This window comes from Castor canadensis, chromosome 5 (genome assembly GCF_047511655.1).
Source record: "Castor canadensis chromosome 5, mCasCan1.hap1v2, whole genome shotgun sequence".
Taxonomy (NCBI): Eukaryota; Metazoa; Chordata; class Mammalia; order Rodentia; family Castoridae; genus Castor; species Castor canadensis.
In genome coordinates, this window is record NC_133390.1 from 75,801,876 (window position 1) to 75,873,964 (window position 72,089).

General features: G+C 43.3%; 1 long non-coding RNA gene across 1 annotated transcript; it reads left to right on the forward strand.

The window, feature by feature from the left end:
* Positions 1 to 2,675: 2,675 nt before the first annotated feature.
* On the forward strand, positions 2,676 to 38,420 carry LOC141423067 (uncharacterized). The gene is made up of 3 exons (XR_012447723.1): positions 2,676 to 2,842; positions 30,848 to 30,880; positions 37,210 to 38,420. It is a non-coding gene; the product is annotated as an uncharacterized lncRNA (long non-coding RNA).
* The last annotated feature ends 33,669 nt before the right edge of the window (positions 38,421 to 72,089 follow it).

The following is a 72,089-nucleotide window of genomic DNA, read 5'->3' on the forward strand; positions in this document are numbered from 1 at the left end:
TATTCTTTCTTACTCCCTGGCCTTCATTTCTTACTCTGTACTGTGCAGTCATGACTTCAGCCCCTCTGGGCACATCTCTGAGTATAGGAAGCCTATGACCATCACCCTATACCTACAGTGCACCTTGCCTTAGCCATACAGAGCACCAGAGAACACTGAGGTGAGCACCAAGAGGGCCCAGTTGCCTGGAGGGTCCTTAAGCATTTGGGAAGTTACAGAAGTGCAGACCCCATGATCTTGGATTCCCCATCCAGCACAGGAGGTGGAGACCTCTCATCCAGGACAGCAGAGCTGAGAAGAGCATGGTGTCCTCTGGGCTGTCAGCTCTCCCTTCGGTCATTATTAATTCCTAGAAAGGCTGTGCTTAGGCCATTTTCCAGGGGGAAATGTATAACCCAGACCAAGGCTGGTTGTTGGCAGAGGCCAGAGAAGCCAAGGGCATTTATCAAGAGGGAGGCAGCGTCGAAGGCCTTCTCACGGCCACTCCTTCCTGGGGACAAGCAGATCTAAGCTCCCTCCTTCAGCTTCTCTTGCTTTCCTGGTTACACTGAAATGTCCCCATTCTGACAAGATGCTGTCCTTCAGTCAGGAAGGAGCAGCCAGCATGGATCAATTGTGGCCCACAGGAAGCTGGTCTTTGAGCCATGCCTCCTTTGGTTCTTTTTCCTTTGCATTATAAAGCCACTTTTTCCTTCCACAAGTGGGAACGTGTAATTAACGTGGGCACCTGTGACAGTAACAGCTACTATTGCTCTATACCTTCCACATCTACCAGACATTGCTAACATGTTTTAATTCTCTCAGCCACACTGTGAAATGGTTTCTATTCTCATCTTGTCTGATAGTGGGGGATGAGTTACAGATGAGTTATGTAATTTGTCTAAGATTGCACAGATAATAAGTAGGATTTGAACCCAGGACCATCAATTGCAAAGACTGATGTTTCTGTCTGATATTCAAAATTCCATAGCCAGCATCTGTGAAGATGCATATACAGGTTTGAACAAATCATCTCACCATCTTGGTCCTGCTTCCTCATCAGTAAAAAGGTGGGATTTTGGTAAACAACTGCAGTGAGAACTCACTTAAGGGCATTTCGCCAAGTAGTTGGAGGTCCAGGAGCAGAGAGAACCAGAAATCACCTGCACAGAAGTGGTGTGGGCATAGGGAGGCACCAGACCCCACAGGAGCTGAGACCTTCTTGAGGGCCATATTGATATGGTGACATTAGATGGCGAGGCTATGGTCAGAACCATAAGACCTTGGCTTGTTCTGCCTGATGATGTCACTTCTGGCAGTGGGTCTGCCTCCTTGACTCCTAGGACTTGGTGTTCAGTTCCATGAGAAACCAAATTAGGCAATAAATAAGGCAGTCCAAACTTCCTCAGTACTTCTGAGGGGAGGGAGTCACCCTGTGGATGAAATGATCAGCCTGCTACAGGTCTTATCATCATTCTCTGTACTACTCAGCTTTTCACTACCAAACCGGACTGCTGACTGTTCTCCCACTGTCCTAATCCAAGGTCCTTGTGAATTCCTCCGTGTGATGACTGAATACATCATCAACAGCATTTGGCAAGGCAGTGGCAGGTTATTTGGCAAAACATATGACCTGGTCCCTTATCATTCTCCTACCTATAAGACCCACACTTGCTTTGTTTGGATTTGGTAATGTGTCCTCAGCCTGGATGAGTCAGGCTCAGGCTGACTGAATCACAGCTTTTCTGTGACTGCTTGGTTGGAACAACAAACACCAATTCCTGGAAGGTTTAGCACATGTGTCTTATGGGAGATTTGGGTTGGAAGTGATCTCCAAACAACTTGTACTTTGACTTTTGTTGACAGTGGAATCTTTCGACGGTATTTCCAGCAAGCGGTTCTCCTTGCATGCCTTCATGGATAGAGAACTCACCACCTCTCCAGGCCAGCCCAGATGGAGGGAATAGGTCTTCATTGTTATCTTAGCCAGTCCCAAATTGCTCCAGCAGAGATGCCCTAGGCAGTCAAACTGGGGAGCCAGGATCTCCTAGTCCTGCCAAGGGCTCAGCAATGACCACTCTGCTGTCAGGTCTGAAGGGGCCTGGAGATTGGCCTGGTCCCACTGGTTGATTTTACAGAGATGGATGGAAGCACTTCCTTTAGAAGTAGGTCCTCAGTGGCAGCATCCTTTCTGTCACGGTGAACCTTGATTGTCAACTTGATGGGATTGAAAAGTAACTAGAAGATCAGTAGCGCACAGCTCTGGGTATGTCTGTGAGGGTGTTTCCAGAAAGGATTAACTAAGGGGAAACCTGCCTTGAATATGGCAGCACCATCTCCTAGACTGGTGGCCCAGAAAGTAAAAAGGGGGAACAAAACCTGGAATTCTCTCTCTCTCTCTCTGTTTCCTGGATGCTATGAGGTGAGCTGCTGTGCTCTATCATGCCCTCCCAACCATGATGGACTAAAATCTCTGAAACGTGAGCCAAAATAAATCTTTCCTCTCTTAAACTGTTTTGCTTAGGCATTTATTTGGTCACAGGATATAAAACTGACTAACAGTCCCCTAATGACCTTGACATCTAACATTGACTTAGCCCTTCCTACATTCCAGGAACTTCAATAACTGCACTATGCTGCATGACCTATTTAATTCAAGCTGCTATGAGGCGCTTGTAAGACAGAATTCACTTAACAGACGAAGAGACAGAGGCTCCAAGAAGTGAAGTAATGCATTCAATGTCACAGTGGCTGATAAATGACAGAGGCAGGACTTGAACCCAGGCCTGTCTGTAATATCTTTTCAGCTATGCTGCTAGTCTGCTAGTCTCTAGTCTAAGAACTGTCTCTGGCTTCATGGAAGGTAAGTGCTTTGACTGATTGGGACTTATAATTTAGGGATCTAAAGATGCCTGGTAGGTTCTGAGTCCATGGAAAATTCTGAGGTTGAGTTTATGTAAATAAGAAAATGAGGGGAAATGGATCATCACATGATAGAAAGCTGGTTCAACTGCTAGTCTGCACAAGTAACTGCTTCCCTCCCACGCTGGTTTGCATGTGTAGGTACAGTCTGCAGGCCTGGAGGGCACCTGCCAGTCTCATCAGGAAGGCAGTTTTCTTTCATTTCCTGACTCATATGTGTTAGGAAAAACACCGCTCACAAAGAAAAGCTCATGAGAAAAGTCTCACGTCCATAGAGCAAAGTTTAATGGCAGGCCCCAACTGCCAGGCTGGCCGGGGAAAAGATGGCACAGCAGCGATTCTGGGCCAGGCGTGGCTTTTATGGAAGGGGGAGGGTAAGGAAGTTAGCGCATTAGTAGTGTGGGGCTGTCTTAGAGCACGGGAATTTGTTTAAGGGTGGGGCTGCCCTTGCAAGTTTTTCCAGTGGTGTCTGAGGATAAAATGGCCACCGATTTACAAATGGTGACATTATTGTTCTATCAATATGACCTCCAGGTGAGGTCATGAAGAGGTTGGAAATGCCTAATATTTGATTTATAAGCATAGAGCTCCAGAAAAGACTTCAAAAATTGGAGCGGAAATTACTGTTATGTGGAAAAGAAGCTAACATGATCTTATTTAAAACAATGGAAAGAACTTTTTAGCAATCATTTCAAATTAATTTTCCCTAAGGTTAAGCCTTCTGCTAACTCAAAGCTCCAATGTGAGATTTAGCTGTGAGAATTTCTCTATTAGGAAGAGGCAGTTTCTGGGTCCTTGAGGTTTTTCAGTGCTGACTTAATTAGGCTTTAGAGCTTCCCAAGGTGCTCATCAACACTCTTAGTTGCCTCCTGTCCTCCCTGAAGAGGCAAGCTGGGAATCTGGCTGAAGTTTTCCTGGTTCCCTTTGATTTCTCAAAACACAATCTTCAGGCTGGAAGGTGGGATTTCTTAATGGTCTGAGATCCATTTGACTGAATGAATCTTCCCATTTCCCTTAAGTCAGACTGGCTTTGCTGTAGGCTTTCCTCTCTGATGGGGCCACTTTTGAAAAGAGAGAATCTGCAGAATGCAGGAAACAGAATCACCCTTTTGCCTTCTTTAGCAATCTTGGAGGGCACCTTTCAAGAAATGTCGCTTTACACAGAGGGTTTGTTCTGTTGGGCTCTGACCCTGTGGTTGGTCCACACTGGGGCTTTCTTTTTGTACCATGCTGGCAAAAGGTGGGCAGATTCAACAGTTTGCTGCGTGCAATGACTACTCATGGCTAGTCATATTTATTTTCATGAACCTTTGGACTATACAAATGTGTATTTGTTGGATAAGTAGGAGTGAAATAGATAAGTTGAATGGCACTTTATTTCAGTAATTTTGATATATGTCGAATTGCTGTCAAAACTCCATCAGTTCCAACTCCCAGTAAGAGTCCCCAACTCTAATATCTTTTTTTCCCACACCTTTGTCAATAGAAGGTAATTTCAGATTTTCATCTTAGCCAATCAAAAAGGTGACAAAAGCTTTTGGTTGTTTAGATTTGAATTTCTTTAAGAGCAAGCTTGAACATTTTCTTATGTATCTGTTGATCATTTTTCCATGGATTTCTATTCATGTCCTTTGCCCATATTTTAGTTTCATTTTGTTTAAATCCTAAGAACTATTGACCTATGCATTTGATGGATAGCTGCTTCTCAACTTATGATGGGTTACTTCCCAATTAACCCATTGGAAGTTAAAAATCTCATAACTTGAAAATGCACTTAGTGCCCCTAGCCTCCCAAACATGCCAGCTTAGCAACACATGCAGTGTAGGTGTTAGTTGTTTTCCCTCGTGACTGTCTGCCTGACTGAGTGCAAAGAGAGATCTCCTACTACACATGGCAACAGATGGGAAACACTGAAAGTCAAAACTTGAAGTATGGTTTCTACTGAATGCAGATCACTTTTGCACCATCAGAAAGCAGAAAAATTGTACGTTGAGCAGTGGTAAGTAGGAATTGTCTGCATTAAAATTTAATATGCTAATTTCAGTCCCATCCTCCCCGCCCTTCTCTCCATGGCACATGCAATGTCTTTGGAGCTGGAATTGAAATATGCAGACGAGCTTTTCTTTGTCTCTAGCCCACACATGGTCCCCAAGGCTTTCCAAGTCTGTGGCCAGGAGAATCCAGTGCTCCTGATCACCTGTGGGTCTGAAGGAAACAGGCCAACAGATGTTGCTGGTTATTCAATGGCAAAGTATTGAGGGCCCAGAGAACTCTGATTTATTTATCTGCCAAGTGTTGATTGAGTTCCTTCTTTGCACCACTAACTTCTAGGGGCTCCTTGGCCCTGAGTTTATTCTTGGGTCTCCAAACAATTCCAACTTGTTGAGTTGAGGGTAATTTAAGTCCTGTAATAAACAACTTCAAGTTATCAGCACCTTAACATAGTAGTATGTCCCATCTATGTCATAGTCAAATACAGGCATTCCTGGGTAGCCTTCCATGATCCAGGCTCTTTCTGTCCTTTTAAAAAATATGGTTTTTATCTTTATCGACATATGGTACTAGTACTTATTTATGAGATACGGCGTACATTCAGTACAAGTATAGGATGAGTATATAGATCACGATAACTGGTAAAGCTGTCCCCTTAGCCATTTATCATTTTTTTTGTTGAGAATATTCAAAATTTTCTCTCCTATTGCTCTTCCTACCTTCAACTCTTCCCTTTGCTAGGGCCTCAGAGTCCTTGTCATTCAGCTGGTGGATAAAAAAAGGAAGAATAGAGAAAACACACTTCTTAATCAGGACAACATGTTAGTGAAACATGCTGGTTCTATTATTAACACAGTGGTGAAAATTAGTCCTGTGTTCTCACCTAGTTGCAAAGGAGGCCAGAAATACAGTCCCTAGCAAAGAACCAGTTTTGGAGCAACAGCTCTATGACGTAGAAGGGAAACATCAATCTTGAGTAGTGCTAACTGTCTTGGCCACAGTCCTAGAGAGATTGAATAGACAGTGATGTTGATGAGTTGGTCCCAGCAAGGACTAAGTACTGATAAAACTCCATAGGATGCTTCCCAATCATCCTGAGCTAGAGGATATTTGGATGTGACCTTGAAGAATTTAGAGTGTGAGGTGGGGGGACTTGAGCTATTTGAAGATATTTAAGAACCCCCAGGAAGATTTGGGGTTCTGAGCTGACCATTTCCTATGCATGTCATATTCGCCATATTAAGTATAAAATTCTTCCATCTAGTACTTGGTCTTGCCCCATACATACTTATCTAGCCCTCTCCCACTATTCCTCTCTTTGCCATCTGTGTTCTGGGTACACTGTATCCTTTTATCTTCCTTACAGAACAGATCAATGCTTATCCATTAATTCTTTCATTCACTCACCCACTCACTCACTCATTCATCTGTTAAATATTATGCCTCTCTACAAAGGAACACGAACAGAATCAGTTAAGTCCCTATCCTCAGGAAGTTACAGTGCTATGTGCAGTGACCTTTTCAGAATGTGCCTTTGCTGGGAACTCAAAATGCTGATAGGAGAAAACTTTCTTCCTTGGGGAAATATCCTTTTATTGCCCTGCGTTTCTCTGAGTCAATGCTTACTGTAGACTTTGCAGTCTGGTTCTGCCATCTACACAGTGCAAGAGACCCTTCCTTCCACAGCCTTCCCAGCCATAACCATCCAGTGTGTGCTAAAGATATGCCAAGGTCAGGAATTTCACTGCTTCCTGAGGCACCCTGGCAAAATGTGCTTCCTTTTATGGAACTAAACCCCATTTATTTGGTCCTTGGAGGGCACAAGTGCTGATCTCCCCTTTGGTCCCCAGGGAGCTCCTCTCAAAGACTGGGTTTTCCCTTTAGAAAGGTCTCTCGCTAGGCAAAACTGTCTTGCTCGGAGACCCTGCTCACCTCCAATTTTATTGTGTCCACCATAGAGGTTCTCAGGCTCATCCCACCGCACCTCCGCACTCTGCCCAAGGTTTAGTGGCCATTGCTTTCCTTACCTGTCTCTGCTTCTCAGATCACTGGCCACATGCCATTTAATAGCAAAATACATTCAAACACAGCCTGAGCCAGGTGCTGGTGGCTCACACCTGTAATCTTAGCTACTTGGGAGGCTAAGATTGAGAGGATAGGGGCTCAAGGCCAGCCCAGGCAAATAGTTCATGAGCCCCTCCCATCTCCAAAATGGACTGGAGATATGGCCCAAACAGTAGAGTGCCTGCTTTGCAAGCACAAAGCCCTGAGTTCAAACCCCAGTCCCACAAAAAGAAAATAAACAACAAAAAAAAAAAACCCCAAAACCAAAATCAAAATACCCACAGCTTGACTTGATCTGATCAATTCCTGGCAGATACCTGGTCCTCTCACTGTTCAGGACTTTAAGGAAGATCTTACAAAAGGTTAAATTAAGTTTTCTAAACATTATAAATTTATTTCTTCCTTTTATTTTACCATTTGAGGCATTCTCCAAATAACACTTTTTTTGGAAAAATAAAATAGTCAGAAATTCCACAAAATACTCTTTTTTATAAAGCTGAAGCAGGCAATACGAATTTGGTATCTGTTTAATTGATTATAATTTGCACCAGAAGGTTTATGTGAGCAGCAAGTTCAAAGCCTTTGCTTTGCTTTTGGTTTCTCCTTGTGTCCCACTTGAGTGATTTCCTCTCACATCCTTCTGTGCCTGGGCCCAGAAGCCTGGTAAATAAGCAGGCCCCAGAGAGCTCCAGGGAGCCAGCAACATCCTGGAAATCTGGGGGCATGAGGTTAAGCACAAAAATGATCTCTTTCCAGGAAGCAATGACTGAACCACAATAATGACCTTGGCATTCAATTAGTCCTTGTCCAACTTTTCCCATTCTTTTCCTCTTTGCTCTCCTCATGCCAAATTGCAGAGGGGCTCAGACTGCCCCCAACTCTTCTGATTGAAGGATGCCACACAAGTCCACCCTGCCTTTGGCCTATGCCTTAGGACTTCATGTGTCCACAGAGCTGAGCTGAATCAAACTTCCTTCCCAGCTCTGAGAAGAATGTCGTTCAGGAAACTCAAATATCCAGAGAATGTGAAATACAGTATTTTAATAACACCATTTTTCACCTCTAAAAATGAAAGAGAGTTTGCTATTTGCAGGCTAGTCTCATTTACACTAGAGCACCTTCTTGATTTTGACACAAGAAATTCTTGGTGCTTTTCTCTGTCACAAAGAAGTTTTGTTTGTGGTGCTCTTGTCTGCTGGGCCAGCCCACTGGGCTGCTGAAATGCAAAGGGACTGCCTTTGCAACTATGTCTCTGGGTACTACAGCAAAGCATCAAGCAGGGTGCTAAAATTTATTTCCAGATACTCTGCCTGGTCTTAAAATGAAACTATGAGGTTAGCAGCAGGGCAGAAAGAACTCTGGTGTCCCTTAAGCTATTTGGCTCCAACACAAGAGGATAAACTTTTCCAGATATTTTACTTTCAGTTGATACTCTTCCCATGGTCAAAGTGAAACCCTCTTCAGTCAACACAATGGAGATTTTGTTAAGAGTCAAATTCCACAATTTTGCATTGTCTGGATAGGCTGTTGGATCAGTTCTTTTCTTTGTTGAAATAACTACATATTTACACCATAATAAAGATGCTCAAATTAAAATGTCATTTAAAATGACATTGAGGGCATAATTCATATCCTTGGGCTACTGAGCTCCAAACAATTCACTACTTAGGAATTGGAGGAACTAATTCCCATTGTAGCAGTACTGACTTTTCCAGATGAAGCTGGCCTATACAAACCTACTTTGAGTATGTGTGATTTCACTTAAAACGCGTGACCTGGCACAGAGACCTGATGCAAAATCTAATCGTTCAGGGAAATGCATAGTCCTTTCAGATCACTTTATGAAAAAGAGAAATCTTACTTGAAGCCAGAATTTTTAAAATACAGAACCAGAGCCTTCTGTGCAGTAGCTGACCCTATTATTCACTGAGGGGGAAGAAAGGAAGGGGAAGGGACTAGAGAAGGGAAAAGCCAGGTTACTGGGGCAAACTCCAAGTTCTTGACATTTTCCTGCGTTCCTGTCTTTTTCACTGGCTTGGGGTTTGCACTTCCGCTCTTCTGCTTCCTCCCCACCTGGGAGGAAGACAAGAATGTAGAGAAATGGGGGTAGAAGGGAGAAAGGGGAAGTAGGCCTTTGAACATACATCCTTGAGTCAAGTGAGTATAATTTGCAGATGTGAAATACATTGAAAACATTTCTTTGACTTTGAAAATGCTTTTGACCCTGTTACACAAAAACTTGCTTTACCAGCTTGGGAGACAAATATGACTACATCTGTTTGTAATGTTCCAACTAATCACTATAGCCACCCCCACAGCCAAGTTCACAGGAAGTCTTGTTTCTCTCAGGACTTCCCACCGTGTTTGTCCAAGAATTCTGGGGCTCTCTCAGCCTGAAGAGGCCTGGTGCCAGCTAAAGAGGGAAGGAAGAAAACCACTAGGGTCCTGCTGAGAAGACCCTGCTGTATCCCCCTCAGTCTTCCACATCAATCAGTGTGGGGTACAGGGTCTGAGCTTGGAGGAGGGCTAAGGTTCTTTGTTTTCCAACTTCTCCTGGTTCCTGGGGAGCTTGTGGGGAGGGGGAGATCTACTTGGAGTTCTTTCTTGCCAGCTGGCTCGAGAGCCAATCATCTCAGCTCATCAGAGAACTTCTAATAATTCGTGTCTTCAAAAGGAAGAAGTCAGGGTTGCTTTTGAGCTCCTTGACCTCTGCAAGTTTGCCAGCCCTTTCCCAGAGGTAGGGCAGCAGGGTGAAGAGGGACCTGCTTCTGCTTGGTTTGGAAAATCTCCAAGTCTGTGAACAATTCTAGGTTTAACTCCCTTCTACTCCCAAGGAGAAATCTATGTCCGTTGCAGGAAGGTCTCATGAGACAGGAGAATTGTGATGTTTTATTGTGTCATTTGTTTGACACAAGGGCTTATAAAATGCAAAATGTAACCCAAAGAAATATACCTCCAGCTGGGTGCCCAGTAGCTCACACCTATAATCCTAGATACTCAGGAGGCAGGGATCAAGAGGGTCACAGTTCGAAACCAGCCCTAGGCAAACAGTTCTCAAGACCTTATCTTGAAAAAAATCCATCACACACAGAAAAGAGCTGGTGGAGCTCAAGCAGTAAGAATGCCTGCCTAGCAAACGTGAGGCCCTGAGTTCAAACAATTTATCTCCACCTCAAATATCTGCCTCAGGTAGACAAGACATCTGGTAGCAGCTCATTTGTTTTAGAGTCTGTGTGCTTAGAGTATATATAACCTGGTCTTTGACCACTGCTTTCTTTTCCCCAAAATTTTATTTTAAAATTTTCAACCCTATAGAAATGCTTCAAGGGCAGTACACAGTGATGTGCACTTATTATCTGTGTACTTTTCTGTATGTATAATTTGTCAATTAAAAATTAAGACTAGTACAACAAATACTCATATATTCCTCAGCTAACTTCACAAGTTTTAATATTTTGCCACATTTATACTGTTCTCTCAGACATACAATACACATATATTCATTTATATGTATTTAGATGTGTATATATAAATATATATGTATCTTCTAATTTTGTTTAACCATTTGAAAATGTCATAGTCAATATGATTCTTCACCTTTAAATACTGTGCATTACCTATGAATAGAACATTATCCTACATAACCACAATACTAATAACACTTTGAGGAAATTTGCCATTGATATAAAACTATTATCAGATAGGTGGTCTATATTCAAGTTTTCCAAATCTATTATGGATAGACTAAAAAAAAACTATTTAGGATATGATCAAACATCACACATTGCAGTTACATGCCACGTCTTTTTAATCTCTTTAAATCTACAACAGTCCTCCCGACTGTAGTTTTTTTTTTAATACAACACTGATATTTTTGAGAAGTCCAGGCAAGTTGTTTTGCAGAATCTGAATATTTTTGATAGTTTCCTCATGATTGGTTTTATGTTAAACATTTTTGACAGGAATAGGACATAGATGATATGTTTTACTTCCCATTGTATTTCATGGTGGGACGGCTGATGTCTGTTGGTCCCAGTTTAAATGATGTTAAAGTTTGATTACAATTAAGTAATGTTATTTATTTGTTCAATTAGAGTGATGCCAGCCAGATTTCTCCTCTGTGATTTACTGCACGTGTCAATTGGAAAGACTATATGTATGGAGAGAATTCTAAATAATAATAACCAGAAGAAAAGACTCTAAGCTACTAGGTAACATAATGGGTCAGCTTTATTTCTTCTGTTCACTTTAGCTTCCTTACAGGATTTCACCCCATCCAAGGCACTTCTCTAGCAGAAATGCAGGAGGATGTGTTTACATTGATAACCTGCTGTTTGTCACTCTGATTCATTCCCATTTGAGCTAAAGGTCTTCATCATCCTCATTGATTTAAAGATGTTCTCTGAATGAATCTGGCCTATCCAGCCAGCCCAGAGAGAGTCTCTGCTGACTCCCCATCTTTCCCTGGGCAGAAGCTGGCCTGCCGCCCAGCCTCTTTTTTAAAGAGTCATGCCTATGTTTGTTTCCCTCTCTTAGGAATTACGAATGATTAGATTAAGAGAAAATTCATGTTCCAAATTAATCTCATTAACATGACACAAGATTTAACATTATAACACACACACACACACACATCTCAGAAGAGTTTCAAAATAAAGGATAAAGGAGAAAAAGGGTCCATATGAACATGAAGATTCATAGAATCTATCTTCAATAGATAGATACTATGATACTATGCAGTATCTATCTTCAATAGTATTATCTATTTAGTATTGAAGATAGATATTATTACAATAGAAGCTATCCAATCTTGATATCATGGAGAAAAAAATGATTTGACAAAATGAATAGAACCTTAGTGAATGATATTGAACTTGTCAAAGATATGCACCATTGTCATGTCAGAAGCAGAAGCTAGAGATAATGGAGCAGGAAGAAAAGAAGAACACCTGAAGGAACGTTAACTGAAAATCCCAAAGTCCGGTGAAATGCACACATTTACTGGTTCAGGAAATCTCTACCCCCAACCACTATATGCAAAGAAAACCATGTCTAAGAACATCCAAGTCAAACAGCTGAAAACTAAATACAAAAAAACTCTTGGAAGCAGCCAGAGAAAAATGACACATTACATGTAAATAATAACATCTGTCTTCTCATCAGAAACAATGGAGGCCAGAAGACCAGTGGAATGACATATTTTAATCGCTGAAAGAGACTTCTGGTTTCAGCTCCAACATGTGAAGACCTTGGAAGTCGTGACTCCCATCCTCATAACAAGAAGAAACTGAACAAATGGAACTTAGGAACTTTCATGGACCCATCAGAGAGGTGAGGTATCAGGGCACACTGCCATCATGCAATCTGGAGAGGCAGATGAATCCAGTCACGAGCAAGATCTATATACTGGGGCAGAAGCCACTAGAGCCTACTAAATGGAAATTCTGATGAACTGTTGGAGGCTGGAGGACTAATGTGAGGGGAAGAGGTTTCTGGGGGATGCAGTTTTAGAAGGGACTCCACACTTTTGTGGTTTTCGCCTTCAGGAACCTCACCAGCTTCTCATGGTGAAGAGCCAACAAAGATACCCTCATGGCTCTGGATAAGGTTGTGAAAGAGCATTCTCCAGAAGAAAGGCCTGCTCTCCAAGGAGAAGGACTTCACCAGAGCCTTTTGCCTTCAGGGGAAAAACATTTCTTCTACTTTAGCCCCTTATGTTACCTAAGGTGGCAATGATGGTGGAAAGTTAAGAAACACCTGTAAGGGTCACAGCCAAAGGACACAGGCCCACTAAAATGCTATGATTTAATCATAGGAGCATAAAATGTGTAGCTCCCCATCCTTGGCTGCCATACCAAAATGATTTCAGCATAATTATAGTGAATTGCAGCTGAAAGAGTTGAAGACACAAATCCTTTCTAAGAAAGAGATGAGAATAAAGACATTATAGGAATTTAAAGTGTCTGGCCTCAACAACTTCAGAAAACATTAAACATAGCTCAGTTCCCAGCCAGACTAACATAAAACCTTGCATGGAAAGCCTACTTACCTCAGCAACTATTATTCAACACATGCCTGGCTTTCAACAACAATTTAAAAAAGTTATAAGGTATGCTAAGAAGCAAAGTCTAAAGACACAAAGCAAGCACTAGGAACAGGCCCAGATATGATGCAGTTGTTGGAATACAGGGAGTTTAGGACAACTATGTTTAATATGTTAAGGGTTCTATGGAAAAAGGAGAAAACAGGCCAAGAACAGATAATGTAAGGAGAGAGATGGAACACTAAGCAAGGAACATAAAGAAATACTAGAAATAAAAAACACTAACATAAATGAAGAATGCCTTTGATGGGCTCATCCGTACACTGGACATGACTGAGAAACAATTAGTGAGCTTGAAGATAGGTCAATAGAAACTTTTTGGGCAAGAATGCAAAGAGAAGAATTTTAGAACAAAACAAAAAAAGAAAATCTAAGAACTTCAACACAATTACAAAAGAGGTAACATATGTGTAATTGGAATACCAGAAGGAGAAGAAAGACAAATAGAGCTGAAGAAATATTTGAAGTAATAAGAACAAAGAACTTTTCCCAATTAATGACAGACACTAAACCACAGATTCAGGGAGTACACAGAACATCAAGCAGGATAAGCCAAAAACATCTATACTTAACATATTCAAACTACAGAAAACCAGACAATCTTTGAAGAAACGAGGAGAGGATTTACCTAGAGAGGAACAAAAATAAGAAATTTAGTGCATTTCTCCTTAGAAATCATGCAAGAAAAAGAAGATTGTCTACAATATTTGAAGTGCTCGAAGAAAGCCCGCCAGCTTAGAGCTCTATATCCAGTGAAATTATCTCTCAAAAAAAGTGAAGGAGAAATAGAGTTTTTCACATAAAGACTAAGAGGATTTATGAGCAACAACCTGCTCTGAAGAAATGTTAAAAGCAGTTCTTCAGGGACAGGAAATATGATGTAGGTCACAAACTTGGATCTGCATAGGGACAGGAGGAGCACTGGAGAAGAAATAAAGGTAAAATAAAATCTTTTCTTTTTCTTATCCTTAATTGATATCAAAGATAACCATTTGTTTAAAGTGGTAAATAATGATGTATTGGGTAATTATAGCAATATGAAAAAGTGAAATGAATGACAGTAGTGTCACCAGGGATTAAAACAATTGGGAATACTGTAGAATAAGGTACCTATACCATCTGTGAAGTGGTGGAGTGTTACTTGAGATGTTTTTGTATTACTTTAAGGGCTGGCAACATGGCTCAAGTGGTAGAGTGCCTGACTAGCAAGTACAAGGCCCTGAGTTCAAACCCCAGTGCTGTACATATGTACATGTGTTATGTGTATGTGCATATGTATGTATGTGTGTATGTAGGTATGTACGTGTCTAAAATGCACTTTATAAACGCTAGGGCAAGCACTAAAAAAATTTAATAAAGGATAGATGGTATTCTAAGGAGGAGATCAAATGAAAGCATATGAAATGCTCATTACAATCAGAACCGGCAGAAAGCAGGAGGAAATATACAAAGAACAAATGTAGCAAATAGAAAATAGTTACAAATACAATAGATATCAATCCAACTCTAACAAGAATTATTTCAGATGTGAATAATCTAAGAACGCAAATTAAAAGACAGTGTCAGACTGAATTAAAAAGACTTAACTATACAATGTCTACAAGAAACATTTTAAAAACTCAGATACAGTGAGAACAAAAAGTTGGAGAAAGTTGCACCATGCTAACACTAATCAGAAGACAGAATAGCTATATTAATTTCAAATAAAGTCTACTTCAGAATATGCAAAATCATCAGAGATAAAGAGGGAAATTTCATGTCTCCAAGAAGACATAACAATTCTAAATATGTATGCATTTAACAACAGGAGTCAATATATGTGACACAAAACTGATATAACGAAAGAAAAAATTGACAAAATCCACTACTGTAGCTGGAGACTCGCACACACCTTCATCAGGACTTGATAGATAAGGCAGGACTTGATAGATAGATCAGTAAGTTGACCTGAATGGGACTATCAATCAGCTTGATCTTGCTGACATTTCTAAAATTCTGTACCCCAAACCAGCAGAATACCCATTCTTCTCAAGTTCGCCTTTAACATTCACAAAGGTACACATCCACAAAGGTACACATCCCCTGTCTATAAAACACACCGTAACACATGGAAGAGGACAGAAATCATACAAACTATGTTTTCAGACCACAATGAAATAAAACTAAAAATCAATAAAAAATGGCCAGAAAAATCCCCATATATTTGGAGATTAAACAACACACTTCTAAATAACACATGAGTAAAAAGTCTCAAGAGAATTTTTAAAATATTTTAATTAAATTAAAATGAAAATGTAATTTATCAAAATTGGTGAGATGCAGTGAAAATAGTGTTTTAAGGGAAATTTATAGCATTTAATACATAGTTTAGTAAAAAGAAAGATCTAAAATCAATAACTTAAGCTTCTACCTTAGAACAAGAAGAGCAATTTAAGCCTACAGTAAGCAAATCAAAAACAGAGAAATGCCAGATGTGGTGTGCACATCTCTAATCCCAGTTGCTGCATGGGGGAAGAGATAGGAGAATCGTGAGTTTGATGCCAGTGTGGGCCAAAGTTAGCAGGAGATCCTACCTCAGAAACACAGTACAAAAACAAAAGGGCTGGAGGCGTGGCTAAAGAGGCGGAGACATTGCTTAGCATGCACAAAGCCCTGAGTTCAATCCCCTCCCCCAAAGAATAAAAATGAAAATGAAATCAATAGAGAAAATAAATGAAGCCAGAATATTTTTTTTCTTAGACGATCAATAAAATTGATAAAGCTCCAGCAGATTAACAGAAAAAAGAGGAAAGACAATTTACCAGTAAACAGAAATAAAGCAAGCTTATCTGCTGATTCTGTGGAACAAATCCATGCTCACAAATTTGGTAAATTACATGAAATTACCAAATTTGTGATCTTTGAAAGACTCAAGTTTCTAAAACTCAAGTTTAGCATGGTGGTGCACTCTGGGGCTCAGGCAGGAGGGTCATGAGTTAGCCTGGGTTTATATAGCAAGACCTGTCAGAAAAAGCCAAAAAACACAGACAAAACAAAGCACCTACTAAAACTCACACACGAGAAATAGATAATCTGGATGGGCCTATATCTGTTAAGGAAAATGAATAAACACCTACACTTCCAAAACAGAAAACACCCGGGTCCTATAGTTTTGCTGGTGAATTCTATGAAATATTTAAGGAAAAGAAGTCCTTCAATGGAGTGCCATTCCTCCATCATCTCTTCCAGAAAACATTGTTCATTAATTTTAATAAGTGTACAATACTAAGGAAAGATGTAACAAAACAAATTTGGTGTGGGCATATGAGAGCACTGTATTATCTTCACAATTTCTCTGTAAATAAAAAGCTGTTCTAAAATAAAAGCTTAATTTTTAAAAAGTGTGAAGTCCTGAACGAAAAACTGTCAACCCAAAATTCTATACCCAGCCTGTATGCATGCAGTATGTTTGTATGTGTGTGTATATATATATTCATAAATATTATGAAAATTTTGGATAAAGGAAAGCTAGGAGAACTCTTGTAAGCAGACCTGTACTTCAAGAAATACTAAAGAAAGTTTAGTACCAGTAGAAAATAAAATCCTTAAGAAGAATAAATAGTACCAGAAATGGTAACTATGTAGGTGTATACTCTTCCAGCCATCACTATTCTCTTTAATTCCTTTAAAATATATCTTACAGTTTACAGCTTTGCATTATGGGGTTTATAGAATATGTAAATGTAATATTTGTCAAAACTACAACATGACAGATTAGAGGTTGAAATTAGTATGGACTTAGAAGATTCTTATATTGTAAGAGAAAAATATTAATTCTAAGTAGACAGTGAAAAATCTAAGTATACATGTTGAAATATCTAGAGCAACCATTTAAAAGCAATGCAGATATACAGCTAAAAGCCAACTGAGAAATTAAAAGAGAATTCTAGAGAATATTCAGTTAGCTTCAAAGAAGGCAGAAAAGGAAGAAGAACAAAGACCAAATGGTACAAACAGGGAACAAAGAACAAAATGTTGGGCCCAAATCCAAACACACCAATAATTACATTGGACATAAATGAACAGTTTTAAAGACAGAGATTGTCACAATGGGTTAAAAAAAAGATCCAATTATATGATGTCTAGAAAAGATGTGCTTTAATGATAGTGACAAGAATGAGGTAAGGATTTTCACTCTTACCACCTTTATATGACTCTGTCCTCTGGAGGCCTAATTACTATAATACAGAAAGAAAAACAAACAAAAGGCTTAAAATTGGAAAGGAAGATGTGAAACTATCTTTGTTTGCAAATGATATGGCTGTTTACATAGAAAACCTTAGTAAGTCTACCAAACAATTATAATAACTAATAAATGAATTTAGCAAAGTTTCAACAAAGAAAGCTAATATACAAAGGTTAATTACATTTTTGTATGGTTTCAACAAACAGGTGGAAAATGAAATTAAAAAGCAAGTCCATTTATTACAGTGCTCCCAAAGCCTGTAAATCTCTGAGGTACTTGTCTAACAAAATATGAGAGAAAGTATAGAAGATTTAAATAAATACAGACATATATATCATGTTCAAGATTTAGAAGACTCGATATTGTTAAGATGGAAATTCTCTCTAAAATGACCTACAGATTTATCACAATAACCTCAAAAATTCCAGTGAAATTTTACAAAACACAAATTGGCAAACTGATTCTAGAATCTATTTGGAAATGCAAAGGAAGGACTTTCTTTATTTTAAAACTAACTATAAAGCCATAGTAATGAAGACAGTGGCATGCTGGTGAAAAGATAGACACCAAAATTAATGGAAGAAGAGTAGAGAACTGAGAGATAGAACCACACATCTATGGTTGATTGACTTTCTACAAAGGAATAAGTCAGTTTATGGGGGAACAAACAACAAATAGTGCTTAATCAAATGGATAGCTCTATGGAAAAAGTGGACACTAGCTTCTATATCATACTATGCAGAATAATTAACAAGACATGAATCATAGAACCAAATATAAAATGTGTAAACGTAAAATATCTACAAGAAAATACAGGATAAAATATTCACAACCCTGAGAGTAGGAAAAAAAATTTCTTAGTTCCAACAAAGCATATTTCATAAGATAGAGAAGTACATCAGATTTCTTCAGAATTACAAACTTTTGTCCTTTGAAGGACACATTTGAAACATGTCAAGGAAAGCCACAGACTTGAGGAACTTTCTTTGTGCAAGTCCCTGTATCCTAGAAAGATATGGTGGGCAGAAGACCTAAGGAGTCAGGGTAGACCAAACACCTAGGATAGTGTCTGCAGGGACAAAATGTATATGTGTGGAAGACCCAAATGCCCAGAAGACCAAATCCCATGAGAACTGAATGAGGAACACATGTTAGAGGAGACACTGAGGGACAAGTAAAAGAAAGGGGTGCTTTACTTAGGGAGAAAGAACGTTTTGAGTTTGTTCCTCTGAGAGATGTCACATAGTGTGACTCAAGAAGGAGTTATGACTGTAATATGTTAAGGGAATCTGAATGTTTGAGAGTTGCATTCCCTCCCTATTCTAAGTCTGATAGCAATCATGGTTGGTCCTCCCTATGCTGGTTCTATCTTCACCTTTCCATCTACACCTTCCCTTCTACCACTGTGCTCTGCTTAGACACAGGGAGGAGATGTTGGAGATGGTGCATCTTGCTGGCAGAGTCCTAGTCTTAGCTAGGTGTCCATGCTTCTTCCATGCAACTCTGGGGTGGAGACAAAAGTGCCATTTCCAGCTCTGGAGCACAAACTCCTTGCCAGTGACTGGCGGATGCGAGGGCATGCAACCCATTTTAGCTGACCATTTAATCATCAAGGGAAGAAGCCTGAGTATAATCTCACTGCTCCTGTGTGGAATAACTTTGCTATCATTTTATTAACATTTAGACTGATCTAATTCTTACTTTGGCTTGAAAAAGTCCAGCTGGGAGCTGTGGTCTGGCCTCAAGGAAACAGATAAGGGAAGAAGTAGCACACAGTCTAGAATTTTAATGGATGCCCTCAGCAATCTGTGTACTCACTCTGTCTTCTGAACATATCAAAAGACCACAAATCAAACTGAACACTTCAGTTGATCCTCTCTTAACTGACAGTTATCTCCACCTTGCATTCCTTTTATCAAATAAGCTAAGCTCCCCAAATCCTATACAATTGCCGTGTGTTCTACTAATCTAGGTTTTCAAACATAATTCTCTAATTTCCCCACCACCTTCAATTATTTTGCTCTTGTTTCAATATTGTTTTACTTTCGTGTCTAAGCCTGTAACAACTCTGTAATAATTGGGACAATTAGATGGAGAGCAGAGGAAGAGCGTTCCAGAGACACAGCTGTGTGGATTTTGTCTTGATTAGGTAGATATGCAACCCACTAAGTGGTCTAAGTGCTGTAGACAAAGGGTCATGTGGCAGTGTGAGAGTGGCCACAGCCAAAGTCTGTCTAGAATCTGGGTTGTGTGGGGGAAAAAACTGTCTCTCCCTGGATGTCTCAAATAATGCTGTGTTCCCCTGATCTGAGAGATGGGGGCAGTGGCAGTGAGGGTCTTTTGGGATAAAAGGTGGGTTTAGAATAAGACCAAAGACTAGGGCAAATTTCTTTTCTTTTCTTTCTTTTTTGGTCGTACTGGGGCTTGAACTCAGGGCCTTCACCTTAAGCTACTCCACCAGCCCTATTTTTGTGAAGGATTTTTCAGCTTAGGGTCTGGCAAACTATTTGCCCAGACTGGCTTCGAACTGCGATCCTCCTGAGCTCTGCCTCCTGAGTAGCTAGGATTATAGGCATGAGCCACTGGTGCCTGGCTTTGGGGCAAATGTCTTTGAAATAATGAGCGCTAAAATTAGAGCTGAGGTTCCCTGGTGTGGCCGACAGTGCCAATTCAAAGTTGAAAAGAGATGGCAGTGAGACAGATCAAAGGGACCTGACTCTCCATAGGTCACAGGGGTGGGGGGCAGGTGAAGCACTGTTAAATATTACTAAATTCTGTTAAGCTCTGTTAAATGCTGTTGGACTTTCTTTAAGTCTTTACTTGTAAACATCCTATAATTTTTTTTCCGTGAATGGTTGAAACTACCAGGAGCAGTCTATTCAGTCCTTTGAATGGCAGTGGATAGACCCTTCCCCTACACCTGGCATCCTGGAGTAGGAAACTGCCAACCAAGCAGCCCCTTCTCTGGCAACCTGCCTGACTACCCTCATGGCAGCCAGCTGTTTCAGACACTTAATGATCACTCTGAGAACACACCTGCTGCTATAACCACTGCAACTAACACCATGGACTCCTCCTCCAAAACGCCTTGCCCCAGTCACAACCACTCCAGACAACCTACACCAGCTGTGGAGGGCAGGATTCCAGGCAAGACAACTGAGCTTCAGCCGACCCTGCAGCTATTCTCACGGAAAATGGGAGGGGGAGCACTTCCTAAGTAACTCAGCAAGAAACTAGTGATTGGAGCAATGGAGGACTTGTGATTGGTCCTACAGGTCTTATGCAAGGCCTGTGATTGGTCTCTATGCAGGTCTGTGATTGGTGGAACTGGAAGCTGTGCTATAATTGGTGCAAATATAACCCTTCATGCCATGCTCATGCAGGTACACTCCCTCCTGGCTGTCTACCCAGGTTGCTGGACTCACTTTTTGAATCAGTTCAGAGATACCCTCTTGTGCTTCCCTTTGGTGTTGCCACATTAGGCTGGAATGGTCTTTGCCTACATTTAATTTTTATCATGAGTATAGTGAATTGAGCTGGAAGCATGAAGAGGAGATAGTGGAACAGCAGTGGTAGCCCTCCTGGGCGGCAATGACAGCAACAACAGCAGCAGTGGTAGTGGCAGGGACAGTAGCAGCAAGAGGGTGGATGAAGAATTCCAGAGAACAGCTAGGCAGGAGTAGTGAGGAGCAGAGGTAGATCATGAAAGCATAGAAAATGTGACAGAAGGCGGAAGTCCCAGACTGCAGAAGGCTGTGAAAGCCAACAATGAGAGACTGTGGGCCCCAGTCACTGGAAGAGTTCCAGGGAGCTCTGGAGTCTTAAAGGCCAAGGGTGCCTATACCCCAGGCTTGGGAGCTCCAACACTAGCTGACGCTGACTGTTGCTGATGGCTGCTGCCACTCACTGCTGCTAAAAGCTGGGGATTTCACTAGTTGCCAAGTACTACCCACTAGCAATCAAAACCCTCAGCACTAAAGCCTCCGCCTGGGCACTTGGAGCTGTAAGTCTGACTTCTACAGCCTAGAGCCACAAGTCTCTAGTTTTCAGGACCTGGTGCTATAAGCTTCTGTTTCTGTCAGCTCAGTCCATAAGCCTTTGGTACCCAATGCTAAGACAGCTAGTCCTTGCCAGCTTGTACTTTCCATCCTAGAAAAGCAAAAGGACCCCAGCCAGCTCCCTGGCAACAGCAAGGCTTCTGTTGATGGAGTTAAGATAATGTGTCTGTTTGGGATTTGTCAATCTTTCAAGTGGATGCTTAATAACCAATTAATTTATACTTTTTCCTGCAATAGGTGCAATTTCTGGCAGCTCCTGCTGGGGTCTGATGGGGGGACTCTGGTTTGATCTTAAGGGAGCAGTTGGGTCCCCCAGGGACTCAAGAAAAGGCACTTTTCCAGCTTCAAGGCATAAAGGAGAACTGCTTCTCAGAGCTGTCAGTTCAGGTACAGATGAAGAAAGAAATCCCGAGAGTATAAAATCTGTGCTCTCAAACCACCCAAGAAGTAAACAAGGCACTTGAGCAGTTGTAGGAGCAAAAGACCCACTGGTTGCCCTTTCAAGGAGAGAAGAAAGCTACAGAAATAATCACAATTTGTCATGTGTTCAGCAGTTCTTAGGTCTGAACCTCTCACTGCCTCTAGGATCTCATCTGACCCTCATAAATGCACAGAGCACTGGTCTGGAAGTGGGCAGAAGTTGCCCCCGCCCCAAACTCAGGCTGTTCCTATTTTCAGTTCCTTTCTGGAGAGTCCAGGTTATGATGGATGCTTCACAGGTTGTTGTGGGGTCAGGGATAGCCATCCATCCAGAAAACACTTGTCCAAGATCATTAGTTTCCAACCGGGAAATCATTAAGACAGGATTCCCATACTCCAAGAAAGCCAGGCTGTGGAGGAAGTCACCTCCCCTTTCTAAGCCATCAGCATTTTCCTTTACCAGAGACTACCTATCAGCTTAGTGTCACTAACTCTAAGAAGCCTTCCCTCACTTAAGTATCACTACCTCCCAACAAGCTGGATTAAATTCCCTGTTCAGTATTCCTGTTGCATCCTCCATTGTAACAATTAGCACATGTGTAATTACCTGTTCAGTGTCAGTTTGTATTCTCCACAGGACTGTAGCATCAATGAAGGTAAGGACTGTCTCAGGCACCACTTGAGACACTAAACACTATACCTGGCACAGAACAGATGCTTGATGGAGTTTTGGTAAGACAAACTAATTTGGGGAGGGATGATATTATGGCTCAAATAATTTCCCTTCAAAGTTCAGGTTTTGGAGCTTCATGGCTAATATGATAGAATTAAGACCCATGGCCTTTAAAAGGTGGTTAGGTCAACGAGGGCTCCCTTCCCTCCTGAATGGGATTCAGGCCCTTCTAAAAAAGGCTTCTTCTATGATTTGCTTCTCTTGCCTTTCCACCTTCTCCCTTGTGTCTCCTCCAGAGGAAACAGCAAGGAGGCATTTATCTTACAAGAGAGCAGCCCTCTCCAGATAACTGAGTCTGCCAGCACCTCGATCTTGGACTTCCCAGCTTGGAAGTGGGCAGATATTGCCCCACCAAAATCAGACTGTTCCTATCTATAGTTTTCCATCTGTAGCATCCAGGTTATGATGGATGCTTCACAGGTTGTTATGGAATCAGGAATGGGCATCCATTCAGCCAACACTTGTCCAAGGCTCACTTTCTGTTCTTTATAAATTATCCAGCCTTGGGTATTTTGTTATAGCAGCATGAAACAGGCTAAGACAGATGAATAGGTGGGACACAGAGGAAGGGGGAGGCCAGTGAAAAATACTATATGATATATCGTATAGGTGTTAATATGTCCAAACTCATTGAATATACATCAAGAGTGAACCCTAATGTAAATTGTAGATTCCAGATAATAAATTATATGTGTAGGGTCATCAGTTTCAACAAATATACCACTCTGGAGGGGTTCATGAGAGCTGTGCCTGTGTGAGGGCAGGGGCTTATATGAGATCTCTGTGCCTTCTGCTCAGTCTTGCTGTGAACTTCAAATTGCTCTAAAAAAGTCATTAATTAGAAAAAAGTATAATTGTGTAACCCTATCTCTACAGACAAGGCACCAGATACCAAAGAAAGTGATGAGGCTTAGCAAAGCCATACAGCAAAGTGATTGGCAAGGTTGGGATTTGTATAAAACTTCCTGGCATAACCACTGGTTTTCTAAAAGGGAACAATTGTTATGTGTCTACCATCCACTGTTCCTGAGCAGGGAAACCTAGCTTGGAGGGGAGGGGAAGGAAGAAGAAAGAGCTTGCTTTGTCCCATTCTCCTAACAATCTCCCTTTTACTCTCTGAATCCACCTTATTAGGATGTCCTCCCCAACACATCTACTGCCTTAAAAAATTCAGAAGTGTGCCTGGGCACAGTAGCTAGTTGGAAAATGGAGATAGGAAAATCAAAGTTCAAGGACAGCCCAAGCAAAAATTAGTGTGACCCTGTCTTAAAAACAAGCTGGATATGCCTGTGGGCCCAGCTACTTGGGAGGATGAGAGGAGGAGATAGAAGGATCAGGAGCCAAGGCCAGCAGGGCAAAAGTAGGAGACCCTATCTGAAAAAAAGAAACTAAAGCAAAAAGGGTAGGAGGAATGGCTCAAATGGCAGAGTGCCTGTCTAGCAAGCACAAGACCCTGAGTTCAATCTCTCTCTCTCTCTCTCTCTCTCTCTCTCTCTCTCTCTCTCTCTCAAGCAGAACACAGAGAGAGAGAGAGATCAGAAGTGACACATGCCATGTCAGAATGACCAGACTCTAAACAAAGAGCCATCCTGGCACCTCTGAAGCCTGGGTGTTTGCCAGTGGCTACAGGAAGCACAGACAATTCAAGGTCTTTGGAGAAGGTATGAAACTCGTGCATATTCATAGCACACTTGGTAATGACTCCTGGTTTTATGTACAATGAATGCATATTACAGAATTATCAGAGGGTGGGTTTATGGGAGGTGGGAAGCAACTGAGTTTTATGAAAAATAATTACTGCCATCAAGTTGATATAATTACTTGCACTGGTTTGCTGAAACTGCTATCCAATTTCATTTATAGGCAATTTTTCTGATATGGTCTAAACTATACCCAGAGAATAATCGGTTTGTTTTAATTTATTTCCAGGCTGCTCTTCTGCTGCCCCAGCTGGGCCTGGGGGTGGGGGATATGTGCTGTGTGGCTGCTTGGGATGCTAGACTAGCTGCTGGCCCAAAGGGAGGGCAGGCCTGAGAGTCCCTTGGCCTTCTGCATGGAGAAGAGAGTAAATGTGGATCCTCACCATCAGAATCCTGTGCTATTTGTATTTCTCTTGAATGAATAACTACTCTTCTAGACTCTGTCTAAGGAAGAAATTGTAAACATTTTGTAAGAAGAAATAAAAGTAACAGAATAGAAAGAAAGTAGGCCTTAGAGTTGCGAAGACCTATTATCTAACCCTGGTTCTAGCACTTGTTATCTTGGTGCCCTCAGTTTACCTCATCTTAGATTCTGGTTCTGTAAAGAGGGGATATGTAACTTGGAGAAGTTGAGAGACCTACATGGGGTAATGCAAGCCAGCCAGCTCCAGGTCTGGCACTAGCAGGCCAGCGGAGATAGGATTAGAGAGGTTAGCCTCTGTAAGTGTCCGAACTGGAGGGAACCCTAGCATCCAAGGATGGCTGCCATCTCAGCTTCTGAAAAGGAGCAGCCTGTGGCATGAGGGTTGCGGTGGGCATCTGACTAGAGGGTGGCTGAGCAGCTCTTCTGTGAGATGCCTCAGTACAAAAGTTAGTCCAAACCAGAAAGGGTTGCTTAGTCCAGCTAATGAGATTCTCTCTCTCCCTCTCTGAATGGTCCATGGGGGATAGAAACAAATACACACATACACCCATGGAGCCTCATTCTAGCTAAGATGAGGGTGGGCCATGGGAGCTGAGGATAGTGGACTCTCACGACTGCTGCAGGCAGACAGCTAACCCATAAAGGCTCGTGGACTCCAACTTTCTTTCCAGGCACAGAACCATGTTTCAGGCTGCTCAGGGTTAGGCTATATGCCTGGTTCACCTGGGATTCTTGCCTCCCTCATCACTAGAGATGACATGTGTGGATCTCTGTTCTTTACAAGAGAAAGTCAAGGTAGTGCTAAAGGTAACTGGAGATTTGTCCCACCCCAAGTCCTGCCCGGGGTTGCTCACTGAACCTGTTTTCAGCTGAGGTTGAGAACCAGGTCACTGGCTCTGAATCTATTGAGAAGAAGGGGCTGAGTTTGGGTTCCTCCGAGAGCACAGATAGGGAAGGAGTAAAATACAGCAAAGTTGAGGAGGAGCAAAGCAGTCATTCTTGGCATTAGATCAGATTGCTCGAAAATGCTTTATTTGCTCAAGAACCTCTCCCGCTCAGCCACTGTGAAAGTGACTTCTTTGCTGGCAGAACACCCTGGGTAACACTGACCTCACCCTTCAGTGATAACTCACACCACAGTGTGGACATTGCACAGCAGCGTGTTAGTGACGTCCACATGCTGTTCTGGGTGTCGTGTACGAGTGTGTGTGGCTGTGCTTGTGTATATGCATGTGGGAGCCCTGTGTCCACTCCGAAAATCCAGATGATTCTAAAGCATTGGGAGTGTGCCACGTTTCATTTCTCTATGCTATTGAGGGTCTGGGATGTCAGCTGACAGCTCAGTGGTGCCCACTAAGCCTTGTAGGCATCTCTAAGGTGACTCTCATCCCCTTTCAGGGCATTGCAAATCCCAAGTGCTGAGATTACAGACATACACCACCATGCCTGGATACATTAGCTTTTGTATCAGTAAAATTGTTTTGCGGTTGAATGTATTGTTTTGAGATTCAATGGCATTGTTATGAGGTTAAAGGTGTTTGTATAGCTCTTCGCACAACCTGGTACCTAACATTTGCTAAAATGTTTAGTAGCTACTAAGACACAAACCCTGATGAAGAAATGCGAGATCTAGTGCTGTCCAATAGAAAAATTTATAAGATTGCAGGTGGTACTTTAAATTTCCTGGTAGCAATAGGAAGGAAAATAAGAATAAACAGATAAAATTAATTTTAAATAACACATTTAATCCAATATATCCAAAATGCATGTATTATCATTTCACATGGACTCAGTGTAAAAATTATTGAGATATTTTACAGCTTTTTCAGTACCAAGTCATCAAAATCTTGTGCAGTTTTTACACTTAGAGCACATCTTAATTTGTGGGGTAAATTGTCACTGGAAATATTTGATCTGTATTTAGATTTCATGAAATTTTCAGATATGCACATGATCAAGTTGTTTAAAAAATACTTAAAGGTTTTTCAGTAACCAAGTCAGGTACTGGGAAGTGATTTTTCTTTAAGACTCATAGTCACATGGACAAAACTAATTCATCTTTTTATAAAGAATCAACATAACTTTGAAGCAAAAAATATTAGTTCCAAAATTTTCTGTTCACATTAAGTAAATTGACTCTAACTCTTCAGTCAACTTAGTATTACTAACATAGAATTCAGATATATTGCCTAAACTGAAAAGAAACCCAGAATTTGCTAACACCAAGGAAGCAGACTAATTTCGTTTTTGAGGTTGGTTTTGGTACGCTGCTGCTTTCAGTTAAGATCTTCCGTATATCGATCATGTTAGAACGGCTACCCAATCCTTATTACTGATTTTATTATGACGAGTTTCAATTTCAGTATCAATCTTCATACAAATAAGCTTTTCCTCTTCTGGGAACATCATCATTCATATACAGAGTGATAGCACTATATTTTTTCTTTCAGTATTATTTAGCCAGTATTCTTTTTTTTTTCAAGACAATCTTGAATTGGAATTAGTGCAATAAATCTTTGTGAAAATGTTCAACCATTCAACCAATAAGCATTGGCAAAGAACCCAGGTCACTAAATTCATTAAAATCTCTTATTTTTTTAATCCTTCCATAAACTGGCAATAAGTCACACGTTTACATCTTTGTCCTGAATAAGTAGAGAAGCTGTGTGACTCTTGATATTAAATTTTCTTTAGAAAGCTAAGAAAAAATATTTTCATATTTAAAATGAGGTTTCTTGTTTTAGGCTTCCAATCATGATTAAATTCCAGAGTTTTAATCTAACATAGTTGGAGCACCATCTATAGTGATAGAAACTAATTTTTATATCTGGTTGAAAATTCTTATTTGACAGATATGAAAATTTTAAAATGTCACAACTTTGATTTTGCTATAAATGGACATTTCTTTGTAAGTTTGGAAGACTTTTGAGGTAAAATGAACAGAATATTGTTTAGTATCTTTTATATTATACGACTCATCTAAAGCTAAATAGAAGTACTTATAAGCTCCGGGAGAAGCTGGGGTTCTGATGTCCAATGGCAAAAAGAACTGTATCCCGTTCCAGGAAAGCACGGGTTCTCATTTTGTTCCTTTGACCCCCAGCTCATTGGATGGTTCCCATGCCAATCTTCTCCAGAAACATCTTCATAAACCCACCCAAAAGTAATACAATCTAGGTATCCCTTAAGGAATCCAGTCAGTTGACACCTAAAATTAACCATCGCTCTCCTCCAGTCTCCAAAGATACTACAACTTCTCTGTCCCCACTGTTCTGAGATCCCACAATGGAGTGCCTAGCAGGAGTCCAGTTCATTCCCCTTTAATGGGCACTTTTGTGAGCACTTGCAGTCTAGAAATTTAATTCTAAGAAAACTTCTTAGACTATTCCTTTGATAATTTCTTTTTCTCCATCTTCTATTTGGAACTCCTATTGTCTGGGTATTGGGTCACCACAACTTGTCCTCGACTTTAAAAAAACAAACAAACTTTTCTTCCTTATTTTCCATTTCTTTACTTTTTCACTCTACTTTCTGGGAGATTTTTTTTACCTAGCATTTCAATTGTATTGAGTCTTTTATTTCTGTTTTCATGGTTTTAATCCATAAGGGTTTTTATCCTGTTTTTACAGTAGCCTATTTTTGTTTCATAGATGTAATATTTCATTCCTGTGAGGTTACTCATGATGGCTTTCTGCAAATGTTCTCTTCTCCTGTATAGTCTCTTGTGGAGTATTCTTTTTTTTCTCTTTGTTATGGACTCTTTTATGTTAGAGACTTTCTACTGCTGCCTGGTGGTCTTTGCTGTGGAAGTATATTTAAAAGAAGGGCCCTCCCCAACAACTGCTATGGTTTCAATGTGTCCCCCAAATTTCATGTGTTGGAAACTTAACCTGCAAATTTATACATTGGTGGCATTTGAATTAGGGGAGGTCATTTGGATTAGGGAAGGTCATCAGAATGGGGCCTTCATTGTGGAATTGGTGGCTTTCTAAAAAGAGGAAGAGAGAACTGAGCTAAAACACACTTTCTCTGCTTCACCATGGGATTACTTCACAATGTTATGATGCAGCAAAAGGCCCTCCCAAGACCCCAAGTTAAATAAACCTTTATTCTTTACAAATCACCCAGTCTGTGGTATTCAGTTATAGTAAGAGAAAACAGACTAAGACAACAGTTAACCAGAAGCTTCTGGAAACAAGAGCCTCATCCACTGTGGTTTTCACTGCAGAGTGATCTGGCTGGAGACCTCTAATGTCAATATATTTTCATTTTTCTGTTGGGCTGTTCAAATGCCCAGAGAAAACTTTGTATCTCCTGCCTGAAGGATATACCCTTCAGGTTTCCAGGACAGGGTGCTAGGTGAGAGAAGAAAGTAGTGATCACAATATGTGGTTTGCAAGCTCACACTTCCTTACTCTGTTTTTCTGATGGTGTCCCTGCTCTTGACAGCATCTGTGCTCCTTGGGTGCAGACCCTCTCTTGTGCCGTCTGTTGACAATCAGCCTCCAGGCCTTGGCAAAGAGCAGCACCATCATGTGAAGCTGGGGAGGAAATCTGAGGTCCTGCCATTTCTAGAACAGACTTTTAGCCCTCTTTCACTTACACTTCCAGAGGGAACGAGTGCCACCAATTCTTGAGCCTTTTGAGGGTTCTTCAGTATAAAATGAGGATATTTCTTGGCTTTCCCAGTGACTAGTTAAAGTTCCGTTTTCTTGGGTCTACCAAGTAAGACACCACTCATCCTCTGCAACCCAGCTTCTGAAATGTGGCCAATGACTCCTTTCTGCTCTCTTTGCCCTTGTGTCACTGTGCTTTTTGTTTGATTTCTTCTCATTTTTAAAGTGGTATTTAGGGACAAAGAGGAGATTAATGTGAACATCCAACACATTATTTTAACATGAAGTTCTGATCATTTTTTATTGTAAAAAATTCAACAAATAGTTCTAAACAGAGAGCTGCTCTGTTGCATTTAGAATAATATTTGGTTAGCAAGGCCATATTTCACAATCTTCAGAAACTGTTGTTTTTGTGGAAAGTAAGGTGACCCTTGAGGTGATAGAGACAATTTATCATCAGGAAAAAGTACAGGCCTACTCTTATCATGAAATTTCAGATTTCTATCTTTTTAAAGATTTTTTTATTTTCATAGATAGTTTGCTGTCTGGATGAAGAAATGGTGTTTGTCTCGGAAATATGGCAAATATGTCTGTGGGTCATTGCTTCCAGCAGGATTGAACATTGTTGGTTCTGCAGGTCTGCTGCAGCCATCTGGCAGGCAGTCTTATGACACCAAAAAAGTACAATGGCAAAGAGGAAGAATGAAACAAATGGAGTCTTTGATGATTTTTATTGAGTTACTGATTGGTCCAAGTTAACTCGGGCTTTCCTTTCCTCCGAACTCCCAGTTATGGGAGGTGATATATTATCCTTATTTTTCAAGCCAATTTGAACCGGAGGTCTATTATTTGAAGCTGAACGCATTCTAACTCCAAACCCTGCCAACATAAAAGCCACATTCTTCGACAGGAAGACATTTATTTTCAAAAATTTTGTAGAACTGTTGATTTATAGTCTCTGTTCAGATCATGAAAATAGGTTCAAGAAGAATGAGTTTAATATCTGTGCAGATATGAATAAACATATTCCTTGCATTCAGGTGAGCCCAAAGATTACTTTTGAATAGGTAGTTATTTCATTGTTCTGTGTCTCCCTTTCTATCAAACAAAATTCTGTAATTTTTTCCCATTCACTTGACTCCTAGTAAATGTAAAATAAAGCAGGAAATGAATTGCAGTGAAATAAACCTTCAGGCGTAATTGGAATAGATGGTGCTATTATTTTTAATTGCTTGTATCAGTCCTTTTGAGGTTCTTTTTTGAAGAGACCTTTTTCTGTAAGTTATTCCAAAAATTATTATTTGAGCTTCAAGGTTATAAATTATCCCCTAAAGGAGAAAACTTTTTTTTCATCTCATAATGAGTGGCTTTCTCAGAAAATATCTGGTGCAGGGGTGGTGTACATTGAGCAAAAATCAGGTGATAAAATGTTTTAAACTGGATGCCCTATTGCATGATTGTTAAGAGCACAGGTTTTGAGAGGCAAGAGTAGGTTCAAGTCCTGGCTTGACCATTCACTAGCTGTGTGGCTATAGACAAATTACAAAAACTCTCTGTGCCTCCAATTAATCATCTCTGAAAGGAAGGTAATAATAATGTCTATCTTACAGGTCAATGAGAAGACAAAAGAAGAAATGATGAAGGTACTTTTCTCATTCTCATTCCCCTGATCATCTCCTTGGGGCCCCTTGAGTTTGGATCTGTTTGTCTTTCCACTGCAAGAGTTAACAACTCTAGGGATGACCTAAGACTCCTATTCATTCCAAGTAATGCATCTCTAGCCTATTTCCACTTGAAGCTCTTCTGTTACCAAAGTCACTCAAGCAACCCTAGACAAAGGGGCCAGGGGAAAGCAGGTCTTTTCTTAATGTTAGGAGTTGAGTTGTGGGGTTAGGTGTGCTTGGAGGGCCAAGAAATCCTTAACACTCTGTAAGGGGTGGCACTGGAAGAACACAGGGAAATAACACACACAGGCCAATAAACTAACACCTGGTCTAGAAATAAGGCCTTGTAAGAGTGGAGGTGAGCCAGAGGAAAGAGAATTCCTGAATTCCTAGTAGACCATATGACATGAGCCATGCCCAGAGATGGGGGACTTGGACATGCAGTCAGAGAGAGGTATAAGAAGGTGTTAGTCAGCTTCCATCATTGTGATAAATACCTGAGATAAATCAACTTAAAGAGAGGGAAGGGCTCATGGTTTCAGAAGTTTCAGTCCATGGTCACTCTAGCTCTGAGCCTGTGGTGAGGGAGAACATCATGGTGGAAGGGTGTGGTGGGGAAACCCAAGAAGCTAGGAGGGAGAGGAGGAGAGGAGAGGAGAGGAGGGGAGAGGAGAGGGGAGGGGATGGGAGGGAAGAGGAGAGGAGGGAAGATGAGAGGAGAGAAGATGAGAGGAGGGCAGATGAGAGGAGAGAAGAGAAAAGAAGAGAGGGGGGAGGGGAGGGGAGAAGAGAGGAGGAGGGGAGAAGAGAGGAGGAGAGGAGAAGAGAGGAGAGGAGAGAAGAGAAAAAAAGGGGGGCCAGGATCTCAACATCCCCTTCAAGGGTATATTCCCCATTGGGGTATCCCCAATGTCCTAACTTCCTTCTACTAGGCCTTACCCTCTAAAGGGTCTACCACACCCCAATAGTGACCCAAGCTGGCAACTGTCTCTAGCATATGGGCCTTTGAGGGTTATTTAAGATTCAAACCATAATAGAAGGGCAGAAAAGAGCATGTGGAAAGCCACCATGTCCTTTCCTTCCCAGAATATGACACAGCCAACGAGCACATGGAGGTACTAAAAGAGGCCATTTGTTCATCCTTCACTGCTTCACTTTTTCACCATTGGCCTCTCTTTCCCTGTCATCGAGCCACTCACTTTCTTTGTTTAAACTGAGATTGCTGGAGTTCACACTGCCTCCTTTCTCTATGGGTGATATCCATTTTGTGCAGCTATCCACAGTGTGTAAGTTGATCACCAAAATTGCAGGATTGGACCTCTGGAGTTCCAGAATCTATGAAAATCCCTTTTTTCCAGGACTCTCCCCTGATTCCTTCCTGCCAGTAGGAGAGAGGAGGAGGCCTGGTCATCTCCAAGGGTCAGAAAGTGAGTTTTAACTGAGCAGCTCTTCTTCGTAGGCCTCTGACTGGGCCTTCTCTTACACGCTTCTACAGTGACTGCCATACAGTCATCATGCAGTACCTGTGTTGTGTGAACTGTGCGCTCTGTGATGTCAATCCAAGAGGCGGGTTTCTGGTCCCTGTTAGATGTCAGCCCCTTCAATCCTTTCTGGGACAGCCACCAGAGCCTCTAAGGCACAGTGCACAATGAGCTGGGTCTTCATTGCAGGATCTGGTCATTTTGGAAGTCCAGCCAGCTACTTCCTGAGGATGTGCTATGATGACTCATGGCCATCCCCCATGGAGAATAATCCAGAATCTATTTGCCAAAATTTAACAATAGCAACAACATTTTAATCGTCTCCTAGGAGTGATGGACGTCACTGCCTCCAGGGGAAGAGGTGGTGGTCTGTCCAGCTGTATCCTACATGAGGCCTCTCTTCCTCTCAGGTGGGCAGGATAAGCTGAGATGGGGTGAAATGTGGTATCTTTTTTTTTTTTTTTAATAATCAGAGAACTTGAAAGCATGCTGTAGTCTGTGTGACCCTCTGAGCCTTAGGGCCTTTGGTGTGTATGAAACAAGGAGGTTGCACTATGTGACCAACCCCTGTGTCACCTCACAGCTCAGAAGCTCGTGGGGTCTGAAACTTGCAGACCTCCCATGCTACGCTGGAGATTTCTGTCCCAGAAGCATGAGATGAACTTGGAAACTAAAGCCATGGAACCCTAAGAAGAAAGGTGATACTTCCTGCATTTTCCTCCATCAGCTGTAGCCAAAGTTAACATTACATCCTGACTCCAGCCACTTTAATTTCTCTTATTCATTAGTCATTTTTAATGATCAGAAACACAGAAGACCAGGAATTAAGATTTCTAGGAAAAGAGGACCCAGAAAAAACTTCCTCTCCTACAGACCTTCACCTTACCCTCATGTCCTGGACTTTTTACAAGACATCAGGGTTTTAAAATGATGGAATGCAAGGATGGATGGAAAAGTCACCAGGACCCAGGGCAGCATATTATACCAGTTACCCATCACCTCCTTGAAGAGGTGACACATCCAGATCAGCATTTCCAATGCCAACCTCTCTTGATAGCTCCACCTGAGAGTGTCTCATGATGAATTCATCATCATGCCTGACAAAGCTGTTCTTCCTCCGACATTCCCTACTTTAATGCTACCATGGAGATCACTTTCTGTCTCTTTCTTTTTTCTTCTAAGAATCTGAAGACTTTTCATAACTGGAGGAAATTCTAGTAAGTGTCAGTCCCAAGGGGACCAGACATTCCCACACCTTCCCCCCGTGCCTGGGGCATTCACACATGACACGGCGTGGCCATTCAGACAATGCCAATGGGACTTCAATTCTCAAGAGTGACACAGAGGCCAGAGATTATTCCTGGCAGTAGCCGGGGGTGGGGGAAGACACAGCAAGTATCCAATGGCTGAGGGAGGCTTTGCCTATGTTTGTGGTATGACTCTCTTTGTTCCTGCCTGTTTCCTGAGTTTGGTTCTCCAGCCTTGCCATTGATCCCCTGAATACTAGTAAATACACATTGAGTAAATTCCTTCCCTTCCTTTCGGTACAGAGTCAGTTTGTGTTGTTTGTGACTAACTCCTGACTGGTACCCTCACCTGTAACCTAGTCACCAGGTCAGCAAATCAAGAGTTTCTTAATGGTCACATCACTATCGCTGAAGTCAGTGATCCTGTCCCACAATATCACCTCTGCTACCCCACTGCCATCCCAAACCAGGCCTTCAATACATTTGCCTATTCCTGATGCTCACCTGTTGGTGGCTCCTCTGGCCTCTGGGAATTTCTTAACCAGGACCACCTACTTCTGGTCAAACCTCACAATCCAAGACTAGGGTTTGGGCAGAAGAAGAAAAGTAGAAAAGTGGAGAAAAGAAAGGTGCTTAGAGACCCCTAAGTAGCGAGGGAGGAGAGAAAGAATTAGGCAGGTGTACAAAACACAGGTGTGCCTCAAGCATCTGCCTGAGACAGGGAGACTATATTGGCTTCTCCCCTACATACTACTGTTTATTTTCTAAATCCACATCAACAAAAACATATTAATTACTCTTTAAATGGAAGCAAATTAACTTAAGAAGATGCAATTTTATCTTGCTGTTATAGTATCCAAGTTCCCGGAGGATGCATTAATGAGTTTTAGATTCAAATCAGCCTAATGCACTTGGCACTCTGCTCAGTGGGAGTAGCAATGACTCCTGTAAAGGAAAGGCATAGGGCCAGCTCCTGGTTTTGCACACTTTTATCACTGCGGAAGAGGTAAGCACAATCATGGGTGGAGAAGGACCCATAGCACCAAGCTCTTTGTGTAGTTAGTAAATATTTATTGAGCACCTACTGTATGCCAAGGACTATGCAAGGGACTGGTATCAAATGATGAATGATACAAGTTTGGCTCTAACCTAACAAGGCTTTCAGTTGCACACACTAAAATGCCTACTGGGACTAAGGTTTCTGTGCTCAGTCCTCCCCCACCTGGATTTCACTGGAGCTGGTATTCATGGATGACCAGGCTCACAAGGGACCAGGGGATGGGAGTGTTAACAGCTACAAAAAGGGACTGGCTCAGCTGGACTTGTTCTCCTCCTTCTCCCAAAGCTGCACCTCCCTGACAATACAACTTAGAGTACAGAACTGTTCTAGAAGGTCTGCAGAGATGGTTCCAGTAGCCTCTTGGTGGCATCCTCAGCAAGGGTTGCCAGATTTAGCAAACAAAAACACAAGACAGCCAGTTAAATGTGAATTTCATATGAACAGCATAGATTTTTAGTGTAAGTATGTCCCTTTCAATAGTTGAGACGTACTGTACTGAGATTCTCCTTCACCTGATGTCTGTTTTATCTGGCAACCCTACCACCCACTTTGTCACCACAGCAAGTTGCTCTGTGCCCCAGAGCTCCAATCCCTGCTCTGATCACCACCTTCCCCTAGTGCAGAGCTAACCATCCCCCTTCAAATGCCCCTCGAATGAGGAGTGTCCACGAGGAGTCTGCTTACAGCTGGCTGAACCTCAGAAGGAAGGTCAGTTCAGCCACCTTCACTGGGCACTGACTCCATCAAGGATGGTGCATGCTAAGGAAGAGGCAGATGAGGAAGACACAGCTACTACCCTGAGGAACCTCAGGCTGGTAGGGGAAGAGGAGCAAGCTATTCAAATTATTGTCTACATGACAAAATAAAAATGACTTAGATGCCAAGGGAGAGTGGTGGGAAAGAGGTCACACTTATCTTGACTGGTGGGAATCTTGCAGGTATCATGGAGGAAGTGACATTCACAATTAGCTACATTCATGACAAATCTGTGAAATGGGTGCTCAGTGTTCCCCTAGCCCTAGTGCACATCCCTGAAAAGTCACTTTACATTTTGGATGAGGTCATCACAGCTCTCAGCACCACCAGCAGATAAAGTTTTTGTGCCATCCTTGACCCAGAAGGGGACAAGTCAGCAAGAAGATCATTCTAGCCATGTACCAGTGGCACACACCTGTAATCCTAGCTACTCAGGAGGCAGAGATCAGGAGAATTGCGGTTTGAAGCCAGCCCGGGCAAATAGTTCGTGAAGTTTAAGTATCTGAAAATACTTAAAAAGAAGGGCTCGGGGGAGTGGCTCAGGGTGTAGACCCTGAGTTAAAGCTCCTGGTACCACAAAAAAAAAACAAAAAGGGCATGCCAGGGGACGGGAGGGAGAGGTTGGGCAATCAGTACCAACCCTCATCATGGAAAAGGGCCTGCATTGTTTGGAGAAGGCTTTTGTAGCCAGTCTGTGGCTTGGGTGGGGGTATGGAGCTGACAGGTACCTCAAGTACAGGGTAGAGGAGAGACTGGGCACCCAGGAAGCTTGCACTTCCATTTGGAAGCTGGGCTGCTCTCCCTGGAGGTGGGCCTCCTATCTAGGACCTTCCTGGGCACTGCGCTGTTCTAGACAGTCAGAGGACACTGTGCTAATGAGGGAATGCCAATCACATTCTCAGTAAATATTTAACCACCTGAGTTTTCAGCACATAACATGTCAGAGCCTGCTTTACACTTGTTCTGCATTGAATAAGGGTGAAGAAAGGCTTCTCATTCATTGCTTCTTCCTTAACAAGAGTGAGCTGTTGTCCAGTCTGCAAACATTCACAGCTTGCTGGTTGAGCCCAGCCCTGATAATGCCCTGAAAGTGGCCAGAGAAGAAAGCAACAGCTCCGACTGTTTGCTGAGGAAGAAGAAAAGAGAACATTTCCCAGGGATTGGCGGAGGGATTCTTTGGCCTGTGCTAGCACCGCAGGGTTTCTCCTCACTCAGATGTGGTACTCCCGGCACTGAGGCCTCTGGAGACAGAAGAGCTGACAATGGCTAATTAATGCTGCAGCTGCCTCCAAGCCTCTCTATTAGCAGGGTTACACTCCCTGCACAGGGCAGGGCACAGGGTAGAGCTGTCAGGGAATGTTTTTGAGAAATTAAAGTGACATTGCTAAGTGGGTTCACACAACAGGAGCAGTCAACCTGCGTTTCTCCTGCTGCCTGATGGCGTCCTGCTCTGAGGGGATAATGCATGACAGTGTGTCTGTGCTCCTGCAGGAACTTAATTAAAGATGCAGCAACTCTGAGCTCAGTTTTGGGTCAGGTGGGACCGGGTTTCGGAGCCCTCCTGGGTTCACTGCCCCGTGAAATCTGTCCCTTTTTCTCCTTTGGACCCTGGCAGGAAAGAAGAGGTGACACCAACAGGGAGACTGTGGCCTGAGCTCCTTCTGCCCAGCAGGCCCAGATCTCTCCTGGTCTGAGCACTACCCCTCTTTCTGAGCCAACTGTCTTTGGGAGTCTAACCTCCCTACATTTTCACTTTTTTACTAGCTTTGGGAAGCCTGAATTGTGTGTGATCTGATGCTGTCTTCACCAAACACTGGGACCTACTGGAATCGCCCAACATCAACCCTCTGTCTTCCTTCTCCTCCCTTCCCCTCCTATCACCTGGAGGGCTGTGCTGGAAACCACAGGAAGAGGTGGGACTGGCTTGGCCCCTGAAGGCTGGGAGCTGGAGGTGGGGAGATCGGGAAACCCAGGCTCCAATCCCAAGTGAATCAGAAAGATCCTCAACGACCAGGGCACTGGATAAATAAGAGTCCAAGAACCCATCAATGGCAAAGGCTACTTTATTTCTATTCAACATTAGAACTTTTGCTTTGAAATACATTCCTACCAATGAGGAACCACATATCTTTTTATTAACTTTTACAAATATAATACATGCTCCCTGGGAAAAGTCAAAATAATGAAAAGTGAAGGTCCCTCTCACCCTCCTGAGCCACAGTTCCACTTGCCAGAGGCAGCTGCTGCACAGGTGCTAAGTTTGGGATGGGAAGGAGGAGTGCTGGTGTGTGTGTGTGTGCACACATGCGTGTGTAGGCCTGAGCCGGGGTTTACTGTCACAGACTCTGCTATTGATTGCCTGGCTTCCAATTCTAGCTCCTTTCCTCTCAATTGTGTAGCAAGTCTGGCAATCTACTCAACTTTTTGTTGCTCAGCTGTATCATTTGTAAGTGATGAATAATAATAGCGCCTACCTGTACCACTGTGGAGCTGCATGTTCCCTGCAGCTCATGAGCACCTGTAAACCTGCAAAGTGTTCTGATTTTAGTGTGAGGGCGATTTAGTCAGCCCTCCTGTCGATGTGCATCGTGCAGTTTGTGATGGACTCCACAGCCCTAGGAGGCATGTTATCTCCTTAAGAGATGCAGAAACTCAGGCACAGAGGCTTGTCTGAGGTCCAAGAAACTTTAAGTGGCAGAGCTGTGTCTAAACACCAAATGGTACACTTTTTGAGGCTCCAAAGGACCTTTACGGCCTGTCTGAGCAGGGAGCATAGAACGTATGACAGCTGGGCAGGGGCAAGGCTTCCAAAGTCCTCAAAGTTATCCCCTATCCCTCTCTGATTTTGGTATGACCACTGGGATAGCAATGTGGCCTCTTGCCCAGGACACAGGCCACAGGCCTCAGGGCACAAACATCTTTAGTAAAGCATCTCTCTCCTTCCCACTGAGCTTTTATAGTTTTAATCCATCTAATTGCTTGACACTTTGTACTTCAAAAAATGTATTATTTTTTATGACAAAAGTATAGAAAATATGGACAAACAGAAAATGAAAATAAATATAGCAACAGAAGTGCTTTCTGTCTCCTGGAATTCCCCCAAGACTTCAATATAACCAGTGGTGCTCACCACAAACACAGGATTTCAGGTGGGGGTCCTGCAGCCCACAGCTTCAATCAACAACACTACAGCATAGGAAAGTCGCCAAGAGTCACAGGATTATTGGGTACAGTGATTTTTGACCTTCACATGGCTTATGTTATTAGATGACGTGACTTAATAGTTTTAAAAGCTGCTTCTCAATTTAAAAATCAAGTTAAAAGCCCTATCCTTCATGTGGAATTTGATGAAGTTCTCAGAAAAGTCAACTTGTTCTGAAGGATTTGAAAATGCTCCATTTCCTCAGTTCTAAGTCTGATATTACTATCAGCGGGTTGTTTTATCAAGACGATAAATTTGTTCTAGAGTTTCAATAGTCTGTCACCGTGCGTCATGAAACTCACAGACCAGTAGGAAGAGAGGCTGCAATTACAATGCCGGGTGTTCAGTGTCAGGGTGGCCATGTGTACCAAGGGTTGTGGAAGCATTTGAAACAGCACTGACTTTGTCTGCAGGGAAAGAAGCTTACTATCTGAGGAACCTTTCTGAGGAACTCCACCTTGAGTGGACATTAGGAGTCTGTTAGGCAGGGAAAGGATGACAGGGAAAGAGGTTTGGCAAATAGGCGCCACAAGAGCACAGAGCTGGAAGTCTGGGGGTGGTGAGGGTGGAAGGGGCCAACAGAATCCATAGATGCAATGGAAGAAGGAGGTAGAGTCAGGTTATGAAGGGTCTGTGCACCATGTTGCAGAGTTTGGCGTGGATCCTGGAGTTATGGGACCTGGAGAACTTTGCTTAACACTTTCTGGGCCTCTGCCCTGCTGCATTTGTGGGTGACTCTACCTGGTATAGGTGGGAGGTGACTAAAAGGGCACAGCCTCACACCCCAGGGCAGGGTGTGGGCTTCAGGTAGCATGCAGAGGAGAAAATGGGGCACAGTGGGCTTTGGGAGGTGGAGGAGGCTGGGGCTCTGTCACACTTTTATTAAACTCCTTCAGGGCTTCTCTGGGAAGTTCTTGTGTTTCTCTTACCACGAGTCTGTCTTTGGTTATTATGAAACACACACACACACACACACACACACACACACACACACACACACACGATTAATTTACTGGTTTTTCCCCCAAAAAGTTTTAGTATGAGAACGTGGGATGCAGGAAAACACTACTTAGATTAGGAACATTAAAAGTGAATAGACAAAAGCAAGGAAGTAAATCTCTCATCTCCTAAGGCATGTTTTGACTTTCAGCTTTTTAGAAGATTCTCTTCTCTCTGGCTTGGGGATGAAATGGGGAGGCAAATGCTGGCTCCATTGCTAGTTACTGGGGTTTTCTTGGACAGATTTTGGGCATCTGGGTTCTGTAAAGGTGAGAAGTGTTTGCAGCAGCCCCCAAGTTAGTAAGTGGGTCACCAGGAGAGGGTTGAGCTCCCTCTTTCCACCCAGCCCTAATTTCCCTGCCTGGTGCCCCTTACCTTCCGCCCCTCAGGAAGGCAGCCAGAAGCCAGGAAACAGCCGGCCCTGCAATGTGTGGTGGCCTCAGCCCAGCTGGCCCTCACTCTGAGCTGCTCAACTTGCCACCAGTGGGACTGTGAGGTAGACAGAGAGCCAGGGACCTAGAAATGCCAGCTCCCTTGTTTTGGCCTCTGGCCTCTAAGGCTATAAACAGCTGTGGAGATGACTCACTCTGTCCTGGCTGGTAGAGGGTATGATGTGGTGATGGGTGGGGAGGGGGTGGTGGAGAGCTGGGAATTTGTCTCTCAGGAAGCTGGACCAGGCAGGCTCACTTGCAGAGCTCCCCTCAAAAATCAGCTTCATTCCTACAATGCTTAAAAAGAGACACAGATAGACGAAAGCTGGTCCTGCCTGCTATGCCCAGGTACCTCTCGTGTGCCAGGAGGTGGAGGGAAGGCAGCTTTCTAACTCACACCTGCATGGCAGAGGCTGCTCAGAGCCCAGCAACTTGACTGCTATGTTTAGATATGATTTCAGTGTCTTCCAGGGTTTCAGGTATTGACATTTAAACCCCATGGTGAAGTAGTAAGAGGATGAACACTTAATTTGACCATGATGGTTAGTAGTGGGGGCTTTGGGAAGTGGTTAGGATTAGATAAGGCCATCAGGGTGGAGCCCCATGATTGAATACTGGTAGCTTGATAAGAAAAGGGACAGAGACCAGACAGAAACACACAAGCACACTGTGCTCCACCACTCTGTGCTGGCTTGGGACTCTACCAGCAAAGAGGTCATTACCAGATGAGGCCCCTAGACCTTGTACCTCCAGAACCATGGGCCAAAATAAACCTTTTTTCTTTATGAAGTAACTTGATTCAGATATTTTGGTATAGTAACAAAGTCAGATTCTGATATTCCAGCATATCTCATCTGTACACCTTCCTAGACAATTGAAGATCTGAGGATTTCCCATTTCACCAGAACTGAAGAACAGGGTTGGAGAATTAAATAAATTAATTTATTTAATTAAATAAAAGTAGTTTTAAGGCATGACAGCATGGCTCAAGTGGTAGAGTACCTGCCTAGTAAGCATGAGGTCCTGAGTTCAATCCCCAAGCACAACCAAAAAAATGGATTAAATTAAATTAAAATGAGCTCAGTATAATACTCTGATTTCCCTAGCATGCTTCACTCTTCCATCAAAAACAGAGAAAAGTCAGGTGTGGTGGGGCATGCCTATAATACCAGCACTTGAGAGGCTGAGGCAGGAGGTTCACAAATTTGGGAGCAGCCTGGGCTAAATAGTGAGACCTTGTTTCAAATAAATAAATAAATAATAATAAAATGAATAACTAACTAACTAAATAATAAAGCTAAACAACAACAAAAACCAGAGAGATATAAGATGTAAATATGGCATATCCTCCCACATGCCTCCTACCAGCCTCTGTTGGAGTTACTGGGATAGCAAGTAGATTTGTCATTTTTATCCTAGACAGCAATCCTTTTTCCTGAACAAGAATTCTGTCACATTTAGCCCTGGGTCATATTGTTCAGTCACACTGTGAAAGCTCAGCCAATAAAAGAGTGAATTCAGAGCTTATGGATCCCTGGATGCAGTCTGGATGGTAAAAGAGACCCAAGGCAGTGGTGGTGTGTCCTGTCACATGTGTGACACTGAGGATACGCCTGGCATCTCCAGTGTGTGACCCCTCAAGGCCAGATGAACCTGTATTTGGGGATACTTCCCTGCCATTTACACCTACAGCTTTTAAAGGAAAACATCCAGACAGTCTTTCATTCTCTCGAGACTCAAGTGCAATTGGAGCCACATGAACCTTCCCAGGTAAGAACAAATAAACCAAAGCCCAGTTGAGAATCTGGAGAGACGTTGTTCTCTTTCCCCAGGGTTTGGCCCTGGAAAAAACTTGAGAATATTTGCTCCACAAAGTACACAGACCCTGTAGTAAAACCAGGCCCCAATCTTTGTTGGCCTAAAGAGTTCATTTTCCATGAAGACATCGTTTTATGAACAATGTAATTAGAAGTCATTAGCTGCGGAATGGTCTCTGCGACGATCTCCATTTATTTATGCCTGACGAACCAATGAACACATCTCAGATCACACCTCCATGTGTACAGATACTTTATGAAATGCACTTCTAAAGAGAATAAGATAAATGCAGAATTTTCATAGTCTAACTTGGCTTTTCACTCTCTGGTTTCCATTTACTCTACTTATTGTCCAAAAATATAACCTTTCTGATTCTCTCCCTCCCCTTCTCTCCTCCTTCTCTCTCTCCCTCCCCATTATACCACCTCACTGTCCCCTTCTTTTGCCCTTCCACCAATGATCCAGTATTTGGTGTAGACTAGTCTCACCATGGGCAAGTAAATGTAACTAGAAGTATTTAGAGACCACCAGTTATTATCAAGATGACTGTGACAGGATAGTTAACGTTTCAGTGCTTCAGTTTCATTGACTATAAACTAGACATACTAACAGTGCCTACTTCTTAGGGACATAAGGAATAAATGTGACAATAAAGGAACAGAGGCTGGAACATAGTAAATGCTCACTAAAATGTTAATTGAGCTGTAGCTGCTGAGATTTCTCTGACCACTTCATCAGCAAAGCCCATTGGAGGTTCAGTTCTTGAGGTTTCTAAGGAATTACTCCTTATTAAATTAAAGTGCACTAACAGTGCTTGTTAGTTAAGGTGATCAGGGTCTGCCCTGCCTTGAGTTACTCCATCTTGTGTAGAACAGTAGCTTTCAGGTTGCACCTTGCTTCCTGAGTGGCTCCATTTGACAAAGCAGCCAATGACTCTATTTTGAGTGCATGTGCTAAGGCAGAGTGAATTGATAACTTGTCTGGGCAAGTAGACAGCCACCAGATGTTGGACACACAGAACTAATTGAAAAGAACAGTCCCCACCTGTCCGGCACAAACCAAGGGCACAGGCTGACAAACACAAATAAAAATTTACCACCCATGAACTCAACAAATTAAATCAGGAACACATGAGCACGTGAGCATTTAAAACCATATCAGAGAAACCAAGCCTGTGAACTTATGAAACATTTCAAGCCAACAAGTGATATGACTCCCTCACCTGGATCATATAAAGGAGGGGCCTCAACACAGGGGTATGGTGGCACCTTGTGACCCATTACCAAGCCATTCAGTGCATGCATCATGGGATCACAGGTAATGAACTCCTGATTCTGTCCCCAGGATATCAGCTCAGCATGATCCTTACTTGACTTGGCCCACTCAAACTTCCCAACTCCTAGCCACCTCTGCACCTTGAACCAGCTCCCTGCCTTGGCAGTTCACCCCGGGACAGCTCCATGACTAGGTTTGTAAGTTGACTTCTTATCTAACCACCTGCAGTGGCTCTCTGCATCTGTCTCAGCTCTCTGGCCCTGCCTTCAGTAAGGCCCCTTTGAACTCCACAGCTGCTTTAACCCATTCTTAACTGCCCTGTAACAGGAAATGATTGTGTATGGTTTGTGATCTGAGAGTTATTAACATTAGTGACTAAGATTGAAAGAGAATAAAAGAACCAGAGGTCACAAGTACCAAGTGAAATCAAGAATACTCAGTGACTTAAAGCCAATGAAATTGACATAGCTTGTGAATTTATTGCTATTCAATAAATTTTTACATTGTGGAAAGACACAAATGTGTACATTCTATGGTACTGACATAACTCATTCACAACATTAGCATAGCCTAACAGCGTTAAAAAAATTAACTAAATCAGAATGTGGAAACAGCTCAAAGGGACACAGTTTGCATTTGTGGACTGGGGGCTTCACAGGGCTGTTACAAGGATGGTGTGAGATATCATGTGAATGTAAAAGGTAAAATCCTCAGGTCTGAGGATGCTGCTCCTGGAAAAGTGAGTGCCTTTTTCATCCTACCTCCTGGCTTCCCCTTCACTGTACCCACAGCACCCTAGTGGAAGGGGGGATGCTTGGCAGTCAGTCCACATGAGGGTACATTGGCCAGGGTTATTGAGGGAAAACATGCCTAGCTATTTTTCTTCCACTGCTGAGCCATCATCAATAGCAGCCAGGCCAGGTCAGCCTCTCAATGAGAGAAAATGGACCCCATTCTGGAGTCAGCCCTTGACAGACTTGCTCATCCTTCTGCTCACCCCTGTACCCTTGATCTTGGATTCCACTTCCTCATACCCCTGTCCATTCCTATGTTCTTCCCACTTCTGTTTGTTTGTCAAGATCAGAATGGCAGCAGAGCACAGAGCCTGACCTGGCCATCAAGAGTTCCATGTCTACCCTCTGTGTCTCTCTTCTTCCCTCACTGTCTCCCTCTTTCTCACTAAGCTTACTTTGTGAACTCTCTGCTGGGCACCTAGATGGGGACACAATGGTGTCATATACAGACAAGGCTCCCACTTGCACATAGTCAACCCATAAGAGCTGAGTGACCTTGGGCAAGTCTCCAGAACTAGATCTGTGTCCTTCCTCCTCGCCTGTCCCTGACAGCCAGGCATTCTCCGTTCTGTGATTTCTTGTGGTTGAGCTACTGGCAGAGACCTGAATGGCACAGAGGAGAGAATGCAGTTTCAGGTACAGCTCAGGAGCCATCAGACTCATGCCATTCCTCCCACCTAACTATAAAATACTGCTTCCTCAAGCCTAATTTCTTCATTTTCTATTTTAAAGTCATAATCAAAAGCAAGTCCTGAACATTTGCCTAATAACCATGCAGTTCATTGGCCAAAGTCCCAAAGAGCACCCCAGCCAGTAGTAGAACCAGCTCCTCCCTCATGGTGGAAACCAGGCCAGTCCATACACCACAGGCTGGAGCAGCAGGTGGGGTGGCCCAGGGTGTAGGAGCCCAGTGTGTAAGCTGTCTTGGCAAGGAGAGACTGCCTTCTGCAGCCTCAGGGCAGAATCTGGGTGTGCCTCTCTGCAGGCCAGGACAGCCTGTGGTCACTCCAGAATACCCATTCAGAGTGGCTTAGGCACTGGGAGGGGTCTTCAGGCTTGTCTTGAACCTGTGTTTACATAGCAAGCACACTGATTTAATTTATATTGTATGTTATAAATCAATAAAAATAGCAACCTTCTATAAAGATGCATGTGTTCACACTTTACACAAGAGTAAGAGAACAGAGTGTCCAGATCAAAGATTATTCCCTTAACATGATGCTGGGTGGTTTGGGGTGTGGAGATGGGTGGTGATTCTAAAGGCCACCCTCCTGGGAGGGACCCTGGGTTGGTGAGGATTCCCGTGACAGCTTCCGGCCTGTGGGGATCTTGGGCAGGCTTAGCACCACTCTGGGCTTTAATGTCTTTATCTGGAAAGCTTGTGACTCCTGAGAATCAAGTCAAATAAGCTAACAGGTAGAAAAGCCTTTTGTGAGGAGCCAGGTTCTGTGTAAATGGAGGGGAGTGACATTGTTGTCATTGTAACCCAAGGGGAGCTAACCAGGTGACTTGATCTTCCACAAATTCCCAACAGGAGCCTCTTCACATTTCCTCCATCTCCCCCTACCCTGACTTCCCTGCCCCAAACCCAGCTGAGGTGCCTGGCAGCTTCTTCGGGTTAACTCAGCAGTGCATTGCTCATTCTTGACCTTACCTTAGATGTCCCTTAGAATCTGTCATGCAAAATCCAGTTTGTTCTGGCTCCTCTTTGACAAGAATGTGAGTTAGCATATGTCCTGTGAATTGAATGATAAAGGAGTACCAGGCAGGACTGGGTTTCCTTATTGTAGTTCTAGCCACAGAGTCCCAGCCTCATTAGAGACAGGCCTGGACACGCCCAGCAGCCTAGGGCCATGACTTCAGAAATCTTCTGCGATGTTTGCAATGACAGCCATGGCACCTCCCTGCAGCAATATGAAACACGCAGTCTTGGCCTCCTCAGGCCTCCACAACAGTGAGAGAATACATTGCTGTTGTTTGAAGCCACCCAGTGTGACCTTTTGTTGCAGGAGCCCTGGGACAGTAATCCCACACCAAGGCCTTCCTGCTGCTTCCTGGAGGGGCAGCAGCAGTGATACAACTAACCTGATGCTGAGCCTAACCAGGGCTACTCACAGGACAAGTGCATGAAGTGCTATTATAATCCTCAGAGCAACCCTGTAAAGTAGGACACATTTTTTTTAGTTGTAATTTGTTGTTTTTTGCAGTACTGGGGATTGAACTCAGCTGAGTGCTAGGTAAGCACTCCGCCACTTGAGGTACACCACCTAGTTCCTTTTGCTTTAGTTTGTTTTTAAATAGGGTCTCATGCTTTTGCCTGAGCTAACCTCAAATCATGATCCTCCTACCTCTGCCTCCTGAGTAGCTGGGATTATTCACACTACCAAGCCCAGCCCTTTCATTGTAATTTTGAATAGCAATACAGACACATGGTATATGTGAAAGCTATTAAGGATAGGCTGCTTAGTGAAAAGTCTCCTTCCTGTCTCACCTATCCAGCACCACCTTGTGACCAAGTTCTTCCAGAGCCTTCCAAAGCTACTCCAGAAGCAAAGATGAAAATAAGCAACGGCATATCCCTTCCAGCATACACCTGCTAAACACACAAATTGAGGGGACTATCCAGATGTTGCCTGCCTCACCTTCACTTATGAATATATCTGGGAGCTTCTGTCCTGTCTCGGCAACATGGAGCCCACGTGGACAACCTGACTTTTTAAAACTTGCCTCTCTGAGACTTCCCACTCCTTGCTTTCCTGTTACTTCACTGGCTGGTCCGGCATCCTCTTTCCTACTATCAGTGTTGGTGATCTGGCCTTCTCACCTCTTCCACTCTCCCTGAGCCACCTTTCTTCTCCTCAGTCTTCTACTACTGTCACTCACAGGCTCAAACCGGTCCCCACAGCCACCCCATGCCACACCCCACAGTGGTGGACTCACATCTGCCTGCTTCTCCCCAGCTCTACTGTGTGCTGGCCTCTTTCAGCAGCCTCCTGGCTGGTCTCCTCCCTGCTGCTCTTAACCTCTACACCACCCCAAGCTGGCCCCACACAGCAGCCAGTGTGGTCATCTGAACACCTCAGGTTTGCCCACTGCCTTTAGGATCAAGTCCAGCTTCCTTTCCCAGGTTCTACAACTCCTGCCCATCTCTCCAGCTTTACCCAGTGCTAACCTCCCCTTGCCCCAGCTTTGCTAGTCTTTTCACAGTTTCTTGGATATGCCAAGCTCTTTCTGGCCCCAGGGCCTTTGCATACAAACTCCCATTACCTGGAAAGCCCTTCCCTTGGTTAGCTCTATTCCTTTGAGAGGCATGGAGGCCCTCCCTGACTCCCTTGTTATTTTCTATCTCAGCTCATGGTCCATTTCCTTCATAGCACCAAGGCTGTGATGGTGACTATGTGGACACAATGGGACTTTTTTCACTCTATTTCCCTGGCCCATGTAAACTCGGTGATGACAAAGACCATATCTGATTTGACAGAGTATCCCTAGATCCTAGCCCCTTGCCAATCACAAGCAGACCGTTCAATAAAGGTCCATTGGTGAATAAACAATGTCCCTTCCACAGCTAGGAATAGGCAATAGAGCCAGGGTTTGATGCTAGGAGATGGAGTTTGCATGAGAGAAGCTAGATGGAAAGGGGAGCAAGTTCGGATTTTTTCCTACCTGCAGAGAATCAATAGACCCTCAAATGTTACAGTGGGAACCAGACCTTTCCAAAGGCCTGTGCTCCTTGTCAGTGTCGTATTTCATACTCTAAGATCAGGGAGCAGAAGGTTACCCTTGTGGCAGTGTGCTGCCTGCATTTAAAACTTCCTGCCTTGAGACGGGCACACGAATCACAACTGCAATTCCAGCTACATGGGAGATGAAGATAGGAGTATCTCAGTTTGAGACCAGCCCCAGGCAAAAGCACGAGGTCCTGTCTGAAAAATAAACCTAAGGAAAAAGGGCTGGGGACAGGTCTTAGTGGTAGAGCACTTGCCTAGCAAGCAGAAGGTCCTGAGTTCAAACCCATCCTACAAAAAAAATTAATGAATGAATTAAATAATAAAAAAAAATCCTGCTTCCTCTGCTTTGAATGAGATTTTTTAAGTAATGTTGGTTTGTGGGGCAAAAGGCTCACCAGTCTTCAACCTTTATTAAGCAGTTTGACTACCGTAGGGAGCCATTGAAGGCAAAGGAGCAAGATTCTGAACACCGGGGCTATGCTTCAGAGCAACCCTCAAGCCACTTGGAGAGGAAGGAGATTTGCTGTTCTCTGGCAGTGAGGCTGAGCAGGAAGGCCTTCTCTCTCTCCTGCCCTGCAGACAGGAAGTGCACTGTGCTGGAGGAAGCACATGCTCTTCCTTCCTTCTGCTTGTGCCTGTGTGGAGAATTCCATAAGCAAGTTCCCTCCCCACTAAGAGCCTGCAGAGGGGAATATAACTGTGCCTTTACCTTTTCAAATTTCCTTCGAAAACGTTTTAAAATATGAAATACAGAAAACTGCACCCTTCATAAAAGTCCTGGATGAGATAATTATTCAGCAAATATTTACTCCCCAGGGCAGGAGCACAAACCCACTCCACACAAATTGGCCTTGGACATGTGACTTGCTTTGAACAATGGAATGTGTCCATCCTAAGTGGACATGTCTCAGTGGCCGCCAACTAAAGGAGAATAAGGGACACATGGGCAACCCTGTCCACAACCCACAGCCATGCTCAACCTAGAACAGCTGACCTCAACCACCTGCAAAGCAGTGAGCAAGAAACAAGTGCTAATTGTCCGCCACAGGGCAATATCTGACAGATACAATAAGCATACAGCTCCATCATTGCTCACCCACTGAATACTCCGTTGTAGCCAGCATGTGGACCAATAAGCAGAGCCTCCCTGGCACCCATTTCAGCTACTACTAATCTGCCCTGGGTAACGCTAGCCCACCTTCTCAGACAGGAATTTTGTGTTTTCTTACTTTAAATAAAGGAAATGTACAAAATATACTCATTTGAGTCTGCTTCCTTTTACTCACCATACAGTAGTAAGATTTATCTATATATTATCACGTGTAAGATTTATCTATCTCACTGTTACTGTGTGAATATGCCATAATTCATTTTCACTTTCTATTGTTGAGCTGGTTTTGTTTTCAGCCATCATAAATAATACTGTTACACATTTTTCTTCTAGTATAAGCCTTTTGGTGAACATGCACACACATTTCTGCCGGGTCTATTGTTGGAGTGAAGTTGTACATAGATGTGTGTTGAAGGTGTCTGTTGAGTACATCCTAGGGGTGAAGCTGCAACCTAAGGCATGTGCATATTGCATCGTCATCTTTAGAGGACACTGCCTGACAGTTTTCTACAGCTCAGTTTATGTCTATGTTTCTGAGCATCCCAGCTACTCCACATCCTCACTTGGCACTTCTCACTGCTTTAGTCATTCTGATGGGTGTGTTCTGAGGTCACATTACATTTTTAATTTGCATTTCCCCAGTGACTAACAAATTTAAACAATTTGCCACATGTTTATTGGACATTGAATGTTTTTTGTAAGTGACTGTTCAAATCTTTTGCCCATTTTTCTACTAGATTTCCTTATTTTTTTCTTGATTTGTAGTTTGGTTTTTTTTTGGCAGTACTGGGGTTTGAACCTAGGGCCTTACACTTGTTAAGCAGGTGCTCTGCCACTTGAGCCATGCCCCCAGTCCCTTTTGGCTTTTTATTTTTTCAAGTAGAGTATTGCATTTTTGCTCAGGGATGGCCTCAGACCAAGATCCTCCTACCTTTAGCCTTCCAAGTAGCCGGGCTCACAGACATGCACCACCATGCCCACTTATGTACTGACATGGAATCTTATAAACTTTTTTGTACAGGCTGGCCTTGACCCTCAATCATCCCAGTCTCTGCCTCCCAAGAAGCTGGGATTACAGGGGAAGGCCACGGCACTTAGCCTAAGAAGTTCTTCATATATTCTCGATATGAGTTCTATAAGTATTACAAAACTTCTTTCATTCTATGGGTTCCTTTTTATGTTCCCAATTGTACTTTTTGTTTGTTTTTGTGGTATTTGGGATTGAACTCTGGGCCTTGTGCTTGCTAGGCAAGGAAACTACTACTTGAGCCAAATCCCCAGTCCTTTTGCTTTTCATTTGATTTTTTTTTTTTTTTTTGGATAGGGTCATGCACTAACTTTGACCTGGTTGGCTTCAAGCAGTGATCCCCCTGCCTTTTTCTCTCAAGTAGTTGATATTATAGGTGTGTACCACCACTCCTGGCTCAATAGTATTTTTTATGAATAGAAGTACTTCATTTTAATGTAACCCAATTTATCAATTTTATTATTTATGGTTAGTGACTCTTTTTGTCCTATATAAGAAAGCATTCTCTACTCCAAAGGTATGAAGATTTTTTTTTCTTCTAAAAACTTTACTGATTGATGGCTCAATTCGGATTGATGTACATGTATAGTGTGAGGTAGGGATTAGAATACATTTATTTGCCTATATGAATAGCCAAGTTGACACAGAACCATTTAATTGAGAAGTCATTATTTCTCCCACTTCACTGTAGTGTTGTTTTTCCTTGAGAACTGATTAAAAAGTCATGGTTTTGAGAACTTGCTTTGAGACTTAAGAGACTAAATTCATATCCCAGCTTTCACAAGCTAGCTCTGGATTTGGGGTGAGTTACTTCCTATCTGAGTCTCCTATTTAAGAGGAATAAAACCTTTCATCTCAGAGTCTTGAAAGCATCAAATGAGTAAATGCTTTCCAAACACTTGGTGTAGTGCCCATGAGTGAGTTCTCCATGGATATCTGCTATTCCCATTACCATGGCTGCTACTGGGTTCCCAGTGTTAAGTCACATGAGATTTTTTTTTTTTTTTTTTTGATCTGGGAAAAAATTTGCTCTTTGTACTCAGTTCTGTTTCTGGGTTTGTGTGAGACCGAAAGTAGACCAGTCGGTCACTCCTAGCTGATTTCAAATCCTTCTCTGGGTTCCTTAGCCATCCTCAGGCGCCTTCACTCTGGGACCCTGACTATTGCCAGCCATTGTTCCCCGGGCTCTATGTAAAATCAACAACCTTGCTGTGTTATTTTGCCACTTGTTTTCCCAGTTCCTGGGCTGTTCTGCTTTTGAAGCCATAGACCCAGCTTCCCCACTGAGCTGGCATCACTGAGCATACTTCTCTGGCTTGTTTGTGACACCCAGCCAGCTGTTGGCCTGTCCAGCAGGGAACCAGAGGATGCTTTTTTAGGACCACATCCTGTCTTTGTGAAATTGCTTTGTAGAGAAACAGCTGTGAAAGAAGCCTGCTTAGCCAACATCTTTGGCAGTGAAGTTTGGATTCAAAGCAAAGCACAGATAAAATAAACATCAGACATTTCACACATCGACCTGGTTAGAGTTATGTGACCTTGACGATTAAAAATATTTGACACTTCTCATGGGCAAGGAGAGTTTGTAGTTCTGCTGAAGCTAGAGTGACTAGATTGGAAATAAATCCCCCTCCAGGGTTTGGCTTCTGTTGATGGAAAGAAATGTCAAGTTTTTTCGCATTTAAAGAAGGCTGCAAATGTCACCAATTGTGATTTTCAAGATCACATTAAGTGGTTTTCAGAAGAGATGCAACTAAAATGGTCTGATCTTCTACAACCTGCTTGTAAGTCACTGTCAAGTCTGGCACCTGGGCCTCCTTGGCATATTGGTCACGCATTCAGCCTCACACATCCAGGAAGTACAATATTGTGCCAGCCTCTCTGGTGGTGCAGGGGGTAAAAAGACAGTTTCTACTTCATGAAGTTCCTTCACCTAGATTGTAACACAACACATAGTATATTATAATGTAGGCAGATATTTTCAGAGCAAAAGTTGGTCTTGTTTTTTAAACATTGTATGTTGTGTCTATTTTTTATACTCTGACTTACCAAAGTATTAGTTTTTTTTAACCAATGGGTATTTATTAAAAGCCAGTGGCGCCCAGGCACAATTGTTGCCTAGTAGGCTAACAAATACAAATGATGAAACCAAATTACTTATTAGTTTACCTGATTAAACAAAATACATTTCATAGAAACAGAATGTATTAACATTATAGATCTTACACTTACCAAGGTATTTGCCTTGACCTTTGCCTTGGGGGCTCTTCTCCCTGGGTGAAGATTGTGAACAGGTCCCTGCTGAGTAGGGAGGCTCAATGTGGCTCAAAAATTGCTATTTTCTACTTCGATTCCTATAAGGGAACATCTTTCACTCTCTACATTTATTTTTAAGCTAAGTCAAGTATATATCAATTGCCTTCCAACTTTTTCTTGCTGTAGCTACTTGAAGTCTGTAGCAAGGTATGAACACCTTTTAAAATTGGCCTTGGAGATATTTAGAAGTCATTTCTCTTTCAACTGAGTGAGCATTGATTGGGAGCTTTTCATCAAAAGGCAAAGCCTTTTCATTCTGCTTCCTTCATTTTAAATGAAATTGTAAAGGTTCTCATGCTAAATATTGGTTAGATGGCTGTGGCATTAAATCATTGCTTATCTTGTGAGAGAGTTTTGCATTTTAAAAAACGTTGTCCAAGTAACATGAGTCTTTTTGCAACTTCTCTCCACACCAGCAGTTGTCAAGCTTGTGTGAATGAAAAATGGTTTTCTTCAATTAAAAACTTTTAGCATCTCTTTCCCAGCAAGTTTTATTTGTTTACCAGTTATGTATCAGAAAGAAAGTGGGATAAGAACCCCCAATTCTATAGAAAGCTGCTAACACACTCAGGTGGGACCTAGGACAGCAAGACTTGTTCAGAGCGAGTCAGTGCCCATAACCCAGGTAAGGCAAGGCCAGCAATTTCCAAAGTTCAGTGAAGCCAGGGTTTTCCTAAAGGTCAGGGGGCTTTCACTTTCTCCTCTGCTCAAGCAAGGAGGCCTTGAGAGAACTCCTCAAAAATGGAGAGTACCTTGGCTAAGCAAAATAAGATTGCCTTATATAATTGAGACAATGGGGGAGAAGTTTCTTGAGGAAGTAACAGCTCCTAGAGATACTAGGGAGTAGGTGACATGTTGATTGGAGCCTGCCACAGCCTCAGAGAATCATGGAGTGGGACGCTGGGGGCATCCTGTGATTCAGGAAAGAGAGCAGAGGTGAGAGCAACCTGCATTGACACATCCTGGTCCAGCAAGGATGCATGAGTCCTGATAGACCAAGAAGATGCACCAGAGCACTGTTGGCTATGAGGCACCTCAAGGTACCTCTCCCAGGAGGGTGGCTATACTGGTCTGTTTCCATTGCTATAACAAAATACCTAAAGCTAGGTACTTACAAAGAAAAGAGGCTTAGTGTCCTCCCAGTTTTGGAGGCTGAAATTCCCAATAGTGTGGCACTGGCTGTGGCAAGGGCTCCCTGGCTGTGTCATATCATAGCAGATGGCACCATGGTGGAAGCCTATGCACGAGGGAGACAGGAAGTTGGAGAGAGATTTAGGAATCAGGCAACAACCCTCTCCAGTGGGAACTAATTAGGGTCCCACGAGAAATACATTAATCCCTTCTGAGGGCGGAACTTCCAATGATCCAGTGACTTTCCATTAGGCTCCAAGGAGATTCCAATGATAAAAAACAGAGCTGTACGGGGCGGGGCGGGGTTGTAAGACCCCACAGAAACACATTCCTAGTACCAGAGGCTGCGAGTCTCCATGGTGGAGGGGGTGGGGGGATCTCCTGCAGCTCCTGTGCAAATGCCCACTTTGAAAGTCACAGCTCCACACTGGCTACTTTCAGCTGGTGCCCAGCCTATGCAGACTAGGGTCTCTGGAGATGAGCCATTCTACCCAATTCTGAGCAAATGCTCAGGAAATGCATGGCTATTCATCTTCAGCCTCCTAGGCTAATCATTCATTCACTCACCTAACACAATTCCTGTCTGTTCCCAAGTGTCAGGCTCTTGCTCCACTCTGAGAGTCACTGGTAAGTGAAATAGGCAAGACCTCTGCCCTTGAGAAGCTTACAATCTAATAACAGAAGCACACTATAAAGATGAAAAGGGATGTTTGTGGCAGTTAGGGGGTGTGTGTGACAGCGGGCTGGGGGCATGATCCATTGGCAAAATGCCTGAATCACTCCAGTAGCTAAAAGTACTCAAAGAAAAGCCAGCAATGATCATGCATTAAAATTGGGCACTTTATTTCATAGAAGTGTATTCCCGAGAGGGAAGTTAGAGAAAAGAGAGAGAGAGAGAGAGAGAGAGAGAGAGAGAGAGAGAACATGCCACCCTTCTCCTGAATCTGGCCTACTTTGCTTACCAGGTCATCGTGTCGTGCATATACATATATTTTCCTTGTCCATTAACCGGTTGAAGGGCATCCAGGCTGATTCCAAAGCTTGGCTATTGTGAACAGTGCTGCAATAAACACGGGTGTGCAAGTCTTTATTACATCCTGGCTTACACTCCTTCAAGTACAAGCCCAGGAGTGGTGTTGCTGGGTTATTTGGCAGTTCTATTTTTAGTTTTTTGAGGGACCTCCCTACTGTTTCCTGTAGTGACTGAACTAATTTACATTCTTATCAACAGTGTATAAGGGTTCCTTTTTGCATGTTCTCCCTCATATGCGGAAATACACACACACACACACACACACACACACACACACACACACACACACACGCGCCTCAGGTAATTTTTTGGCAGGTACTTCTGAAAGCTCCATCCCCTGAGAAAGTCATTCATTTCAACTGTGTGGCCCTTCTATGGTTTTGGTGAGTTCTGCCTAGAAGAAATGACTTTTTCCTGAGAAATAAATAACCGTGAAGACTCATGTATACATATGCATGACTGCAATCAAGGGACTGTCTGAGAGTGATGGGGAGGGGAAGAGAGAAAGAGAATGGTGGGAGTTGGGAACAATGCTGAAATACATTGTGTCTGTGTATGGAGGTGGCTCAAGGCAACTCACTGAGAGCCATTAAGCAATGGGGGAAGGGAGATGGGGAAAGGGTAATAGAGGGGGTTCCTCTGATTCCTGTATGAGATATGCATGTTTGAAACACCACAGTGTAACCCCTTTGCACAATTAATATACACCAATAAAATACATATTAAAAACAAGAGCGATGTGCCATTTACTCAAAATGATTATTTAACCTAACAAAGCCTTTGCTGAGAATCTCCTTTGCTGCAGTGCTGTAGAGAGTTAGTGGGGAGGTGTATGCCAGCGTCTGTGGGTGCTGGGGAATATCTGAGCATCTCTGAACCATTTAGGTTCAGAGCAGTGAGTGTGCCTGTGGCCACCTGGCACTGGCATGTCTGGGCTGGGAGCAGGTTCAACAAAGCAGGAAGAAAGGTCCTCAAGGGATGTCGCAGGAATGACTTAGCTGTCCCCTGAAACAAGCAAACCCTTGACATGAACTTTCAGCTTTAGGCCACTGTCCTGGCTCTTTTTTTTTTTTTAATTTGTTGAGACAGGAGTTCACGATGGAGTCTAAGCTGTACTTGAACATGAGATCCTCCTGCCTCCTACACCATGCCCAGCTCTTCTTGGCTCTTTCATGTTCCAACTCTTGCTCTGAGACATGAGTGACAATATTACATCCCTATTATGTACTGACTGATTCCTAGGTGACATTATACATGTCATGCCATCAGACCCTCGCTGCCACCTCATGATGTAGGCATTAGTACCTCCATTTTGCACAGGAGGGAATTGGAGCTCAAACTAGTCAAGCCCTTTGCCCCATCCATGCAGAGGCATGTTTCTGATGCGGATTTGTCTCCCTGAGATGCCCGAACACTTTCCTCCACCCTACAAAGCCTCCAAACAGAACCTAGACATTGAGCATCTTCTGAGGGCTGACAGCGTGTCTTGTATCCATCCCTGCAGCCTCCAGCACCTGGAACTATGAGGAACGCATTCATTCATTTTTTCATTCTAAAGAAATATTCACTGAGCACTATTTTAGTGCTAGGACCTGGGCGTGTGATCATTAAATGTTTGAGAAAGAGGACGGGAAAGGGAAAACAGAGGGAGGAAGCTGGAGACACGGTGGGGTTCAGGGTCATGTGGAGAAGGGGTGGCAGGGAGGGTCAGGGGAGCCCTCCCTGGGAATCATTCCTTGGCTCTGGCATAGATTTGCTGTGTGTCATTGCTCTGGGCTTTGGTTTTTTTACAGGACTTTGCAGTGCTCCTTAGGTAATTTTTTGGCAGGTATTTCTGAAAGCTCCATCCCCTGAGCAAGTCATTCATTTCAACTGTGTGGCCTTTCCATGGTTTTGGTGAGTTCTCCTTGAAGAAATGACTTTTTCCCGAGAAGTGAATAACCTTGAAGATTCATGCATGAAGTTTGCTTCTGACATGTGTGGGTTTAAGCACTTACTGTGTGGAAGGCACTAACACACTAAATATTGATTGGTCTGGAGAGTGGAAAGAAACCTGAACTCAATTTTTAAAGTTCTAAGGTCTAGTGCTCACTCAGCAAACATTCTGGATGACTCTGGGTGATTCTTCTTTCTCCTGGGTCTTAGAGGTGCCAATCACTAAATCAGATCAATCAAGGCTGAAAGGCAGTAAGGCCTGTTTGTGTTTATGAAAAGTTCCCTGGGTGATTCAGAAGTGCAACTAGGATTGAGCACCACTTGTTTACATGTTTTTCTTCCCATTTAAACTGTTAAGGCGAAAACTGGGCATCCCAGGCTCCAAGGCTTCTAGCACAGGTCTGTTTTATAGAAAATTTGAGAAATAGGTTTTTATTGTTACTTTTAGCGGTATCTGGGGATGGAACCTCAAGCATGCCAGGCAAGCGCTCTACCACTGGGCTACACCCCCAGTCCTGTTGTTATTTTTCATGGAATAATTATGAAGGAAAGTATAAGGAATAAGGAGGTTTAGAAAAAGAAGAAAGAGAAGGAGCCGAAGTAGCAATTCATTCAGCATCTAGGGATTATTACCTTCCTCTAATTTCTTTGGACTCTAGTGTCCCAACTATTCAAAAATGGAAAATATCTGATTTCTGGTAAACTGGCTCAATAAATAAATAAGCAAGCAGCCCTGATTTGTAACATTTGCCATTTCCCTGGTGTAAATACTCAACCATGGTCTGTTTTCACCTAGGAACGGATTAACATTGGCTCAGAAAATTCCAGGGCATGTGACAATGACCCTCCCAAGGTGGCCAGCTCCAGCAGAGCACACAGGAGAACAAGTTAAGCATAGAAAGTGTTTGGGACAGTGCCTGCTTCCTAGAATGCACTCCATTAACTACTAGCTGTTGTCATTACGGTTGAGAATAATGTTATTTTTTGCTCTTATTTTGCAAATAAGAATTTTTGACTCTACCAGAATACAGAGGAACTGAGGGGTAGGGTTTTTTTCAGTGTTTTAAGTATACACCAGGAAGCTTTTGAACCTATGTGACATTCTCATGAAGTTTCCTTTATAACGCAGGGGTCATGGAACAGAGATAAATCACATTTGTATGATCATTCACAGTGTACGAAGCATACTTGTGTCTTTGCCCCATCCCCTTGATGCCTACACAATCCAATGAGAGGTATAGCTTCCCATTTTGCAGATGAAAAAATTGAGGTTCAGCAAGATTGTGACTTACCAGGGTCACCCAGTAGTGGAGTGCTCTTTCTCCTATCATAGTGACCACTTAACTTCCAGGAAGCACTAATGTGAGGTACAGATTGGCCCTGGCCAAGGACCCCCACATGACTGAAGGGGATGCTGAGAGGGACGAGGGAAGGAAAGAGGAAGGCAGGTAATCTCATCTACTCTGACGCACAGGATCTTATGTGAATATGGTTAATTCAGCCTCAATGCCTTTGTGAGCATTGCCAGAGAAGGGGTCTCTGGAGGAAAAGATTACTAAGTCATGACAAGGATGAAGTGGATCCATCTCACTTTTAATGTGAGTCTGAGTTCCAGGGGATAACTGGGCTTCACAGAAGAGTATGAAGACATGCAGTACAAGAAACTGTGTAATTTGCAAAGCACCCAGAACAGTTGAACAGAGAGAGAGAAGTGGGTGGGGAAGAAGTGGACAGAGAGAGGGGACATGCTGGGAGGCCTCCTGCAGCATTACAGAGATCCGTGTCTGCTAAATGGGGTGGCCGCCTGGGCTGCCTGAATGCACTGCTTGGGTTGAAAGCTTCTCCTTGCCAGATAGGCAGTGTCTGTGTTTCTAGGGGATGGAAAGCACCACGTTCTATGTTCAGAGGATCACCAAGGAGGAGCATCAAGAGAAGGTGCACACACACGACTCTCATGTTGTTTGGAATATGCCACTGGGACTGCAAAGTGTCACATGCTCGGGTAGGTTCTTCAGGATGGAGGGTGAGCTTGGGGTGATTGTACATTTTCTTCCCCGATTCTTGGTGTCTATAGATTGGTTTGTGAGGGAATCTGCAGGAGGGGAGCTCTTGATGGCTGTGAACAGAGCACCAGGTCCATGTGGAAAATGGGTGCTGGGCCTCTCAGTCCTGCCAGGACAACCACCAAATGGCTGGCCAGACTTCTTTGTTTCAGGGGAAAATCCCCAAATGCATCAATACTCGGTAAGACATGTTTGTTAAACATTGGGAGGGAGACTTGCAGGCTGAATGTCCTTTTAAAAAAAAAAAATTATGCAATCTATAATCACAAATGATTTGCTTCCAGACTTTTGTAATTTTGTCTAGCATCACCCAGAACAAGCTGTACCCATGGAAAAAATGCAATCCAGGGAGCCTTTGGGTCCCACGCAGTTTCAGAAGGAGCTGTTTGTTGGACATAGGGCCTTAGAGGATTTGTTTCGGAGTTTCGAGGCTTTGAACTCCAGAGACTTTCTGAGCTGATCATCCCCAAAGCTTCTAGAGACCAGCTCTAGGTCCTCTAGCAACACTTGTTTTAATGAACTCCACTTGACCAAGTCCCTTTCTGTCTGGAGCCTGAAGGTGAGGGGACCAGCATCTGCCACAGTTTCTAAGTGCAGACCCATTGCTCACTGTTGTCTCTATATGACCCAGTTTTGTCATGTCTCTCAGCAGTATGAAGCAGCTGCTACTATGCACATTTTACAGAGACAGGACACCCAGATGGTCCGCCCAAGAGGTGGCAGAAAACAGTGCAATCAGAAGCCAATGTTACTTGCTGGACTCCTCTGAGCCCAGCATTCCAGGCATGGGCCGCTCAGCTCCAACCAGGACAGGACCAGTCCCTTCCTTCCTCCAGGCAAAGCAATTCTATTAATGCAGTCCATGGCATATTAAATTACTGACATGGAATCAGGAGGAGTAAAATTAAACACACAGCATCTGCAAACCCGGTGTCAGGCCCCTGTGAAAGGCAGCAAGTAAAAATGGAAGAAGCAGGCCCTAGATTCAAGTCTTGCTGGTTAGTGGTGCAGTTTGGGGTCACAGCCATTCTGAGTTTTAGTTCTCCTATTTATAAAACTCTTCTTACTAGAGTTGTTATAAGGATTAAATGAGATGGCAGCATTGCAAGTGTTCAATAAATGTTAGCATTATCACATATTCTTCATAAATTTGTGCTAAACGCCCACAATGCATTCCTTCAACAACACTGCCTATAATTTAGTCCAAAATGGACTTCAGATTTCCATATCATTTTCAGAATATATCTTCTCCCTCTTTTTGAAAATAGGACTGCATTTGCCACTTCTTAAGGTCAGCTCCTTTTCATAATTCTCCAAAAATCATCTACATTGTTCTATTGAGCTTATTAAGCCTGTCAGTAATCTGGGAATGTAGCCCCTCCTGATTAACGGGAAGTAGTAGAAGGATCCAGGAGTGGGAGGGTTGGGAAATCCTTCATTTATTCACTTGTCCTATGTTATTTAGCATTACATATTCTACTGCGTATTATTTAGAACCTGCTATTTGAGGTACTATGAAGATACAGATGTGAAAGGTACCATCTCTGCCCCAAGAGTGCACAATTTAGGAAAAAAACAAAACAAGGCAAAGAATATTACACACTTGGAAAACAGTGTTTCCAAGCAAACTTGGTATCTAGAAAAAGAAGAGGCATATTATAGTTTGACTGCTGAATGTCCCCAAAGGCCCATGTGTTCAGGGCTTGATCCCAAGAGTGGGGCTATTGGGAGGTGGGACTTTATGGGAGTTCTCTGGATCAGAAGTGATGTCCTGAAAGAGGATACCTGGCCTATTCGTCCTCCTCTTTGCTCCCTGGCTCATGAAGTGAGCCATTTTGCTCTACATGTTCCTGCCTTGATGTGTTACCCTGCCACAGGCCCAAAGTGATGGGCACTATGAATCTGACTAGACATCCAAAACTGTAAGATGAAATAAAATTTTACTTGCAATCTCTCTTTTTTTGGTGGTACTGAAGTTTGAACTAAGAGCCTTATGCTTGCTAGGCAGGTGCCTTACCACTTGAACCACTCCGCCAGCCCTGTTTTGTGTTTGATATTTTCAATAGGGTCTCACAAATTATTTACCTGGGACTGGCTTCGAACTGCAATCCTCCTGATCTCTGCATCCTGGGTAGCTAGGATTACAGGTGTGAGTGACCAATATCCAGCAACCTTTTTTCTTTATAAGTTAATTATCTTAGGTTACTTTGTGATAGTGATAGAAATCTGACTAACACAGGCATCGTGGAAGAAAAGGAATTTCAACAACTGACTTAAGCTTTCTGGAATCTGGAACCCTTTGCTAACTTTTGAACTAGGTTTTGAAAAGTGGGTGTGGTTTGGTGAAGATCTAGGAATAGAAAGGGCAATTAGGGCTGTGAAATACACAGGATATGACAATTATCTGCCGATTTGGTTAGAGCTTATGAGTTAGATGAAAAGAAAACAAGAGATAACTTAGATGGGTGCCAGTGTATGAAAACCTCACACATCAGAATGTGTTTGACTTCAGTGGGGAACCACTAACACAGGCTTTCCAACAAAGTTGTGGCATGAACCCAACCCAGATATATTCTGCCAATTAGATAGAAGAGGTAGAGACTGGTAGAGAAGTGGTTAATATGAAGGTCATCAGTCAGGTGAGAGAAAAGGGTAAGAATTGGAGTGGCAGGAATTGCTACAAAAGGTCTCCAAGATAAACAGCTATAGATCGAGCCCTGTGAATTTCTGTCCAAGATCTGTCTGATGGGACCTTGTGTAACCTCTCTGGGTCTCAGGTCCCACAGCTGGGGAGCAGTGAGGTTGGACCAGAAGGTGAGTTCTAAGTGTCTTTCCAGCCTCCTCAATTCCACCTGATGTTTTTGTCCTTGCTCTTCCAGCTTGTCAGCTCACTGTGGCTGGACAGGCAAGAACTGCTTGGCAGTGCCCAATAGCTGTCTTTCTACCCTGGAAAACCATTCCTGCCCCCAACAGCCCCGGTCACATTCTCAACAGCAAGTGGGTTTTTTTTTTTTTTTAAATCTTGCAGAAGTGCCCAACTAATCAAATCAGTTATATTTGCTTTTACTTCACAAATCTTCCTGAACCAAATGATGTCAAAGCAAAGAAATAGATCAGTAGGGAAAAATAATAAAGTCTGTGGACACATAAGAATGTTCCTTTCTCAAGGTGACTTTTCAAATCAATGAAGGAAGGATAAGTTCAACCAGCAGGCCTGGGGCAAATGGCTGTTCATCCTCTACCTCACGCTGTGGACCAATATTAATTGCAGATAGTTGGAAATATAAAAATGACCACAAGATCATGAGGATACCTTGCCTAGGTTAGCATGACGGCAATGCAGTTAACAATACAGGAAGAGATCAATAAATTTGACCGTATAAATATTTAAAACCCTGCACTCCAAAGACACTAAAACTACCCACCACTGTTGTATCAGCCTTCTTAGGTGTCCTAGGGAGGGAAGAGAAGCCATTTATCATCATCTCAACATAATGTGGGTGAACCATGAGCAAAGGAAGTGGAAAAACAGTAGTTTCAGTGAAACTGGAAGGTAAGAAGCTGTGCCACAGGCTGCATTGTGGACTGTCAGACAGGGCACTTTGAGAGCAATCACCAAGAGGACCATGGACTCCCTGACTCTTCAGCCAGGACCTCCATGTCCATCTCTCTTGGGGTGAATTCTGAAGGCTCTGCTGGTTCCACAGTCCAGCACGCTGAAGATACCACCTAGGGAGTAAACAAAAGCCTGCTGGGTTTGCCTGGCTTAGTGTCGATGGCTAGCTGCCTGACAGCAGGGAAGGGATCCACCTCCCTCTAGACCAGGCAAATAGCCCAGGGAGGGTGTCCTTGGGCCCCTCCTAGCAGCCATGAGAGCTTGTCTTTCCTGTTCTGTGTTCCCTGCCTGGGTGTCACAAGGGAGAGATTTCGTGTTACACTGCCTTCCACAGCTTGCAGCTGTGTGCCAGGCCTCAGTGCCCACAAGAAACATGACACCACCTGCTGTAGGGGACTATGGGGCCTCCAGTCTCATTGAGCGTACTGATAAGTGGCTAAAAGGCTCCAGTGAGGGAGCCTTGCTGCTTCTCTGTGCTGGCAGACTCTTTCCTACCTGGTCCTCACTCCAGGAAGCTAAGGAGGGGTCCTGGCAAATTCCTTCTATAGTCTCCTTTCTGCCCCCTAGCTGTTAGTCCTTCAGAGCAGTGGTTTGGGCGTGGATTGCCTGGGCACTGTACAGACTGCCTCAGCAAATTCATTCATGGAGTGGGTCCTAGCGTAAGGTGGAGAATTTTAGAAATGATAGATGTGGTGGAGGTTAACATGTCCATTAATTTTTTTTTTCAGTACTGGGGTTTGAACTCAGGGCCTCATGCTTGCGAGGCAAGCACTCTACCACTTGAGCCATTCCGCCAGCCCTAGAGGTTAACATGGATTCTGGGAAAAGAATTCAAGTTGTATCCACAGGTGGAGTTTACGCAAAATTTGGTTTATCTGACAAACTGGGGAGCAGGAAAAGAAGGAAGCGTGGGGAAAGGACCCATTCTGAGGGAAGAAGAAGCCAGGCAGGCCTGACTTGAAGTGTAGATACCCTTATTGCTGGAGGAGGCAAGCAGATCTGAGCAGTGGCTGGGATTCTGACTTGGCCCTGTTAGATTCATGTCTGAGCTCTATGGAGAGAAAAGGCCCCAAGTAGACTAATCCTGGACTAGTCCAGGTCACACACAGAGTGCATCAGTTAGGGCTCCTCACTGTAAGCAACAAAACAAAAACTTGATTTGAGTTGATTGAAGCCAAAAAGGAATGCTGTGAAAGAATATCACATTGTTCCACAGTGGCCAGTCAGGATACTGGAGAACCAATAGAGACAAGAGGTCACAGGCAGCCAGGTACAGCTACAGAACTAGCCTGGAGAGAAGGCTGCTGTCTTGCCATGCCAAACCCTAGGGAGCTCTGAAGGATCACTCACATAGGATGCTGGATGCCACTGTTACCATTGCCACCACCATCACCACCAGCACCCTACTTCCACTGCCACCACATCATCACAACTATTGTCACCATCACCACTGTTTCCAACACCACTGCTGCCACCGTCTCCTCCTCCACCATCACTTATCACTACCATAACCACCATCACTGTCATCACCACTGCTCCATACCATCACAGCCACCACTATCACCACCACTACCACCATCACCATCACCTCCACTTTCAACATAGCCACCACCATCACAATCACCACCACTGCCCTTGCTTCTCTGTGCTCCCTGACTCCTGATTCAAAGTTTAAGAGGAGCGAGGCCAATTCATCCACATCCTGGCCTCAGAAAGACTGAGCAAGTTAGTAGCTGTCCTCTTCAGTTTCCAGAATCATAGCTTAGGGAATTGTCCCACTGTAAAAGGTTGGTAGCGAGGGGACAATCAGACAATAGCAGCTCAGAAGGAGAAGGAGGAAGAAGAGAATAAGGAATAAGAATAAAACAATATAGCTTGAAACAGATTCATGAACAATGAATCCATAATGACAGTTCAAATTACCTCGGGATCATGGGAGTAAGAAGATGTGACAGTCCAGTGTCAACTATAATGTGGACAAATGGAATCAGCAACCTTCATTATTGTGATCGTCATCACTATCATCATCTTAAATGCTACCCGTTGGGTGGAGCCTGGGTCTCCCCAGCACAGTACAGACTAAGACATCTGGTGGAAGTTCCTATCTTTACCACAGAGTCATTCCCCTAACTTAGGGTTTCTCAACCGCAGCACTTCTAATATTTTGGATTCGATAATGCTTTGCAATCCAGGCTGTCTGTGCATTGCAGGACGTTTAGCTCCATTCTTGGCCTCTGCCTACTAAATGCCAGTAGAACTTCCTCACTAATTATGACAACCAGGAGTGCCTTTGGGCATCACCAAATTTGCCTAGGGACAGGGAGAATTTCTCCAGGCAAGAACCATTGCTATAATGTCATCCCCAACTTTCTCCCTTCCTTAGCCACCATGTTGTTGGGAGATGGATGGAACACTCTTCTAGGCTCAGGTCTACTGTGCCTCTGTCTTCCTGCAGCCACCTGGAGAAAAAGGTCTAGACTTTACCTCGGAGAAGTTGGGTTCTTGCCAAGAATATGAAGAGTTCAGGGCACTAGCCGAATAATCCATTACTCTTGCTCTGAAGACCTCACCTCTAGGTCTTTGTTCACCTTAGCATACCTCTTTTCCTAAATTGGCCAGCATTTTTCCCTTTCAAGATGCTCAGTGCTCTAATCTGATGCCATGTTTGCTCTGCACTCCACCCTGGTGGTGCGTGTAGGGTGGGGCGGGGCAAGTCAAAGCCTACACTTCGGTGCACTTGGGTGCAAAAATCCCTGGGAGGATTTTTGTTGGAGAGATGCAGGAAGGACATGCTGTTTCCATCACACAATGCTCTTAACTAGGATCTTCAGGAAGGATTACCTGAACAACTGGTCAGTTTTTGTTTTTTTTTAATGGATCCAGGAACTTGTCTTTCCCCAGGTTTCCCTTTCCCATTAGCTATTGGAAATGGAAATCATGGGGCCAAATTTGTGACTCACCCACAGCATATGTGTTTTTATTTCTAGTTCTCCTAATTTAGTCTCATTCCTGGCCCCATTTTCTGCCCTTGTCCTTATTTTTAATTTTGTTTCCTTTAAATCATTACCTTATTATATTTTATGTATCAATACTTTCTGGCACAATACAAGGTATAAATAAAAAGGCAAATATAAATAAAGTACCTCTTTCTCTTTCATATGAGAATGATGTTTTTTGTGCCTGTCCTCCTCTAAGTTAATGGGAACCTCCTGAAAACAGTAGTTGTGTCAGATTCTTTCCTTGCTTACCTTCCACTCCTTCACTGCTCCAGCAGTTAGCCCAATGCCCATTGCTATGGCCACCTGCTCTGTATGTGAACTCTCTTGATGGCTGCTCTCATAGAGACCAAAAGTTTTCTTTCCTTCCTTCCTTCCTTCGTTCCTTCCTTCCCCCCATTCCTCCTCCTCATTTACCTCCTCCTCCTTCACTGTCTCCCTCTCTTTCTCTCTCCCCCCCAACTCTCTCCCTCTCTGTCTCTCATCTCTTCCTCCTGAAAGATAAAGTTACAAAGCATGAATCAGGTGCAATTTGCAAAGAACCTACCATTAGTCTCTTGGATATAGTCACACCTTAGTTTACACTTAAATTTCGTTCTAATAGGTATGGAAAGCCCTCAGGGAGGTCTCTAATGGGGGCAATCTGCCCCATGATCCTCACCTTAAGCTCCACCTTTAACTAGCCAAACTATGCACCTACCAAGCTAGAGGCAATTGTACATTGCATTCATCTAATGCCTGCTCTGGATGGGCCAGGCCCTGACTGTGCTGTGCTCTGGATGGGGGCTTAGAGTTCAAAGAAGGATCCCAGACAAGAGAATCACAGATACGAAGGAGAGAATATCATCTGCCTATCTCCATCTTATGGCCTGAAACAAATTTTTAGTGGGTTTTAGAGAATACTGTAACAATATTTATTGCCTGTCAGGTACCAGGTATATGCAATATCTTGAATTCTAATGATGGTCTTAAATTGGAGATTATTGTTCCATTTTATAGGTAATCTCCAAGAAGTTAAACATATCTCCCAAGGACACAGGACTGGTAAATGCCATAGCCAATGTTCAAACCTGGACTTCCTGGCCCCAAATCCCATGCACTTTCCACTATACATGTGTGTGGACACTCACCATCACATTGCCACCACCATAATCATCACCACCATCTTCCTCCTCCTCATCTCCAGTGTATATGCCAGGGTACAATGGGTGCTAGATGCTGCAGATGTAAATATGGGACATGTTTTTGGGGTATGATTTGTTTGGTGATTCATACACATTAGTTTTATATTAAAATCAACATTGATATATCAGGGAAGAGAGGGTAAGGTAAACACAATTGTTTAGGGTAAACAAGGACTCACAGATCCTGGGGCTCTTTCAGGCTCTGCCCCAGGCTGTGGGATCTTCCCCTTCCCCTGCCACTGAGACCCATGGGTGGAAAATACTGAGAAGTTGTGGGCTCCTCTGGGAAAGAGTATACAGGCCACAGTGGTGATGGCTGCAGTTGGCTCTGGACTCCTCCTTCCTAGGACTGCCTCCTTGTGAGGCAGGGCTGGGATCTACCTGAGATGGATTGTTTCAGTGTCTATGGGGGCTGGGGCAGAGACATGGACTGGCGGGGCGTTGGGTCGGGCTTTCACATTGCTTCTTATCTGGCTTCTGGGTAACCGTAATTTGACATTTCCATCTTGTAAATTTTAGGAAAATTACATTTTTTTGGATATTCCCTATAGCCAGGGAACTGAGTCACACACTTCCTGGCCTTAGGGCACCTCTCATGGGAGGTGAAGGAAGGCAGGTAGTTTGAGATGGTCAGGGCATCAGAGCACCTTTTCTCCCCTTAGTACTCCTCTAGCTTGGCTGCACTCCAGAACCATCCAGGGTTGAACAAACCCTGGTCCCTGAGCTCCAGCCCCAAAAGCTCTGATGTGCTTTGGCGAGGGAGGATGCATGGCCATCATCTAGTTTTAGGTCAGTGACCAGAATTCCTGGCCCTTCAAGGAGAAATTTCAAGTAGATTTGAGTTGCAAAATTATCATCACCTTACTCCTGCTGATTAATAAAATTCAGAGAAAAAAATTTTTCTACTAAAAGCCTGAGGTAAAAAGGTTTTGCTATTGACGAATGAACTTAAAAGAAAAAGGCTTCAATTTGTTTGAAGACATCCTTCGGGGTGGTTTTTGTCTTGCCTCTATGAGAGAGTACTTAAACCCTCTGAAACAGATTCCAGCAGCGAAGGTTGAAAGGTTGATGAAATGCAGGTACCAGGAAAGAGCAGTTGAAATTGAAAACCAGAAGGCCATCACTGGCTTCCCTCTTGAGTAGCTTTATGTTTTTCACAGATATTTCTGCAATAGTGTTGAATCCATTTATTCTCGTCATTCCCCCATTACTGCCTTAATCCAGGTCTGGCACCTTCTTGATGCAGTATAACAGTTTCCTAACTAGTCTCTCTGCCACCAGTCTTTCCCTTCTCCAGTCAGTCCTTGCATTATGCCTTGAGAGATCTTCCTAGAACAGCATTTGATCATGTTACTTCCACCTTAAAAATCCCACAATGTCTGCTTCTCTACTGCATCAGAAATAAAACCTGAACTCCTTAATTCAACTCAGGATCTAGCACATGCTACATCTCTGGAGTCACCTTTCCACTTTTCACAGCCCTCCACCTTTCACGCACTCCTCACCAAAGCCAAAATGGTTTGCCAACCGTGTTCTGCCGTCTGATGTCTCTGCATCACTGTTTAAAGGATTCCGTCCATCTGAAACACTCTCCGTACCACCTTCTCTTGGACAAGTTTCACTGGTATTTCATGAACCATTCTTGAAGGCTGGTCCAGACTAAACAGTCCTCATCCCTGCTCCCATAGTACTCAAACAGAGTCCTCATCGCTACTTGCCTTACATTGTGTTATGAGCATCTGTTCACTTGCCTACGCTGTACTGTCCTATCTTCAACATCACAACAGCACCCAGCCCGTGGCCTGACACAATATTGGTGCTTATTATGGTTTACAATAAAAAGATTCAAAAGAATTACTGAAATATGTTCAGGTTTACCCCACTGCCTTACAGCAAAATGGACAACTGAAGTAGTTGTTTGCATGGACCCCAAGAAAATAAATCTTTGTTCTGAGAAGCATCTAATTTCCTCTATGCTAATAAAATCTCATGGAAAAGTACTGTTGTACTTGGGCATGTGTCTTTTACACACCACACTGAAAGACAACAATCATACTTCCTGATCCCTCCAAGGGCCACCTTGCCTGGGGCAGGTGCCCAGGAAAAGTTGTCCAATCCTGAATTATGATGAGCTAAGGATTTGGGCACAAATTCTGAAATGTTTGCTTTGGGACCAAAATTTAAAACTTTCACCTCTTATGATGATGCTTCAAATTCCTTCTGGAATACAGCAAGCTATAGGTAAATGAATAGAGGAGAATGCAAATCCACACATTAAAAACAGATAAATAAGGACAGGAAAAATATTTGGTGAAACCCATATCTCTTACCCATTCATTTGCTCATTCATTTATTTATCAACCCATTCTTTCACCCATCCAACCATTCCCCATTTAACAAACATGTCTGTAGCTGGAGCTGAGCTGAAAGGAACAAATCAGACAGAAACAATCCCATACTCTAGGGCTTATGTCCTAAAGGGAAGAAAGCATTCAATAAATAATTGCAAGTGTCATCAGGAGAGTAAAAGGGATGATATTGGTGTGTACCCAAGTCAGAGGGTGGCAATCCTTCATTCATTCACTCACCACTCATTCATGCATCCTCAGTTTTTAGCACAAAGTCTGAATTAGTAGTGCTACTAAACTAAGGGAAAAAGTGAGGGCTGCTGACTGCATATTATGCAATGAACAAAGAGGGGATTTATCTGAAAGGTTTACTTAGGCGCCTCAAATTTAAATTTACATCATTTGCAAAGTCCCTCAAACCTCTACAGTAAGGACAATGGCCATGTAGTTAGGACCTAAAGACTGGACAGTCAGGTCCCTGCTTGGCCAGGGAACACACTTAAACATTTCTGTCACCTGCCCAGCACCCAGGGAGAAAAAGGGGAAAAAAAATCACATTGTTGTGTCATAGTTTTAACAGCAAAAAAGGCTCCAGATTGGCTTGCAAATGCATGGCTATTCTTATCTGACAAATCTGCCCTTGTGACCTGCAGCCTCTCCTCCCCATGAGCCCCAGTGAGCCAGCCAGAGCCAAGAGAGCCCTGAGTGATAACTGTCTGTTTGATTCCATAGAAGGCCTGGGCTGAACACCAGATGGACAGAGACAGGGCAGGCAGGCTTTAGGATGTCACTGTGACCGTGGCTGAGGCTTATTCTGCTGCCAAGATGAGTCACCTGGAAGACAGCATCTCCATCAGTTGTGAGCTAGGTTTTATAAGACTTGACAGAACTTGGATTCCATGACAGGTGGGATGAATCAGCTGTCACTACCCATTTCTACTTGGGTCTGATCTGTAGAAACATCAGCAGGTCCAGAAATTGGAAGCTTTTCTGAAAGCTTCTATGCCTTTTTGTCCTCCAGCTTAAGAACTGGCCAAGTGCTGAGGAATGGATTCAGGGCAAATCCCAGACCTGCCACCACCCCCGGTGTGGCCTTGGGCATCCCTTTTTCCTACAGACTTCACTGTCCCTGTCTGTAAAATGGGAGCTGGCTAATCCAGAAGGTCTAATTTGTAGGCTCCTAGTCTACCTGAAGTCTTCACAGAGAGTGACGGTGTCTGATTTCAGAAGGCTGGATGAGAATTGACAGTTCTCAACAAAGGGCCAACTTAACCAAACAGTCAAATCTCACTGCCTTCCAGTAGCATGCTATTGATGCCACATATGGATCAGGGCCCCTGATCTGATTAGAAACCCCTACGGGTAGTCACAACTTTCCTTAATAAATAATGGGGAAATAAATTCCTTTTAGCTTAATGTATTTAGTTTCTTTAGTATAAAAAGTCATTCTAAGTGTAGGGCCAGGAGAAAGGATATCTACTGGAAGTGTTTGGTGGTAAACCATTGGAGGCCCCATGGAACCCAGTGATCCCTTTGGCTGTGAGAGTCTAGGATGGGCTGGGGAACCTTCCTCCCCTCCTTCATCCTCCCCTCATTTTTCCTCCCCTCCTCCTCCTACTCCCTCCTCCACAGTCACAGCAGTCCTTGACCCTAGGATCAGCCTGCAAGTTAGTTCAGACAAGAATGCTGACTCATTTGTGTGCTCAGAAGTTTGGGATGGTGATGATTTGGGATTATGATTCCTGTTTGCCCAGAGTAACTCTCAGTAGCCAATGACAACTCACTTTTTATCATTGCCAAGTGTTCTTTTCTCAAAATAATGTCCATATCTATCCTAGAGCAAAATTTTAACCGTTGGATATGCTGGGAGTGGAGCAGTGGTATGAACTCTCAGGACCAGAATTATAATGCTCTGAAGTTTATCGTCATGTGTGCACACACATTTGCACACATGTACTCCCATGCATTAAATCATAATCTCACCTAAGGTAGAGGTGTGACCTTATACCTTGGGTCTTTTCTTTCAGTCTTTTCTTTCTGGCTTGAAGGAGAGAGTTCACTAGGTTTAGAGCCTGATCCCTGGCTAAGACATTGAAGATCATTAACCTCCCTCTTCTCCATGTGTAACCACAGAGAGCTTGGCCTAAGGTGGGTATTGCTGCTCCAGTTCCCTGAGGCTCGAGGGAAGACATGTGGGAGGCCTTCTGGACTTGGCAGAAGAGGATGTTCTATGATGTTCTGTCCACACTCCCTATCAGCAAGCTAAAGTGAGAACCCAGGGACCAAAGTGAGAACCCAGGGATGAATGACACAAAGACAGGCCATTACAATCAGGAATTTGGCTCTTAGTGTGATATTTATAGGAGTTGCACATAAAAAGTGACCCGACCTCCACCGACATCGTTGGCATCCTTACCATCACTGAGAGCTGAGCATCCACTCAATGTCCTGTGATGGACAACAACAGCTCTCACATCCATTATCTGATTTGTGCTTCGTAATCACCCTGTGAAGTAGGCACAGCAGGCTTCCACCCCATTCCCATCTCTTTTGAAGATGAGAATGTTGCAGCCCAGGGAGGAGACGTGTCTTGACCAAAACCACCCAGAAGGAAATAAGCAGAAACAATTCTAAAATGTAGATCTCCTGAGTCCAGCCCAGTGTCTGGTGACATCTTGAAAAGGTGTTGCCTTCCCAAAGCACCTTGAAAAATGGTGGGGCCTGGGAAAGCACCCTCCTGGATGCATGAGCCCTTTGTCCATGCTGAGGACAGACAGCAAAGCCCCTGGGGCTAAGGGAGGCAGTTGCTGATGATCCCCATCGCTCCAAAGGAAGCAAGTGATTTTCTGATTGGCTTGCTTTGTTGATTGCAATTGAGCTGAATCTTCAGGTTTAGTTTGTCACAAAAATTGGCACCAATTAAAGATGAGCCTTCTGCTATTCTTGAGTGGCTGGGTTTAGAGGCCTCAGGGAGGCTCATAGGAGGGTCTCTGGTTCTCTATAATCTAGGAGGGACCCAGTACAATTCTTTTCAGGAAGCTTGAGGTAAGGATCCCTGTTGTGACAGAAAAGCACCCTGGGAAACAAGCCCAAGAATACATTTAGCAGTCTCTCGCATTTGCTGTTTGCCCTAAGAAGAGAGCATGTGAGTTAAGAGCTGGAGGTGGAGGCTGGAGACACCTGCATTCTAAAGTGGCCTGAGCTCTTGTAGATGTTGATAAGGCTAGTGTGCACCATAAAATAACAAGTGTTGTAAGTGGTCATGACATTCATTCCCATTCAGCCTTTCTGCTATGCCTATGAGTCTGGAATAACCAGCCAGTGTGCTGTGGATCTCTGCAGTGCTGTCTGGAAGTGAATGCTGTGGGTTCTTACAATTTGGGCTTTAAAAAATGACATTAACCAGCCCTTTCACTCTCCTTCAAAGACTTTTGCCCTTTCTAACACTAACCGTGCATGGGGATAGATGGTCCTGGGTTTTTCCATCTGAGTCAACAGAGGCTCTTTGAGCTCTCACTGGGTCAGATCTTATGGGGGTGCCAGGGCATTACTTACCCTCCCTGAGCACATGGTCTCAGCAGGGAAGACTGTGGGAGCAAAAAGGACCCCAGAGGTCACCTTGCCTAACTTTTCA